Source organism: Alexandromys fortis, unplaced genomic scaffold (assembly GCF_014885135.2).
Source record: "Alexandromys fortis isolate MF-2015 unplaced genomic scaffold, M_Fortis_MF-2015_v1.1 scaffold_9, whole genome shotgun sequence".
NCBI lineage: Eukaryota > Metazoa > Chordata > Mammalia > Rodentia > Cricetidae > Alexandromys > Alexandromys fortis.
The window spans coordinates 11,818,134-11,889,863 of NW_026067892.1; the positions used below are offsets into that span (position 1 = coordinate 11,818,134).

General features: G+C 46.4%; 2 protein-coding genes across 4 annotated transcripts in view; both read right to left on the reverse strand.

Annotated features, from left to right (window-relative positions):
- Fam13c (family with sequence similarity 13 member C) overlaps positions 1-1,427 on the reverse strand; it is a 183,339-nt gene extending 181,912 nt beyond the window's left edge. The window contains exon 1 of the mRNA XM_050140337.1: positions 1,373-1,427. The gene's annotated coding sequence lies outside the window, so the exon portion shown is untranslated. The remainder of the gene's footprint in view (positions 1-1,372) is intronic.
- Positions 1,428-19,714: 18,287 nt separating this feature from the next.
- Slc16a9 (solute carrier family 16 member 9) lies at positions 19,715-56,953 on the reverse strand. 3 transcript variants are annotated; one of them, XM_050142993.1, is made up of 6 exons: positions 56,731-56,950; positions 45,092-45,324; positions 35,292-35,435; positions 30,198-30,293; positions 22,997-23,887; positions 19,715-22,032 (listed from the first exon to the last, which is right to left on the reverse strand). In XM_050142993.1, the coding sequence occupies exons 2-6, from the start codon at positions 45,285-45,287 to the stop codon at positions 21,854-21,856; spliced, it is 1,506 nt and encodes a 501-aa protein (XP_049998950.1). In that variant the 5' UTR covers positions 45,288-45,324; positions 56,731-56,950; the 3' UTR covers positions 19,715-21,853. The 3 variants fall into 3 exon arrangements, with proteins under 3 accessions (XP_049998950.1, XP_049998966.1, XP_049998958.1); XM_050143001.1 differs by having other exon boundaries at positions 21,916-22,032; positions 22,904-23,887; positions 56,731-56,953; XM_050143009.1 differs by lacking the exon at positions 35,292-35,435 and having other exon boundaries at positions 56,731-56,952.
- Positions 56,954-71,730: the final 14,777 nt, after the last annotated feature.

A 71,730-nucleotide genomic window follows, 5' to 3' on the forward strand; every position in this document is an offset into this window, starting at 1 on the left:
AACTAGTCCCCCACGGTAGAATATGGTTAGTGGTGTGAGACAGAATTCTAAGAGACAAAACTAAAAGTCCTTGCCAACACCTTGAGCACGTAGAAGGAGTTCTATTTTGATTATGCTTAGCCTTGATTTATGTCTGGAACCCTGAATGGGGTGATGCAGTGAGCCTGCCAAGTTCTTTGATCTGTTTTGTACATAAACTGAAGCTTTGCAGAAGTAAAATTGCAGCAGATTTTCACTACCAGTGTGTCTGTCTGTCATTCCCTTGCGTCGTATCCTGGCTATCCTATCCTTCACCCTGTTCTCCCGTGGATAGTGGTCTCCAAGAGGGACGGTCCGCGGCAGTCTGGTTATTAAAGTGATCACTCATGTGGTAAGACAGCAGCCGGAATCCAGGCCAGTGACAAGTGCGGAAGGCCTTCCTTCTTCACACTCTTAGCCACAGCTGTGGCCAGAGTTGGAGTAACTGCAGGAAACAGTCACTCAGATTCACCCACATGACCATAACATTGTTAGGCCTGTCGGGACTCACACTCTGACCCCAGCATCACTAGCATGGTGTTGCCCTCCTTTGACTTTAGGATTGAAGGGTGCATCTTCAATTCAAAATGAATGCCTCTCTTATTTTGGGGAACAGATTGGCTCAGAGAAGTCTTTGGGATGTATTTCAGGAGTATTTGAGATGGGAACCTCTGCAGAGGCTTTCGGGTCAGAATGGTGTTCCCGTAATTCAAATATTGGGAACTTAATCTCTCCGCAGTACTGTTGGCGGATGGGCCCTTCGGAAATGTTCTCATTATCAATGGATTCATTCCATTATAAAATGACCTGGTGATGAAGTCTGCTGACTCCTTGCCTTTCACCTTCCACCTTGTGAGAAAACCTGACGGATCCCTAAAGCTAGGACAGCGAGCCTAGCCAAACGCGCGAGCTTCAGGTTCAGGGAGAGACCCTGTCTCAAACAAATACAGGTTGAGAGTGATGGAGGAAGACACCTGGTGTGCCCTGGCCTCCACAGGCATGCACACACACTTACACATGTGTGTGAGCACAAACACATGCACACTATACACATAAAAACACAATTTTAAAAAATCAATAGAAACCAGAGGCTCTACCTGTTCCAAACATAGAGACAGAACTACACGCTTCAAGAGTGCTATGAGCCTTGGAACTTGTGGGCTGTAAGGGAGGATGTAGGAGGGGCAGACGGACAGGCGGGCAGGCAGTGGACCTCCCCTCCTTGTGTCACCTGATCTTATTAACCTGAAGGCCATTATCTTCACCCAGTCCTGCTGTGACTAGTTGAAACTACAGCCACAAGACTGGCAGCTTCATTGAGACACCAAGAAGGAAAAAGGGACCAAGAACTTACCCCACAGTCGATCTTTGTAAAGAACTTCCCAGTGTCCGGCCGCAAGTGAAGTCACGTGACCAAAGCATGCCTCACGTGACCAGTGAGCGCCCACCCCCAGCAGCCAGAGACAAGCTCAGGGCAAGGACTAAGGATTGCAAGGGCTCCAGGGCAAGGACTAAGGATTGCAAGGGCTCCAGACTGGCGGGTACCCAGGAAGGATGAGGTGGTATCTAGCTAGTTCCGTTTCTAAAAGAATACCCTGAGTTGAGCGAGGCGTGGGCAATAAATGTTTAATATCAGCCGAAGTGCCGGAATGTTCTCATAAAACTTGAAGATGCTCTTCCTGGGCCCACAGAGAACACGCTGTGCGCGTTTGGACTATCAGTTCTCCTTAGGGAACATAGGGAGGGACATCTTTCTGGCCGGGCTCCTCTACCCTGGCCTTTCTGAGCTGCTTCAGGAGTTACTGTCCCATACCCTTTGTGCTCCGTACCCGGTTTGGTCCCCAATAACTGAAGCCTCTACAAGTCCACATATTACCCGATCACACCGCTGGTAACTAAAATGTGACAGCATCCCCTGGTACCCCCCACCCATGAGGGTCTCCTCCTCCATCCTGCGCGATTTAAAGGGTCACAACGCCATTGTTGCTCTGTCTTAAGAGTTTGCCTCCTTGGAAAACTGACAATCCGACTTCCGTCAGGACCACCCACAGAGGAGGCAATTCTGGCTTGGAGGGTGGAACACAAGGTCGGTAGCCACAGCTAGCTGGCAGCCTATCATGATTGCTCTGTCATTTAACAATCACAGGGGTGTTTAATTTCACCATAGTCTAGTTGTTTTAACTGTGTAGGTCCTTGCTACTCAAAATTTGGTCTGGCAGTCAAGGCGTGACCTGGTAGTCTGTTAGCTTAGCCCCAGCTCCCCTACCCTCCAACCCAGTAATCCAGACCCAGCCCTTGAACGTGCTCCCCAGGTGATAGCTGTTGCGTGTACTGGCATCTCAGAAGGGTGATCCGGCTCCCAATTTGACAGCCGGGTCAGCTTTCGCACTGATTTTTGAGTGACAGTGACCGCCCCTGCCTGGTGACTCACAGTTCCACCCACTCTGCCACAGGTGCTGCCACAGGCACCCTGAGAGGCTGGGCCTCGGGTTTCCATTTTACCAATCAGGAGGTCAAGGCCCCAAGCACTGGGGCCCAATTTGTAAAGTCAGAAAGCAGCTGCAGAAGCAGGACGCAAGCCTGTGTGCCGGACGCTGTTCTCACCACCCTGAGGCTCCCAGTCTTGGATCAATCATCTGTTACTCAACATCCGTCCTGATTAATTGCTTAATCTGCATACATGTAAATCACCTATGGCCCCCTGACTTTTTGTTTTTGTTTTTTTGAGACAGTGGTTCTATGTGTAGCCCTGACTGTCCTGGTACTCACTCTGTAGACCAGGCTGGCCTCACAATCACGGAGATCTACCTGCCTCTGCCTTCTGGGATTAAAGGGGTGCGCCATTCCCACCCAGGCCCTGACTTCCTTTTAATCAGCCCCTAACTGGTCCTTGTTATTGCTCAGCTCCTCTACCCTACAAAGCCCAGGCTCTTTGGACCTCAGGCAGCAGCTAGCAGGACCTCAACTGGCCAGCAGCATGACCCTCTGCAGTTCAGCCAAGCCTTACTTGAAAACATCCTGGAAGTGAGCCTCTCATCCGGGTCCTGCTGAGAATGTAAGCTGCCCTTGAGCTGTCAATCCAGACAGTCCACTCACCCAACAGCATCAGGACACCTGATCTGCTCCAGGTCCCACTGTGTTCAAAACATACTCACATCCATTCTCTTTCAGTTTGTTGCTTCCCAAGGCACCGCTGGAGGAAGTTCCTTTTCATCAGCATTAGAAGCATTGGAGATCGTCACCTGATGTCTCCTGTAATGGAATTTTATCCCATCCTTTTGTGTCCTGTGACAGTGTCAGTGGTATCGACTTATTGTCTGCACTGGACAGTTTCCGGTCTGTCCCTTTGCTCTAAAAGCTGACCTTGAAGGGAGGGAACAAGTGGAAGGATGAAAGGGGAAAGGCGCCAAGTGTTTTTAATTCATTTCCGCCGACTCAGCAGGTACCTTTCAGTTGGTCCTTGAAACCCCGATTCGGGTGCTATTGATCCCTGGAGAGGGCTCTGAGACAGATAGATAAGGAATGAAACCAACTCAGCAAGCGATGGCATCGTAAGAGTGAAGCCATCTCAGCAAGTGATGGATTAGCATCGCGACCCTCCCCAAGGACCCCATTTCTCCCCGGGGTGCCACAGGAGTTCTTTGCTTTCTCTCTAACCTCCATGGGTACCCAGGAATCTCAGCTTTCACATGAGAATGTTGACCCCCAAACCAGGAAATGGCAACGAGAGAGACTGCAAGCCAAGAACACGGAGTGGCTTGACCCCGAAGGTGGCATTGCCACTTCCCCTGGATTCATGCGTTGAAAACCGACATCAAGACTTACTGAGTTCCTCACTGTCCTTCCCCTGAGAAAATGCAGAAGCTCTCTAGTTCCGTGTTGGCTGGTTTCTCATTATGTAGACTGTCTGAGCCATCTTCATTCAATTTATTGCTACATTAGTCGCAAACCTGGCGAGGGAAATACATTAACTTTTAATAACACGCCTTGGGTGAGTGTAGAAATCCATCGCTGCCAGCTCCTTCTCAGCATTTATCCTGAAAAAATCGGGGAAAGATGGGGGGGGCAGGCATTAAATCCTGGGTCTTCTGCAGCTGAGGGAAAGGAGACGCCCAAAACCCATGAGAGAACTTATAAACTATATGTTTGTTGATCCTGTGGAAGCACGGAGCAGTCAGCAGCATGGTGTTAGCAAGCTTCTGATGCCGGGTATATAGTTACTCAAAATCTCAGAAAACCAGGAAAGGAAGGGAGCCACTTCGGATTTCTTTGGGGGTTATTCATCTGAATCCTAACTCTGCTTTCCAAGGTGGGGAGCAATTTTGGTTCTATTGCTATAATAAACTTGAAATTAATTCAAAGTCTAGTTATAACAAGAACCTTGAGAACCCACCGATCATCATCAACAAAGGTTGATGACGCACCTAGGACACCAGATGCTGGCAAGGCAGGCAGGGCCATTTTCAGACATCACGGCACTGCTATGGGTCTCCTAAATGGGTAACAGTGGCTATTGCTGGGCTTCTGAGAAAATGACCGACACCAGACATCTAGGGAACCCAGAAGTAAACGGAGATGTGACTTGTTCATAACAGTTCCTGATAGAATGCTGCTTTCCCGTGATTCTCCAGAAATATCACCCTGAGGTCAGATGGGAGTGTCTTTGCCCGCACAGCTGTGTGCTGCCCTGCATGTGTGTCCCGTGTGTGCCGGGGGTGCCTATATACCTGCAAATTGAGTGTGTCTTATGTGCCTATTACTCTTTGAATTCTAAACCTCCTGGTTTCTCTCCTTAGAGCCTTCCTCCATTCCTAGCCCTGGAGCTTGGACCTCACCAACGCTACCTCATGAGCCCTGACCACTGCCCACAGCAGGCTTTGTTGGCACGGCTTGCAATGCCCCCATAGCCTGCCCAGTTCTCCCTAGCACAGCTGTCTCTAGCCAGCTTTCCTGCAACCACCTGACCGGCTGCCTATGCCCACCCTTGGCTCCTCCAAGAAACCAGGGGAACCCTTTAACTGTTCACAAGACAGGGAACTCTTCTGTTCAAAGCCCTTTCAGTTGAATCAAGTCCCTACAAGTAGAGGAAACCCTAAGTCCTTACCAGAGACCCCCTCATCATATTCTCCCCCTGGTTCATAGCTTTAACTGTTCATTTGACATGGTCTACAGTTCTGAGAGGAAAGACTGCTGAACTAAAGAATTGTCTAGATCAGATTGGCCTGTAGGCATGGCAGTGAGGTGGAGTTTGGGTTGTTAATTGAAGTAGGACACCTACCCACTGTGTGGGATGCCATCCATAGGCAGGTGACCCTAAAAGCTATTTGAATACTAGTTGGCCTACAAGTCAGTTAGCCATTATTATTTTAGGGTTCCTGTTTTACTTGGGGCTTTGTGGAGTGAGTTCCTTAGTCAGGAGTAATGTCATGTGGTCAGAGGCAATGTCTTGTGATGATAGCAAGCAGTCATTTTTACATTCCAACCACAGTTGGTTACAACAAAGTGCACATTGATGGAATAGTCCTCAAGCAAATAGTTCAGCAGTAATGTTCATAAATTATAACCTCTGAAAGAGGCAGAGATGGCTCCGTGGTTAGGAGCACTGGCTGTTCTTCCAGAAGAACCTACTTTGATTCTCAGCATCCACATGGCAGCTCATAACCATCTCTAATTCCATTCCCTGGGATCTGGTGCCCTCTTCTGGCCTCTGCACAGACATACATGCAGAAGTACTCAAACATATAAAATAATAATTTAAATTAAAAAATTTTAAGCGGGGGCTGGAAAGTTGGCTTAGTGACTAAGAGCACTCGTTGTTCTTACAGAGGACGTGGGTTCAAGTCCCAGCACCCACCTGGCAGTTCACCACTTCCTCAGGCACCAAGCATGCATATGGTACACAGACATACATGCAGGTAAAACACTCAAACACGCAAAAGAAAATAAATCCTAAAAAGAAAGAGAGCTGAGCAGTAGGGACACATGCTTTTAATCCCAGCATTCGGGAGGCAGAGGCAGGCAGATCTCTGAGTTTGAGCAAGTTCCAAGATAGTAAGGGCTACTCAGAGAAACCCTGTCTTGAAAAAAAAAAAATTCTAACAACTGAAAAATGAGCTTTGTTAGGAAACTGTTATAAAAACTGAAAAAATTAGCCTTGAATTCATATATTATATATGCAAAATATATATGAGCCCAATTGACAAATTTGCCTTTTGTTGTCATAATTTCACAAATAAATCTACAAAAATTAACATCCTGTGAATTAACTCAAAATTAACTGCTTCAGTCCAATCAGAAGGAACCTGTAGGGACTTCCTGCCAAGGACTCTCTTCAGACCTTTTCACACGTGGCATTTTGTCAGTCCTGATGCCCATCTAAAGAGGACCGTGCTCAAACTCAAAAGACATCAGTTTCGCTTGTGAAGACTACCCAAGTATCTGAATGCAGAAGAGAAAGTCTTTAGATTCTGAAGCCCATATTTAAAGTGACAACGTCATAATCATTTTGTAATTTCAATTCACCAATCATCATTCAAAATGAATGGGCCATTGGCTGGCCTTGAAGATGTTTTCAAATAAATATGGCTCGGGGCTCTTCAGCAAAATGGAAAGCATAAAGTACCATTTGGGGGGTGGCTTATTAATAAATAAACTGTAACCCACAAGCCAGAAAAGAACCACGATGAAATGACATTTTAAAAAATGGGAAGTTTGTAGGTAGACAGAGAGATAACATTTTATTATTTGGTCCCTGTTTGTTCTAGGTCAGAATAACCACTGCTTTGCGTCTTCTAGAGACACAGGAGCAATGCTAAGGGACCACCAGAACAGATGCGCTCTTTCCGCTGCTGTTTTGCTTCCGCCTGCCCTGGCTCAAAGCCTTGTTGCTATGCTACTGGAAAAGGTGAAACGGGAGATTGCGAAGAGAGAATTGAAATCACAACTAGATAAAGAGATTGTGAACAGGAGCCTGACTGCTTTTAAATGAGTTTCAAGATGGACAAAGAACAAGTCGAGGGGATGCAGAGAGAGCTGCTGCAGGCAGTCTTTGAGGGGAAGCAGAGCATAAGACAGTCCCCGTCCTCACAGGGTAAAAGAAGGACCGCGTCGGCTAAGATGCTTGCGGTTTAAAAAGAACAAAGAGAAAAACTAAGGAAAGCTAATGCCGTCTAGAGATGGTCCTGATGGTGAGGCTGCCTGCGAGGCCACAGGATAGGAGCCAGTTTCCCCTCTAAAAAAGCGATGAAGGAGAAAGTCTTTAACTTGGGTTTGAGAAAGATGCAGCCTCTGAGGTCTGATGGAAAGCATATCCTATGAGCTCAGGCTAACCAGAAGGGAGCAGGGTCTAGCCTATGCTCAGAGAGGAATAAAGGAGGGGAGGGTCCCAGTCTCACCCCAGGCACAGAGTTAGAGACTGGAGTGGGAGGCGGCTGAGGCAGAAGCAGCAGGCTTCTCTAGGGGAGGATCAGTGGCCTGCGGTACAGATGTTTCCCAAGTCATGAGCAGCATGGTGGTACATCCCCAGACACAACAGCGAAGGCTATGGATCCGTCCCTAGTGAAGAAGGAAGTCACAGTTCCCTAACACATCTAGGGCAGCATTTCTCAACCCATGGGTCATGACCATCAGAACACACGAGTTTCCAACAATCTTAGGAACCCTCAGCCATAAATTTATTTTCGTTGCTACTGCATAACTGTATTTTTGCTACTGAGCCACGTCTCAGTTCCTAAGACCATTGGAAATATGTGTTTTCAGGTTGAGAACCGCTGATCTCGTGTGTGTTGAGGGTACAACTCTGTCTGGTACACCTTTCATCTTACAAACAAAGAAGCTAGTCTTTAGAAAGTTAACCGACCTGGTCCCCAAATACAGCTGGTTAATGCCAGGCAGGATCTGACCTCTGCCCCCATGTGGCCCCGCAATGGTACTACTTCCCCACACTTGAAGAGAAGTTGACCCTGCTTCATCTTGTCTCCACCTCTGATCAATCCTTGCATCATTTTGTCGTAAGATAGGGTCTTAAAGCTGGAATTAATGTCTTGGTTAAAAATAGAGTGGGGCTGAACGTGGCAGTTCCCAGCACTTGGGAAGGAGAGGCAGGTGGATCTCTGTGAGTTCCAGGAACAACCTGGCCTACAATAGTGAGTTACAGGCCAGCCAGAGCAACATAATGAGTTCCTGTCAACAGAAAAAGGCGCAGGGGCGCTGTGTGCGTTGTGTGTGTTTGAGCAAGCTGTCTCCCTCTTCCCCTCCCTCCTCTCCCCAGTGTGAGCATATAACTAAGAGCAGGCCTCCCCATAACCCAGTGCCTTTCCTGAGTTCACATTTCCTGCCTCTAGAAGATCTATAAGAAATAGCTTCTTGGGCTGGTGAGATGGCTCAGTGGTTAAGAGCACTGCCTGCTCTTCCAGAGGTCCTGAGTTCAATTTCCAACAACCACATGGTGGCTCCCAACCATCTGTAATGAGGTCTGGTGCCCTCTTCTGGTCTGCTGGCACCAGAACACTGTATACATAATAAATAAATCTAGAAAGAAAGAAAGAAAGAAAGAAAGAAAGAAAGAAAGAAAGAAAGAAAGAAAGAAAGAAAGGAAGGAAGGAAGGAAGGAAGGAAGGAAGGAAGGAAGGAAGGAAGGAAGGAAGAAATATCTTCTTTTGTCGAAGCCGCCTACTCTCCTGCAGCTTTTTCCATTTGCATAAATACAATGAGCATACACACTCTCTTCTTACTTTTCTTTTTCCTCCGTCCATGGTCCTTCCCATCATTATTTCAGCCAACTTCCAGACAATAGCCCAGATTCCCCATGTGACCTCAAAACATCCTTGAGCTGGTATGTTTTAAGCAGCATCTCACCACAGAAAAAATGATGCTATCTTTTTATCGATTTTTTCTCTTCCTTTTTAAATCTAGCTCAGCCCCCAGGGTATGTGAAGTCGACAGCCTTAGCAACCCTGGAGAACGTTACCCTATGCTGGAATTGTCTTTGCTGCTCTGCGGAACACCATGTTTAAACATTCTGCTGCAGCAGATGTTCAGTCTATCCAGATGTGTGGATCATGCAACTCCAGCACTCAGAAGGCTGAGGCAGGAGGATTGAGAGTTTGAGGCCAACCTGGAAGGCTACATAGAAAAATTCTGTCTCAAAAGAAATGAAAAGTGTAAGCTCAGTTCTTCATGGGTTCAAGTTTTACCACATCGAAAGATGTGTACCATTTTAATCATCATGGGTGATTTGTCCACACGTGCATTCCTTGTGGGAGTCTGAGATTTAGCAGCAAAAAAAATTTTAAGAAATTGGCCCATGCAGGACTGAATCAACACTGTTGTTATGGTTTCCAAAGCCGTGTGTTTTCCTATCTCTTTTTTAAACGTCTCCATCCCCCTTTGAGCCTCATAACTGACCCCAGGCACTTGGTTCCCTCAGAGGTCAGATGAGGGTTTCCAATCCCTTGGAGCTGGAATTACAGATAGGCATGAGCTGTCACATTGATACTGGGAACCAATCCTGGGTCCTCTGGAAGAGCAGCAAGTGCCCTTAACTGCCGAGCCATCCACACCGCCCCGTCTCCACCTGGTCCAGCTCCCTTCCTGAATAGGCCTTACTTCTGTGACTTACCAGCTGATGCTGCCTCCAAGGCTGCTCCTACATCAAGATTTGAGCTTGCACTTAAGACCTGAGTTAGTTAGACATCTCAGCCACTAACTCCTCTCCTGAGTTAAGACTAACAGAAGCCCCTGGATTCTGTCTGGAAGCCCAAGCGAAAGAAAATACCAAGGCTGGGTAAATCCCCAGGTCTTCATGGTGGCGTTCACGCAGCAATACTTGGCGCCCGTAGACCTCTGTCCCTCAGACACGGACGTGTAGACATAGAGATGCATAAAGCTAGAGATGGCCTACAGACATCCCGCCTCCTGACGTGCCCCATGCTGACATACCCTTGTGGGAAAATGACTGCATCTCCTCACTCGCTTCGGTTACCGCACATCTCCCACAGAACCCACAGAATGTGGACACTTTTGCACTAAGGTTAGGGTGTCCGGTAAAAGCTTAAATGGCTTTCCTAGCAAAATTGCCCCCTTTTAAGGCCTTCCGTGCCTTAAAAGTAAAGAAAGATGCACTCAAGAATTCTTAAGTGCTGGGGGCCACCTGGTGGGAAGGACTTTTTATTTCTGAAGTCCTTTGGCAAGGCCACTTCCCTCCCTCCCAAAGCCTCAGCGGCCAGGGGGACCTGATGCACAGGCAGCACAGCCGTAAGCCTCGGCAAAAACTTGAAGCAAGGGGCAGAATCGACTTCACGGGGTTGTCACCCCTCCAAGGCCACTACAAAGCCAGGGTCTGGGACCGGTTTTATTTCCAATCTGAAATCGCAGGTGACTGACGGCTGGGGGGAGGGGACTGTAGCAAACAGAAAATTATTAAGGAGGAAGAGGAAGAGTTGTTCCCGCCCTGCTGATTAAAAACGCTCCTCTCTTCCCTTGTTGGAACATGCCTGAAGAACCTGCTGGCCCATATGCCTTTCTGTGTGTTCATGTGTGTGCACACACACGTGGAAAGCAGAGGGCAACTTCAGGCGCCATTACTCAGGCTCCATTCATCCACTTAGTTCTCAGAGACAGGGTCTCTCTCTCCCTGGCCTGGAGCTCACCAAGTAGGCTAGCCTGGGTGGAATCCGCTTGTCTAAAACAACCCAGAGATGGAGTTACAAGAACATCACCAATCCCGGGTGGTGGGTTCTGGGGTTCAAACTCAGGTTCCCCACCAATCAAGGAAAGTGCCATCTCCCCAGCCCTTGCGAATCCACCTTGGTATCTGGGATTTCCACTCATTAGTCAAGCCAACTTGCAAGCAGCCTTCCCCCACCACCTCCCCTCCGGACTTTATTATCTTTATTTATTTGCTTGTTTGTTTTTGTTTGTTTTTAACTTGGCCACCCGAGGTCATGGCCAGAGCTAACTAGGAGCAAGAGGCTGCCTGTTACAGAAACTACCTTTAGGCTCAGTCTTCTGGACGGCGTAGACAGGATTCGACCTACGCAACGGAGAAGGGCAGCCTCGATCTGTGCTTAGCACTGCAGTCACCACGGCGTCCGAATTCTCAGCGGAGACATTGCTTATTCAGTTACGAACCTCATTTCCTTTCAGAATAAAGGCGGTAACAAAAGCCCTTCGAGGCTGCTCAGTTTGAGATGAAGGAGGCCATTTCCGGACTTTTCTCCTGCACCACAGGGCGGCGCTAAAGTACAGGAAAATAGCTCTTCAGCGCGCAGGCCTCATCTCCCTGGAGAAGACAGAAGGAAAAAACCCGCCTCATCTCAGATGGCTCAGCTTTAAAGGAGGAGAGGGGACTGGGTAAGGCCTCAGTCCACCACAGATCTCCAGTTATCCTCAGGAACTCAATGGAGCCTGCGTTCAGGAGCTCGGGGTGCAAGTATTAAGGAGGACAAGGCTCGGTTTCCGTGGCCAAGGCAGGGCTGTGTAACAGGCCCAGGTAACGAACAGAACTGCACCCAGAGCTGACAGCCAACGTAACTTAGTCACAAACTGCACCTGTTAAGGGCTGGGAGTGTTAACAGGTGAGTGGGGCAGAGCGGGGCGGGACAGCAGCACCCACAGGCAGATCCTACAGGGAAGTTTCCAGAAAAGAGGGTGGCTGCTGCTCCCCAAGTCGAGAAAGCTGAAGAAAAAAGACACAAAGAAACACAGCAGTCTCCTACAGGCCTGTGGGGAGGGATCGTCACATGTGACCTGGGGTCGATTGAGACAGGCTCATTCTCTCATTAATCACGATGTATACTGATTACATGTTTAACGTGCTGGGTCTCTTGCGCAAAATGAAATAAATAGTAAAATTAATTTTACATGTTTCTTTTTTTTTTTTTTTTGGCTTCTTAAAAAAGTGTTTTGTTACCCTCTTTGGGTATTGCTATTCGGCATCACTTGAGAAATACTGAAGTGTTTCTGGTCCAGTGGGGGGAAATATAGTCCTTAGTGTAATGGTCTGTCCTGTCCCTTTAAGAGACAAGCCCCGCCCATTCCCTCCCTGGTCTGCAGAGGCTGGCTGATCTTCCCACTTCCAGTCTGAGCCCTTTCCTTTTCCCGCTCTCAAACACTGACTACCGCTTCTCCTAAGGTCCTGAGGACAAACTGAGGTACAGTCTCACCCAAGTTCCCCTGGGAGAAATAATGAGCTTACTGGACTCACAGAAGGTCTTAGTTAGGGTTTCCATTGCTGTGAAGCGTCCCCACGGCCACAGCAACTCTTACAAAGGGAAACATTTAATTGGGGGTGCCTTACAGTTTCAGAGGGAAGCATGGTGGCTTGCAGGCAGACATGGTACTGGAGAAGGAGCAGACTTCTATATCCAGATCAGCAGGCAGTAGGAAGAATGCCACACTGGGCCTGGCCTGAGCAACCGAGACCTCAGCCCTCAGCCACCCCACCCACTCCACCCTACCCATTTTCTCCAGCAAGCCATACCTACTCCAACAAGGCCACACCTAATAGTACCACTCCCTGTGAGCCTATGGGGGCCATTTTCTTCTAAATCACCACACAAAGCAGTGGGTAAGGGGTTATAGGCATGAGCATAGGTGACCTTAAAATAGCCATGCCACCGTGTACCCAGGCAAAGGCTGCATAGATGAACCCCTCCTCCCATCTTTTCCCACCTATGTCCTCCCCTCTGTCTCCCAAGACCTGTGCGATTAGGGCAGAGTTGGATGCAGCTGGTTGAGATGTGAAGGTCCCATGACCTCCTCCCATCCCCTCTTTCTATGGAGGGTGGGCGAAATAGAGAGTCTGCAAGCCCAACTGAGTTCCTGAAGGTGGTGGTCTTTGGCTTAGAGGATTGTCCTGTACAACAATGTATGTCTTTCTGTATTCTTCCAATGTATGTAAATAGGAACACATCTGTCTATACTATATTTTTACAGTTTATGCCAATAGGAATGCATCTCTCTATATTTCTATATTCTTCCAATTTATGTAAATAGGAACGTGTCTGTCTATATTTCTATATTCTTCCAATTTATGTAAATAGAAATACATCTTTCCATATTTCTATATTCTTCCAATTTATGTAAATAGGAATACGTCTTTCTATATTTCTATATTCTTCCGGTTTATGTCGGTAGGAAACACTGTCACTTCATTTGCCCCACCCCATTCCAGTCCATTATATGCTTTATTTTTCCTCCTAGAAGTCGCCCCTACATATCTCATTACCCAGAATGCCATTTATGTGGCAGACCCTGGAAAGGGACCAGAAACAGAGATTTGGTGACCTTCTATTTTTCAATATTGGCCAGGAGTCCCTGTGGGAGTTGGATACTTCCCCAGCTAATTTCCAGTGCGCGGCCTCTTTCTCCAGGTGCCAACACCTTCAGGCTCTTGGCTCCAGCATCACAGGCCTAGATTTCTAGGAAGCAGGGAGAGACAAGAAGTGCGTGGAGATAGATTTCTGGGAGACAGACTGCAAGACAAGTGGGAGAGCTGGTTGCTCAGTAGAAGCTGACCTGAGGAGCAGTTCAGTGAGTTCCCCTGTTGTCACTTCGGGGTCCTTTAACGGCTCCAGTGTTCTGAGCCTTAATGTGCTAGCCCTGAGGTGACCTAAGACAATTCCCTGTGGGAGGGCACTGTAGCTACATTTAATTTTTTTTTTTTTTTTTTTTTTTTGGTTTTTCGAGACAGGGTTTCTCTGTGGTTTTGGAGCCTGTCCTGGAACTAGCTCTTGTAGACCAGGCTGGTCTCGAACTCACAGAGATCCTCCTGCCTCTGCCTCCCAAGTGCTGGGATGAAAGGCGTGTGCCACCACCGCCCGGCGCTACATTTAATTCTAAGAGACTAGATGGGATCTCGCACCATCCGGTAAGAGTTGCAGTTAACTCATAGGCAAATTCAAGGGATAGCCTGTGGAAAACAGTCAATCTGAAGAGATACAAAGGAAGAGAGAGCACTCAGACCACAGCAAACGACTGCCCGACAATGGGACAGGGTGAAGCTGCCCCCGGGCTGTTGACTACCAAGGTGGAAGCCATCATCTTTTCCCCCATCAAGTTCCGGGCACCGCTCACTGGAGCTAAGGGCTACGCCAGCCTCAGATCTGACCAGCGTGCTCCACAGGAGACAGGAGACCAGAGGCAGTTCCTTAGCCACAGGAATCTTTAGTTTCCTTCTGTGCTTCCTCCTGAGTAAAGGGATGATAGCATCATTTGCTTAGCCTCTGTCATGGTTGCTATGGGGACCAGATGAGGAAAATGGACAAGGAAGTACTTCCCAAACCAGACAATGCTGCAGAATCAAAGGGGCTATTATTCTACACTCCCATGTATGCAGCGGCCACCGAACAGATCCAACCTTAATGCCTTACCTTGTGTGACTCCATGCACAAGAGGATAAGAAGGCCAATGACCCCCAACTAGTCAATCTTCACTATGATTATGTGTGTAACCATCTGTCTACACTCACCCAGTTCAACCCCAGCAGTGGGTACCCTGGATGACCAATGTCAGGAGTTCACTTTTGGCAGAAGACAAACAAGCAAATTGGACCCATATTTAAATCTTAAGGTTTGGGGCTGGAGAGGTGGCTCAGCGGTTAAGAGTACTGGCTGTTCTTCCAGAGGACCCAGGTTCAAGTCCCAGCACCCACATGGCAGCTCACAACTGTCTTGTAACTCCAGTTCCAGGGGATTTGACACCCTTACATAGACATACATGCAGACAAAACACCAATGTACATAAAATAAAAATAAATAATTATTTAAAAAATAAATCTCAAGGTTTATCAACGGAGAAAGCATTTACCATAGGGAACTATATGGTGGAGCCTGGCTGCCCAAAGCCAATCTTAGAGCAGGTCTCTTGTCGTATTCCAACTAGTCTAGGCAACCAGCTTGTCACAGGGGTCCTTGTCTCTGCCTCCCAAGTGCTGGGGTTACAAGGCCCCCAGGCAGTTTTTGTGGGGATGCTGGTGAGCTGAAGTCTGGTTCTCATGCTTCCAGACACACTTTATTCGTGACCATCACCCCAAACTCTAATGGCCAGTTAAACTTAAATCAGATTTAAATATCTTTTTAGGGCCAGGCGGTGGTGGCACAAGCCTTTAATCCCAGCACTCTGGAGGCAGAGGCAGGAGGATCTCTGTGAGTTCGAGACCAGCCTGGTCTACAAGAGCTAGTTCCAGGACAGGCTCCAAAACCACAGAGAAACCCTGTCTCGAAAAACCAAAATATATATATATATATATATATATATATCTTTTTAGGTATTTGTGTGCGCATACTTGTGTGTGAAGTAGGCACATGCTCACACAAAGGCTCGTTTTTTAAATTTTTGTTTGAAATCAGGTCCTTAGCCATAAAAAAAAGCAACACTGGAAATCAGTAGATAGATAAAATTTAAAACATGTTTATAAGCATTCAAAATCTATTTGGAAAAACCTATGACAAAAATTATTGAAATATAAAAAATGTATAAAGCTCTAACAAGGTCAAAGATCATAAACGAAATAAAAGGATAAATGAAAAAGTGGGGGAAATCACTTTGGACTTTACTCATGTAACAAAGTGTCTCTAAAAATAGAAACCTAGGGGCCAGAGAGACAGTGCAGTGATTAAGAGCACTGTGTGTTCTCACAGAGGACCCAGGTTCAATCCCAGCACCTGCGTGGTTAAACTCACCTTTAACTCACAACCGACTTTAATTCTAGTCCCAGGGGATCTGACACTCTCTTCTGGCTTCTGCAGGCATGCACACAGTGCACAGATATACAAGATAGGAAGAAAAGATACCCATAAAAGTTGAATGAATGAATGAATGAATGAATGACCTGAGTTCACTGCCTGAGCCCACAATGGAAGAGAACCAATTCCTAAACGTGTTTCTTGGCAGGTTCATATTTGCACATGTGCACACACGCACACACACACATGCATGTACACTCACAAACACATACACATCATGCATCTACACAATAATAAGTAAATAAAATAAGAATCAGTTCAATTACCCCTAACTACGTACAAGAAAAAAGGTGTTCAGCACTCAACTATGACAGAAGAAATGTCCTACCAGAAACTACGACGCACAAACAAACCTGAGTGGCAGGCAATGGGTGCCCTTGTCACTGAGACGGGCTATTTTCAAGGATGCAGAACGAATGTGAGCAGGTCATGCAAGGACACGTGGGCCACAAAGAAGCGTTTGGTAATCATGCTGCCAGGAATACGGGTAACATTATTCTTTCAAAGGTTACGCACACCGTGAAGCAAGCAGAGGCATGCGTCACTCTCAGAGACGACCAGATTTCTGGAGAAGACCACACACTGTCTTGTTTCCTTCGCCCTCTGAGCTTTGCCTGGCTCGCAGTTATAGTCTGAGCCTGCACGTGTCCTAAGTGGATGGATTGGAGTGAACCACCCAGACCTGCCGGGAGGGAGCCAGGCCCCAAATGTCCTTGGAGACCTCTTGGTAGTCAGCTCATAGCCTTGTAGAATGCCTTTGGAGCTTAATCGGGACAAGATATCATTTGCGAAATACCTGGGTCCTCCTGAACAAACGCAGGCCCAGATTCACCCTACCACGGTGTTCTGAGAACACTGTTTCCACGCTACAGCCCTGAGCTGGATTGCGTCTGTCTTCAGTGAGGCTTTCTGGTGAGAAATGAACCATGAAACTGTTTGCACACAGGAAGAAAAAGTGCCTTTCTCTTTATGACCTGTGGACAGCATCCTAGCAAAGTTTCAGATCTTCCAGATTTTTCTGAGCTCTGCCCTGAAAATAACCTGTCTTATTATAATCCAAAACATTCCCATGAGGAGCCTACCTATGCCCCTTGACTATGGAGCGCTAAGGGTCCTTACAGCCAGATGGTACTGTGCTATCTTTTAGTCAGATTGCTTAGTAAAGCTTTCAGAATACCACGTAGAGGGCTGGAGAGATGATGGCTCAGTGATTAAGAGCGCCGCCTGCTCATCTAAAGGTCCCGAGTTTAGTTCCCAGCAACCACATGGTGGCTCACAACCGTCAATAATGAGATCTGGTGTCTTCTTCTGGCCTGCAGGCATGCATGTAGAAATAATACTTGTATACACAATAAATAAATAAATCTTTTAAAAAAATGCCACTTAGAAAAAGAAAGAAAAAAGAAGAACAATAAAGTTAAAGTGTTTTTAGAGATGTATCATTTTCCTCCTATTTATGTATTTATTAAACTTTTTATGTGTATGTGTGTAGGTGAGTTTATGAGCAGCATCATGTGGGTGCAGACGACGGCAGAGACCAGACAAGGGAATTGGAGTTAGAGGTAGTTGGACTGGGAACCAAATCCAAGTCCTCTGCAAGAACAGCGAGTGCTCCTAACCGCTAAGCCATCTCTCCGCCCCTTTCTTTCTTCTTAAAAGGAGAAGGTGTAAGATAAATGAGTCTGACCACCGAGCTCTGTGGTAGGAAGCAAACAGGCAGCTGAGAAATCTCTGAGGAGCCAGATCCCAGAAGTCCTGGCCTAGAGTTGCGTTCAACAGTAAATCACAAGGGCATCCTGGAAAGGGGCGGGGTGGGGACTCAGAGCTGAAGGCAATTAGCGCTCAGTAAACACATCAGCTGGGTTTGCTCGCTGCCCAGTTCCAGGCCCACCTTCCGAGCAGCTGGCGTGAAGGCTTTTGAAGAAAAATAAATAGAAGTCCACGCTCCCGTAGCAATTCAATTTACACAGTGGATCCTATTTGGTTTGCGGAGGAACAGCCTGTGTTTGGTTCTGTTTGCCTTGTTTTGTGTCAGAGCTTCTGAATGGCAGAGCCAGGAAAATGTGCTGAGTCAGGGTTCCCTTTCCCCGGAGGATTTTGACGAGAGCCTGCTTGGGGGGAAGGCAAGAGCTGAGGCATTCCTACAAGCAGGGGACAACAGAAGGTTTCTTAATCCTTTTCTAAGAGAAACTCGGCAGGGCAAACATTACCCACCTGTGCCCAGGGACACATGCTGCCTCCTACGGGACAAGCCATGCTCTTGAGAACAGAGGCAGAATAAAAATAATCCAGTCACCTCCGTGTGTCATCTTACCTAATTCTCAGGTTAGCTAGATGATATTTATAAAAGAGGAAAACAGCATCTTGAGACGCCAACAAGATGCTCATAGTCACCCAGACACAGGGGCTGAACTGGACGGAGCCTGGGCCATCTGGTCATGGATGATGAAGCTGTAGATGTAGCATCCCAAATGTTTCCACGTGGTCCACACACCTCCAATCACGGCCATCGGCTGTGGGTCACTCCTTCCTCAAAGACGGGTGTCAGAGCTGGCATCCATCAGACCCAGCTGACCGCGTAACCAAGGGACCAAGACGGTGATTAAGGAGGAGAAAATGCACCGCCTGTGCTAACTGGAGGCAATGCTCCATCTAAGTAAAAGGGAGGCACTCTCCAAAATGCTCTTTTCTTCATTTTTGGAGCCTCCAGTGTAAAGATAATCCTGTGTTGATTGGGAGCAGCTGAGACGGTTTGAGGCCACAGACCTTCTCCATCAACGCCTCTCTCTCTCTCTCTCACACACACACACACACACACACAGAGACAGAGACAGAGAGGGAGAGAGAGAGTCATGACCAACCAGTGCTGACTCTTAGGGATTGTTCCTCACGGACTTTAAACACTGACTTTATCTCCTCGTGAAATCACGACTCCCTGGGGAGAATTAGACCAGCACCTGGCTCTTCAGAGAAAGGACAGGTGGGGGCTGACTGCTAAACACTGGTAGGTAGGGCATCACAGACAAGTTCCCCCGGTCCACACCCTTCACACACTCAGTCTACAACATTTCCATGTCCGGAAATATCTCTATTCACAGGAGACTCGCTTCGGATCAGAATAAATGTATGACGTTCGTTTTAAATGCTCGTTCTTGGAACATCGGGTTCGGCAGAAACTCCCTGGCTGCACACCGTTTCCCACCCACTTTAGGCATCAGAGGGACAGCTTTAGTCTCCACAAAGAGAGCCAGGCTCGTTTTGCTCTTGGAAATTACTCTCCTTGTGCTTCTTCATTAGAGCGATCGTATCAGGACAGTTCCATTTTGTATTATAACAGGAGAGCTAGTTACCACATCCCAGGGCTGTTGCAAGAGAGAAACAGCATAAGCCAGGAACACATTGGCGAACCGAGGAAGCGGGACACAGTGGTACCTACACGCCTAGCATCTCAGCTAGTGGAGAGGCCCCGCAAGACTGCATTGAGGCCTCGGAGCCCAGACCAGCCTGAGCAGTGGGAGACCCTCACTCAAGAGGAAAGTTCTGTATAATTGGTGAGGTCATAAGTCTCCTTTCCTCAGTGCCAAGAAGGATCTTGCAGGGCTGACACATGAGCTCCTCCAACTCAGGAGTCAAAGTAGTTCAAGTACACTGGGTTGGAGTCACTCTGGCCCAGTCTAGAGGGAAACTGGATCCATAATTAAATCTATATACGTGCATTCCCACGGTGGGTCACTGCATCGCGGAAGGAAGACAAAGCGCTGAGAAAAAAAAAAAAAAGCCAAAATATTTCACCATAACTTGGAATTCATTCCCTAGACCGTGGCTAGTGCATACACGGGCGATATTGATGGTGAGGGCAGTTGTCACCATTGATGGATGCAGACCCCAGTCAAGTCAAACCTTTCGGGCCACTGAATGTCCTGAACACAATATTGACCAAAAACATGACCTTGACTATGAACACATATATGGTTTATTTTATTTATTGCTTTAAAAAAAATCATAGCTATAAATTTTAAAGTTTTTTATATTTATTTATTTGTGTGTGTGTGTGTGTGTGTGTATGCCACTGGTACACAGGTGCCTGTGGGAGACAGAAGAGGGTGTCGGATCCCCTAGAGCTGGAGTTATTTTTTTTTAATTTACTAACTTTGATAGACAGAAGAATGAGGTACAGAGAACTTTCCAGAAGTCTGATTGTGGCGCACAAGTCTAACGTGCTTTGAGCCCCATTATTGCATCACGGAACAGAACTGACTACACTAGATCTTTCTCCTTGGTTGATGACACGGGACACAGCTGGTCACTGACCTCAGGAAGGCGCTGTGGGGGCTGGTGGAACAAAACGCTTCAGGTGTCCGCAAAAGAAGGCAAGGTAGCTGTACAAAATAATCTCTCACGGTTTTTTTAAAAAATGAAAAGACAATCTTGGCACAACAGGAAGGAAGCCCTTACTTTAAAAACCCTTGGCTATCTGTTTTAAAATACCTGACTGCATGATGTCTCTTTTTTTTTTTTTTTTGCTTGTATTTAAGAAAAGGAAATGTTTGTCTATTGCCAATCTGTTTTGTTTCTTTTCTTTTGTTCCTTCCCCTAAGGTGCTGTGCCCTCATTGCTCCCCAGATCTTCAGCACAGACGCCCCCCTCCCCCACTGTTGCCAGTCTCCAGCTGTCCTGGGACCCTGTTACCAGAATCCCTGCAGAGTTCGCTAAAATATGGATCATTGGGCCGACATGCAGAATTAAAATTAAAAGTATAGTGCCAAGCATTTCAGTTTCTGAAGGGTCTGTAGGGGATTCTGAAGCTTGGCGAAGGTGAAACCCGTTTCTGTAGAGGAAACCCGTTTGTTTCTCTCAAGTTTGAACTCAAACTTGAACCCATTTCTATTTATTAAACATTATTTTTGCCCTCCAACATTCTTGGGATTAATGAAGGTTGCATGAGTATATCAATTTCTCTTCACCCTGGCTTTCCCCACGTCTAACAAACACATAGAGCATTGGGGTTTTTTTGTTGTTGCTATCTTTTTGGGGGGTTTTGTTTTGTGTGTGTGTGTGTTTTTTTTTTTTAAGCACTGTCCATAAACTAAGATGCAGCAGTGGAAAGGCCCAAGAGAAAGCACCACGGCTTCATTTGGAAGACATGCAGGGCCTGGCAACCCATTCCCACGGCGCTCAAAGCAAACGGAAGCTAGGGATGCTTCCCACTTGCCCGACGGAATGGTTCAGAGGTGTATTTCCAAGCCGGAAACCAGCAAGTCAGCAGCTCTTAGGAGACATCAGAGAGAGGATGCTGACCAATACACCAGGGAGCGAGGTCCTAGGGAGCCGGCCATGCAGAAAGACTGCTGAGGAATTGAACAAGTTCACACACAGTGAACACCGAATGTCCCACAGTGCTTCAACAAGGACAATAAAACAGAAAACCGACAATAGGCAGCTGCGATTTAAAAAAAATCTTGTCTAAAGTCTTCGAAGTCTTAGTGACATTGTAACTGCCGCTTTCACTGCTGGAAGTGAGATGGCTTAGTGTCTTCTCTGGACTTGCAGGGCTGATATAGAGGAGACGACAATTATTCCTTAGGGGTCTTCACAAATATCCCGCCATGAGGTGTGCGTGGTTTAAGACAGGAGCTTCCGTGGTTTAAGACAGGAACGTGCGTGGTTTAAGACAGGAACGTGTGTGGTTTAAGACCTTGTGTGTGGTAGAGCTCCCAGGGAAAGCAAAGAGACACAAAACTTCTTCACCCAGAGAAAACTTGGCGAGGCGAACCAACAGCTTTACACCCTGAACTCACGAACAACAGCAGTAAAAGAGAACAGTCCCACTTCTTCAGGGAGGGGCGTACAAGGGGTAAAGGTTACACACGCAGTACATAAAAACAGGCTATGTGGAAGTACGGTCTCCTTCAGAGTCAGCCGAAGTGTTGCTCTAAGCTCTTGACTCTGGGGAACCTGCCTAACAATTTGTTAAATTATGTATATACAGTATATACACATACTCATATATACTATATATATATGTGTGTGTGTGTGTACATATAGTATAAAGTAGAAAAATAGAGGAAATAATGCCTCTTAATATCCCTCTAAACATTAGAGGCAACTTTGTAGAAAAAGGCTGTTGGCGCTGGCTTAGGGAGCTTCCTGTCGCACGCGTCCCAACAGGGCAAGGCGACAAGCAGCAGGATGAAGCCCCCCAGCAGGACGCAGAAGCCACTGAAATAGAAGGCGATGTCATAGGTCTGCGTCCAGTCGTAGAACCAACCTGAGAAAACAGAGAGGAAAAGAGCGTGACTTTCACAGAAGCAGTGTTTGTATGTGATTATGTGTGCCTATGTGCGGTTGTGTGTGCCTATTTGTGGTTGTGTGTGCCTGTGTGTAGGGATAAGTCCCACCCCTCAGGGGGCGTGTTCGCCTCAGGCTAAAGTTTGCCTATAAATTTGGCGAGCGTGCCCCCAGCCCTTCTGCTTTCCTGGTCTCCGCGGAACGGTGGTTCTGTAAGTCTATTCCTCCATTAAAGCTGTCTATATTTTGACAATCTGTCTGCATTCGCTTGCGCCGTTACACCTGTGTATGGTTAGGTTTGCCTGTGTGTGGTTACCTGTGCCTGTATGTGGTTATGTGTGCCTGCGTGCAGTTACGTGTGCCTATGCACGGTTACATGTGCCTGTGTGCGGTTACATGTGCCTGTGTGTGGTTACATATGTCTGCTCCCACCTGCTTCCAACATAACTCAAACAGTGGAGTCTTCTAAAAACTTGAGATTTAAGGCAGGCATTTTTAGTTTCTTCCAAATAAAGAGCGGGCACAAAGCAGAGGAAATTTATCAGCTTTCTCAAGTATACCACAGGTGTGTGTGTGTGTGTGTGTGTGTGTGTGTGTGTGTGTGTGTGTGTGTGTACTGAGTCAGGGTCTCATGTAGCCAACACTCACCATATACCAAAGCTGAGCTTAAACTTCCCACTCCCAAGGGCTAGGGTTACAGGTGTGGGCGGCTCTCACACCTGGTTTTAGACAGAGCTGGAGAATAAACCTGGAGCTTCCGGCACGCTAGGCAAACCCCCTTCCAGCCCGGTTACATCCGCAGCCCTAGCCAAACAACCTTGAATAAACTACCGTGAAATAATCCACTTTACTTGGTGCACATCTTCACTACTGAGAACTTCTCTCTCCGGAACTGTCACCGTGAGGAACTAGAAACTGAGCTGACGTGAAGACGGACGTCTTACCAACAATCGGTGGCCCGAGGCTGTTCCCAAGTCCGGCGAAGAACATGAGGATCCCATAGGCGTGCGCTAACTTGTCAATCCCTACAGTCTTTGTGGTCACATACGGGAAGATGGACCAATTACCAGTAAGAAAACCCAAGATCCCAGAAAGTATCGCCAAGGTGATGTAACTCTTGGCAAGGGGGATTGCACACAAGGCCAGGCCTGTGATGATCAGGGTGGCTACATAGAGATACAAGGTGTTGACCCACTTGAAGTCAGCCATGATGCCTAAAAGAAGCTTGCCCACGGCTGTCATGATGCCGATGATGGAGATGAGAGGCATGGCGAGGTCCTCTTCCCTCACGTTGGAACTTCTCGCGACGTCCTCCATGAGCAACGACGGCGGGAACCCTCCGATGTCAAAAAGCAAGATGGCGATGAAAAGCGCCGCGAAGACTTTGTTTTTGAAAAGAGACACGGTCTCGCCGCAGTAGTTCCTATATGACTGCCATTTCCTCTTGGCAAGCTGCTTGCAAAAATAAGTCTGCTCCACAACCTTCTTCTTGTGCGCTGCGGCTGTGGGGTTTTGGGGGTTGTCCCGTGCCCAGTCACCGTTGGGCAAGGTGTTGGTGCATTTATCTTCGGTACCGTAGCCCTTGTCCAAGATGTTCAGATTTTCTTCCAGGCTCTTCTCTTTCTCACCGTGCGTGGAGTATCTCTCTAGAACGTTCTCCGGAGCTATTTTTTCAGGAAAAGGGCATGCGGGAGACTGCAAGGGCCTCATCAGGCTGCCACAGGCGAGTATGTTTAAAGCCAGCGCGCCCACGATGAGTAGGCACCCATCCAGGCCGTAGAACTCTATCAGCATCCTCTGCAGAGCAGCGTAGATGAAGAGGCCCACGCTCGAACCTGCAAGAGAGCAAGAAGCTCTCAGTCTTAGTCTAGTCGTTTCTATTGCCTTAGGACACGCACTGGTGGCATCAAAAGAACGCTTCCTATTTACACTGGTCCTCGCGGTCCCTTAGTATTAAAGCCACGAGAACACGGAGATTACAGGACAGCGGTACTCACAGGCCATCCATCTTCAGAATCAACGTCCAAAGACCCTGTTTGTATTCAGGAATTATTTTTATTTTAAAGTTTCTTTTTTAAATTTTAGTTTTATGCCTACGCACGTTTTTTGTGGCAGGGTTATATGTGCACCACATACGTGCAGTGCCCATGAGGCCAGTTGAGGGCATTGGATCTGCTGCAACTCTAGTTACAGGCCGTTGTTAGCCGCCACGTGGGTGCTGGGAACCAAAGCCCAGTCCTCTGCAAGCACACCCAATGCTCTTAACCACTGAGCCATCTCTCCAGTCCTGCCAGGATTTATCTGATTTTTAAATTATATGTATGTGTCTCTGTGTGGAGTGGGCACCCACAAAGGCCAGATCCCCTGTAGCTGGGATCACAGGTGGCTGTGAGTTGCCTGATGTGGGTACTGGGAACTGAACTCGGATCCTCTGTGAAAGCCGTAAATACCTTTATCTGCTGAGCCATCTCTCCAGCTCCCTGTTGCGTACTTTGGATATGTGATCTCATTTATTACTTTTAATGGTCCCATTGAGTATATCCTACTATAACCCCCAATCTAGAGATGGTGTGCATAAGGACTGGAGAGCTTGAGAAATTTACCACAGTTCTCAAAGTCGTAAACCAACATAATTCAGTCAGCCTGACTCCAGGAACCCATGGAATTTAGTTATTTTAAAAGTTTTTAAAATTACAGTTTTGTTTGTTTGTTTAGTGTGTATTTTATACAGCCATGCACTTTCCACAACGTGCATGTGTGTGCATGTGTGTGTGCATGTGTGTGTGTGTGCATGCACGCGTGTGTAGGTCAGAAGACAACTTTTGGGAGTCACTTCTCTCGTTCTACAACGTGGGTCTCAGGACTTGAATTCAGGTCATCTGGCTTGGCAGCATAGGCTTTCCCCACTGAGTCATCTCGCTGGCCCTTATAGTCCTAAGAACACTATCTTTGACTACCTTTTACATTTATTATGTTCTGTGCTCTCTACTATGTCTTATTGTCTTCGTGAAAGCAAATCTTTACATTCCGTTTTTAAGATGACTGCTGTAGATTAATTTTAGGATATTAATAATGGTTTGATCATTTGAATTCATTGCTGAATCACTAGAATGAGTGATTCGTATTCTTAGTGCATTGGTATGAGAAGAGGCTGACATGGGATTTGATGGAGTGTTTCAATTATAGCATGCTGGCTTACACACCACACAGGGACAAATGCCTCCTGTTCAGCATCTATTTCCCTAAGCACACCGCGATGCTGTTTAATTTATGCTGTTCTTGTTGGGTTCTTATTTCATTTTTTTAAATTGAGCATTTAAAAAATTTAAGTATCCGTGCGAAATGACATATGAAACAGCAGGAAAATGTAAACAGGCTAATTTTTTAAAATTCTGAGTTGGATGATCATAACATCCATACTCTAAAAACTCATCTCATCAAAAAATACTATAACCAGGAGCAAAGAGATGATGTAGCGGTTAAGAACACTGGTTGCTCTTGCAGAGAACCCAGGTTCGGTGACAGCTCACAACCACCTGTAACTCCAGTTCCAGGGGGATCGAGGTCCCTTTGGTCCCCTCAGGCACTGTAGGAATGCGATGCACAGACATACGTGCAGGCAAAACACCCACACACGCAAGATAAAAATAATAGACAAATTTCTCCCCTATCTTTGAAAAGCGGTATGTGCTCCAACAGCTAAACCCGGTTCGGAAAACAAAGAAGGGAGCAGAATGGGCAACCTCAAGACTGTTGTCCTGTGTCATCACCATGAACGCTTTGTTTGTGACTTCTACCTAGTGTGCCATACGACAAAAATTCTCATAAGACGTCACACCATTAGACCCTAAGCGTGTACTTTTAAAAAAGATTTAGATTTAGTGTCTACGGATGTTTTGCTTGAATACACATGTGTGCACCATATGTACACATGTGTGTGCCTGGTGCCTAAGGCGGTCAGAGAGGGCATTGGACCCCCTGGAACCGCCATAGCGATAGTCATATCCTGCCATGTGGATGCTGGGAACCAAAACCTGGCTTCTCTGAAAAGCGGTCATGCTCTTTGACCACTAGTCTCTAGAACATTGAACACGTTCTTGGTATTTTAAAAGTTCTGTTTTCATGGCAGAGAGCTGGATCGGCAGAGAAAGACACCTGCCACCACACCTGAGGGCCTGAGCTCAGTGTCTCCGACCCACATGCTGGCTGGGAGACGTGTACCAACTTCAGCAAGTTTTCCCATGACCTCTGCCTGAGCTGGGGCAAGTGGCTGCACATGCTCACATTCATATACACATGTACACACACACACACACACACACACACAAAGAAATGTAATTTAAGGTTCTGCGTTCTGCCCTGATCTTGAGAAAGTATCGCCATCGCTCACCAACAGAGTTCATCTGTCCTACCCTGAAATACATCCAATTACTTCAGCAGAAATTATTAACAGCTACGATATGCCGTGTGACGGGGCAAGGCAAATCCTGAATCTCTGCCTGTGTCCCATGAGCATGTGGCCATGACTTAGAAAGAGGTAGCGATTCTCCAGGGTCATGGGAACCGATTTCAGAGTTTCCTTGCGGCGTTTTTTTTTTTTTTTTTTTGAAAATGCAAAGCTCTAATTTTTAATCGTCTACAAGAGCATCTTAATTGAAAAAATAGTCAACATACAGAGCAAAGTGAGAAAAAAAAAACACTAATTAAGCTCTCATCCCAGTCTAGAGTTTGAACTACTCCGGAAAGGAAAAATAATTACTGTTTAGGGAACCTAAACAGTAAGAGACACGCATGTGCACTAATTCGCTCATCAATACCCACTGTTTCAGGCTTTTCCCTAAGAGGTCAGAAGGCAAGCATCTAAGACACCGTGAGCATACAGTGGCCATCTGTCCCCGGTATTCAACTCTCCCTGGGAAACACAGAAACACCAGACAGGAGACAGCACAGCTATTTATGGACACTCAGTTTCCCCAAATGTTCACACATTATGAAATGTTCTTTTCACTTTTAAAAGTGGGCTAAAAATAGAAAAACCATGCAGTGTACAAAAGCAGAGCATGAGGCAGGTTGGAGGAGAGGGCTGTTTTCTAATCCCAATTCACCACTGAGAAGATCACAGTCCAGGGCCTTCAGTGTTTTGTTGCTGTTAGTTTTGAAACAGGTGTCGTTTCCCCCCAATCCCCCAAGGATTCAGAGCTGACCTTGAACTCAGCTACCCTGCCTCAGCCTCCTAAGTGCTGGGCCGGCATGCGTACACCACCAGGTCAGGCTAAAACCTTTATAATATGCTTATGTTTCTACGTTTTACCCCTTTCAACTAGGGGGTTATGTGTCAAGGCATTGACTCATGGTTTCTTTCGGAAAAACTACCAAGATTTTGCTTCTCTGTGATCTCCTGAGATGAAGGGTGTTTCATGCCTGGCTCTACATTAGTAAACTGTTAATAGAGACCCTTCAGATGGATTGCCCATGGGGATTGCAGTTTTGATTCGCTGTGCTACAGCGCAGCCCTTCTTCTCTGCCCTCCAGACTGAGTGCCAAGCAGGAGCCACACAACAGCAGAAAATTTCCAGTGTCTTTGGCATCAGTCAATTTGGACACAGCAGGATATTCTGGTCACAGACACAATCACTAGCCATCCTACAGTCTGCGTGTGCCTCAACAGCGCCAATAACCGAGTGTCATGTCTGATATCACTGTTCCTGTCTTACAGTGCAGAAAACGGAAGCACTGAGCATGAAGTACTTTGTCCGACACCAACCTGCAAGTGAGTGACCAAAATCTCATTCCAGGATGCTGGAGAGATGGCCGTTAGGAACACATTCTCCAGTGATGAGTGTGGACACAAGCCCCCTTCCCTAATCCGGAAGCTATCTCCAATGAGAACCACGCACAAATGGAAAGTTGGTTTTCTCTAGTAGACGGCAAACAGAAATTGAACTCAGTGATATTTTCGGAGGTGTTTCTTTTTTGTTTTTATGCTTATTTATCTCTTAATGCTTTGCCTGGGCTTTTTTTTTCCCCCTTAACTTACAGGTTTCTTGCTTCTATGTTATAGCTTCTGACTTTGTGTTTTAGGGAATTTCTGTGCACCCAAATCTGTCTCTACAGGAGCTTTTGCTCAGCTCTTTGTTTTTCTGTTTGTTTACTTTGTCATATTCAGGTTTGCTTTATTTCGTCTCGTTTTATGATTTTTGTTTTTATTTTCTTGGGTGCCTGGTTGTCTTCTAATAAGAAAGAACAAGAGGAGGTGTGGATCTGGGTGGGTAGGGAGGATCTGGGATGACCAGGGGGAGGGAGAGCCATAAATAGAACATATCATATGAAAAAAATCCATTTTCCATTCAAAATAAAACACTTCCTTCTCTTGTGGAATACAGTTCCTCAAATTGTGGTGAACCTCCCCCAACCACAAAATAATTTTCATTGCTACTTCATAACTATAATTTTGCTACTGTTATGAATCATAATGCAAATATATCTGATATGCAACCCGGTGAAAGGGTCCTTCAACCCACCAGAAGAGTCAAGACCGGCAGGCTGAGAAACACTGTCCTAAATAGACTGACTGCTCTAACATCAGTCACAGAAATTGACACTACCTTAAAAGTGTTTTAAATCCATCTAAAACATGAACTACCACCCCAAAATACCTGGAGGAGGCCACAGATTACATATAAAACATATATGTTTTTCTTTGTTTGTCTGAGACAGGGTTCTCACTACATATAGCCCAGGCTGAATCCATGGTCACAAACCTTCTGCCCCAGATTTTTGAATTAAAAAATATAGACTCCCACGTAGGGCTTAAAATCTATATTTTTATATGCTATTTTACGCCTTCAGCTATCATGTGTTAATTATTAGAGAAAAAAAAAAAAAACAAGAGTGTGGGTGGCTTGGATGTGTAGCTAGGCGAGTGAGCCATGCTCAGAGAGCAGGGCTTTAGGCAGGATTCTGTGCTTCACCACGTGGTAAGGCTGACCTCAAACTCTGACAGTAGCTGCAGCTCTTGTTTCCCGCCCGTCCTTCCTTCTTCCTAGAGCAGACACTTTCATCCAAGTGCTCTTCTGCAGAGAGCTGCAGACAACCTGGGAACAACTAGAAGCTTCTTCAGCAGTCATCACTCTGAGGTCTAGTACTCAGGTCTGTCATTTATGGATCTGGGGGTTTTCTTGTTTGTTTGTTTGTTTTTGCTTGTTTGTTTGAGTTTTGTGGTGATTATTTTGTTGTTGTTGTTGTTTTTTGAGAGAGGGTCTCTCTGTGTAGCTCTGACTGTCCTAAAACTTGTTCTGTAGACCAGGCTGGCCTGACCATAAACTCAGAGAGATCCATCTGCCTCTGCCTTCCAGGTGTATAGTAAATTTTTTTTTAAATAAATAAAGCTTGCCTAAAGATCAGAAAAGCAAAGCTAAGCCACTAGAGGTCAGGCAGTGGTGGTCCACACCTTTAATCCCAGGATTTGGGAGACAGGCTGGTCTCTGTGAGTTCAAGGCTACCCTGAACTACACAAGAGCAATGCAGAAACAAATCCAGGTGGTGGTGGCTCAGACCTTTAATCCCAGCACTGGAGGGAATATAAAATATGAGGAAAAAAGGCTTAGTCTGTATAGTCTGCAGTTGCCCAGCCCTAGTAGAGGTAAGACTTCTCTAATAGCTTGGCTGCTCTGCTTTTCTGGTTTTCGGACAGAACCTCAATATCTGTCTCTGGGTTTTATTATCATTCTACTTTTGGGGCCCAACGTGGGGCTTGAACCCATGACCCTGGGATTAAGAGTCCCATGCTCTACCGCCTGACCTCTCGAAGGCTCTGCTGCTGAGGAGAGTTTCCATTTTCCCTTTTATTATTTGTGCTACAAAAGTGCTTGAATTGAAGGCATGTGCCACCACTGCCTGGCTTGGGTTTCAGGGTTTTTGAGAGCTATTCCTATATTTATGGTAGAAAATAAACTTTCCTTCTAGGAGTGCTAGTAAAAAAAAAAAAAAAAAAAAAAAAAAACAAAAACAAAAAAAAAAACCCACTTTGCTTTCTGACTGACTGGCTGCTGGGCAGAGGCTGGTTGCACACACATGTTTCAGACCTCTTTGTTCTGTTTAAAATGTTAACTTGTGACTATACTGTACTTAATTTTGAAAAAGTACCTGTTGAAATCAGGCCAAGCGCGAGGCCTCGGCGGCTGTCAAAATACTGGCACGTGATGGTCACTGTCGCGGTGTATAACAAGCCACATCCGAGACCTGCACGTAAGAAGACAGCAGGAGTTTAGAGCAGTGCACAGCTTCAATGCAGAAGAAGAAAATGAAGGGTCCCCACCCGGAAGCTGTGGAACCTGTTGCCTAGACATCAGAGTCCCCAGACCCCTCTGTCAGTGTTGGGGATTCAGTGGATATCTGAGAAGCAGCATTTTTCTTCACCCGCCTTAACATCAGAGTCAAGCAAAAATAGAAATTGCCCAATATCTGAGGTACAAAAGAATAATTCAAAAAGAAAAAGAAAAAAGAAAAAACATGTAGGGCGGTGGTGGCTCACACCTTTAATCCCAGCACTCAGGAGGCAGAGGCAGGCAGGCCAGACTGGTCTACAAGAGCTAGTTCCAGGACAAGTTCCAAAGCTACAAAGAAATCTTGTCTTGAAAAACAAACAAACAAACAAACAAACAAACAAACTACTTAATCATGCCTATATCTCAGGTCTCTTGGTCACGTCTAGCTCTTTGGTTTTATCTTTTAGTCTCTGTGAGTACCGGTGAAATCTGGTACTAGTTGCTGGTCTTCCATCAGCGTCTATCTCATTTGGCTTCCCTGAATTTGCTTTTTACCGTTTTGCAATGGTATCAAGAAAAAAAAAATATCTATAGTTACTTGAAAAAAACAAAAAAACAAAAAAAAAGCTCTTCTCTGGGGCTGGGGAGATGGCTCAGCTGTTCAGAGGGTACATAGGACCTTGCATAGGACCTGAGTTCAATTCCCAGCACCCACATCAGACAAACTACAACTGCCCAACTCAGGCTATGAGGGATCTGACTCCCTCTGCTGGCCACCGTGTGCACCTGCATGCATGAGTACATAGCCCCTTAGGACAGATGCATGGAATTTAAAATAAAATAAATCTTAAAGGAAAATGCTTTCCTTTTCCAAATACTTTTTTGGTGCATGAAGGTCTGTATTTTTCTCACGTAACTTCAGTCAAAAACCAGTCACTGCAGCAGGCTGAGTAGACAGACACAGAGAACATTGTCTCCTAGAAAGCCAGAGTGGGGTGGAAAATCCTGACTCAACTTGATCGGAGTAAGAAGCATGTAAGGGCTGCTGGACAGTGGTGGCGCACACCTTTAATCCCGGCACTTGAGAAGTAGAAGTAGGTAGATCTCTGTGAGTTCGAGGCCAACCTGGTCTACAGAATGAGTTCTAAGACAACTTAGGGATGTTACACAGAGAAACCTTGCCTCGAAAAACCAAAAAGCATCTCCCAAGTCGCAAATGTATTATATTTTATATGTAATGTGTTAAAACATAATACACTAAATAAATGTATGCTCCGTATCATCTGAAGTTCCTTAGAGTCCTGAGGAAGGAAATTAAAAAGTTCCAAGACGCTAAAGTCTCCAAACTGTTGTCTGAAAGCCTTCTCTGGTAGCCAGGCACCTCTGATCAAATTCTAGCAGGGGGAAAACTCCAGAAAAGCATAATAATTTCAACATCAAATAACCACAGTTAGGCAAATTCAGCCAGTGTCAGAAACATCATGTTTTCTCTCCTCCGTGGCTTCTAGAGTTTAGGGCAACTGTCTAGGGGACTGATGGGAGAGGGAGGGGAGGGGGGCTGATAGGAGGGGAGGGGAGAGAAGAGGAGGCTGAAGGGAACGTGTAAAATACAATATGAACTTGTTCTTGTGTGACGCAGTCCCATGTACAATGAAGAGACAGATGAATTTTTTAAAGCCTGTACTGCTGAGTATTCAAGGCATAAACACAAGTGTCATGTCTCTGTTCCTTTTGCTTAAACAAGCGAACATAAAATGTAACTCTGTGGCCTAATGAGTGTTTATTCCACCTAGAATGTGCTTGATCATCTACATCTGGATGAGACACCAACTCCAGAATCTCTCTCTTCTCTTCTCCTTCCTCTCTCTCTCTCTCTCTCTCTCTCTCTCTCTCTCTCTCTCTCTTTCTCTCTCTCTCTCTCTCTATCACCCCACTCTGAGAAAATGGAATCAAAATGGAGTCGTTCTTATCAAGCCATAAAACATAAATAAATAAATAAATAAATAAATAAATAAATAAATAGGAAGAGTATGAAGACCGGGATCTGGGACACGTACCCCTGAGAGAAAGAACTGTCAAAAGTCATTCACAAATGACCCTGCAACCCACGTCCTGCACAGAGGCCATGGTGACCACACACAAAAAGCACTGCCAACAAGGACTTCTGCCCAGCAAGACTTTCATTCTGGACCATGGCCACCTTAGGACAGATCCCCATAGCCAAGGATTTTTGCTTGGAAACAACTTCAATAATTCTCTTTCTCTCCCCTTTATAGACTTCCTGAAGCACACCCGTCATTGCCGAAGCTGTGTGCATCCCCGCTGCCACGCTCTTCAATCCTTGCATAAACCCAGATGATCCTGGAAGACTCTCCTGCAGCTATGCAGCAGGACGTCTGAGTCAGCCAGAGTCTAAGCCCCTTATCACACCCACAACTCGAAGGATCCACCACCCGCTGCCAGTTCATCCCAGCACCTCTCCTCTGAACTCTGACCTCCCCCTAGCTCCCTGAGCCTTCAGCGCAATAAGCTGCTGCCTAGTGGCACACATCACTGTATGCTTCTGCAATAAAAATGACAGAAGACGCACCGTGTCCCCGCTGGGGTTCTAACAGATGCTTTGACATATCTGCAACTTCCTAGGTGACATATGCATTCCTTAAAACAAAACAACAACAAAAATATGTAGGAAAGGCAGCTGTTGGGGACTGGGACACGAGCAGCTCTGCCAGAGATTGGTTTCCCAGGCATCTCACAACCACCTGGAACTCTGGCTGTTGGGGATATGATGCCCCCTTCTGGCCTCTGCAGGCACTGCACACAAACACACATTGACTCTTTAAAAGGTTGCTGTTTGTACCCACCGCATCCCAGTCTGAGTGTTTGGCTCTAGGTGTCTTCCACTACCCTCAATTCTCTTCCAGGGACCATCCACTGACCACATCCTACCTGTCCCTAGAGACTCGGGTCCCATGGCCATCCCTGCATCCTTTCTCTGCACAGACACACAGTACGCCAGCACCAGACACCGGCTTCACATTGTCAGTGCCCTTGCTTCTGCTGTGGGGCCGGTTACTCACAGAGAAGTCCATCCTTCTACCAGTGCCACGACTCTTGGATTCTCGCTCCTGACACTTGGCACAATCACATGGGATTAAAGGACATTGAAAATGTAAACATGCATCATCCGTACCTAGAATGTAGCACTGAAAGCGGCTGCTGTCTTGGTATTAGCTTGTACTTTTCAATCGAGTCCATGGCTTATACAGTCATAGACTGTATCCGTAAAGAAAAAGCCTCAGGCAATACTGTTCTTTTTTTTTTTTTATAAATATTTATTTATTAACTTTTTATGTATACAATATTCTGTCTGCATATATGCCTGCAGGCCAGAAGAGCCTCATTACAGATGGTTGTGAGCCACCATGTGGTTGCCGGGAATTGAACTCAGGACCTCTGGAAGAGCAGGCAATGCTCTTAACCACTGAGCCATCTCTCCAGCACCTAGCCTCAGGCAATACTAAAAATCGTAATTAGTAGCCAGACATGGTGGTGCACACATGTAATCTCAAAACCAGGGAAACTGAGCCAGGAAGATCTAGAATTCAGAGCAGACTGGGTCACATAAGGAGATCCTGCTTCAAAACAAAACAAACGCAACCCACCCAACATCATAGTTGCTCAACACAACTGCATAGCCAGGAGAATCAGTTCCATCTTTGGCTAGAATTGGTGGCACACACCTTTAACCCCAGCGCTCAGGAGGCAGACCACCCAAGGCTACATAGTGAGACCCTGTCTCACAAAGAGAAGAAAAACAATCAGGCGGTGGTGCTGCACTCCTTTAATCCCAGCACTCAGGAGGCAGAGGCAGGCGGATCTCTGTGAATTCGAGGCCAGCCTGGTCTACAGGAGCAAGTTCCAGGACAGGCTCCAAAGCTACACAGAGAAACCCTGACTAAAGAAAACGAAAAAGAAGAAAAAAAATATATCATTGACTTTGATGATAAAACCATTTTAAGTGAGGACTGGGGGGAGAAGCTTAGGGCACTACGTTTGCCAAGGTGAATATACAAGAACCGGCCATCATCTCATTTGCATAATTAAAATAACAGAACCAGGTCGGAACTCCTATGGCCATGGCCTAGCGGTTTTCAACATCAAACATCTTTAAATACAGTATATTACAAAGGGATTTTCACGAACTCTTGCGTGGTCCAGGCTCGCTAGTCATCCGTTACTAAGTCGTCATCAAACATCCCCACTCTGCCATCCTCTTCACTCTCACACCTCATCTTTAAAAATCCCACCTTAGATGTCAACCGGAACTTCTGGATTGGGTACTGGCCACAAACTGAAACTCCACTGCCCACTGGTGCTGAAGTCCCAGCAGCAAACAGAGAGAAGTGACCAACATCAGGAACATCTGAGTTTATGTTCCTCCTGTCTCACTTTTCCTTGCAGAAATATAGAGAGGAAAGCTTGAAATCTCTCCCTGTTCCCCGCAGTGGGGCATAGGGGGACTGTTGAATGTGTTTATCCTAGAGCTAGAGAGATGGCTCAGCAGTAAGAGCCATCTCTCTCCCCGGCTGCTCTTTTAGAAGACCTGGGTTCATTTCCCAGCACCCTCATGGCAGCTCATAACTGTAACTCCAGTTCCAGGTGTGCCTTTGCTCCCTTCTGACTTCCCTGGTCACCAAGGCATATGCATGGCACACAGACATCCATGCAGGCAAAAAATAAAAAATCGATACACATAAAATCCTAAAAGAACAACAACAACAAAATTTAATGTGGTTAACTCTGCCAGCGCTTGGATTCAACGGGCAGATAATTCCCAAAGTAACAACTTTTAGAGGTAGTCACTGAACGTGAGGCGTTCCCTCCTCGGATTAATTTAATAAAAAAAGAAGACACCAGTGAAATGGTGCGGAGCTGGAGCTGGAAGTCTTATGGGGGCCAGGTTCCTTACCTACGACGATGCCATAGGAAAAAAACAGAAAGTAGATATTGGGGGCAAGACTGCTCAGCATCAGGCCTCCAGCCACCAGGAAGCCACTGAAGATGGTGACGGATCTCGCTCCGAAAGATGACACACAGAGACTGCAGACGGGACCTAAAAGAAATTGAGACCTTCACTTATGGAGCAGTGACCCCTTTCTTACGACCACATGATCCATCCACTGTCAGTTCAAAACGGCTCCATCACAATGCAACCCAGGAAGGCAACACCTACAGTTCTGAGCACTCTAGACGCTGCTGCATGCTAGATGCTGCGGCACACTAGACATTTCTGCATGCTAGATGCTGCTGCACGCTGGACGCTACTGCACGCTAGATGCTGCTATATGCTAGACAATACATGAGTTACTCTGACTAACAGTCACACTCCACAATTAGCCTTATTGCAGCCCTGGAAAGTAGATACTGTTGCTATTCCTTTTTTTTTATTTATTTAAATAAAAGGATGGTGAGTTCACTGGTGAGTTCACTGTGGAGAAAAGTGATTACTGGAGTCAGATTTGAGCTAGGGTTTGGCTTTCCCTCTTGTCAAGTTGTTGTATCTCAGGCAACAGATTCGCACTCCCCGAGGCTTAGTTTCCTCTTCTGCAAATTGAGACCAACAGTTGTCACCTCCTGCAGTTCTGTGCGTGGCTGACCAATGGTCAGAAGATATCCGTGCCTGTATTTGTTCAGTGTAAAGGAAAACCACCGTGTGTGAAACAGGTCTTGAGACAGATTGTGTCTCGCTGGCGCTGTGCCAGAGGAAACGCTTAGAATCCAAGCACCAAGCAGATTGGAAATGAAGAATGTTGAAGAGTCCGGCCCAATAAGCTCGTTTCATGTGGAAGGAAAGAGAAATCCCAGGAAGGTGCCTTTCTAGTGCATGTCAGGACAAAGAACCTCAAAGCTTGCAGGCCAGCATGAAGGGACGTCTGGGCAGGCACCTGGAGGCAGCAGCTGAAGCAGAGATCGGGAGAAATGCTGCTTACAAGCTTGCTTCCCGTGGCTCGCTCAGCCTGCTTCCTTGAACCACCCAGAATGGTGCTCAGGGGCGGCCCCATGCACAGAGGTGGCCTGGAGCCTATCACATCAGTCATTAATCAAGAAGATGCCCACGGCCTTGCCCACAGGGCAATCTGATGCCAGCTTTTTCTCAATCCGAGTTTCCCTCTTCCTAGATTCCCCCCCCCCTAACTTGCATCAAGCTGACAAAACCCCTAGCAGGCATAACTAGTGTCCTTGGTTGGCTCACTCTGTGTTCTCCAAATGTGACGATGCTCTAATTCATGCGCCTGAAGCTTACAAGGAAACAGCGGGTGGGATACGAAGGTGGGAACGATGGGGGTAATGATCTTCACAGAATGTACCCAAGCCAGTGAAGTGTAGCCAGACTTGGTCAAGTCCAGCCCTGCGGAACAGGACACACCTACGAGTCTCTATCTTAACAAACAAGATCTCTACTACAATAACCAAGCATTGTTCCTCAGCACCAGGCCAGTCCCAGATTTCAATCAAACAAGTCAAAGGACTGTTCCCCAGGGAGATTTCTTAGGTGGCTTTGAGTCTTCCACTCCGTAGAAAAGACCTTTGGAATGAACGCGGTTTGCCCAAATTATGAACCATGGGAAATGATGAAGATGAAAAGGGAGGCTTGCTGGTAGTTCAGTTTGAGATATGTCAAACAGAGTAACCAACGATCAGCGCTGCTCCACTGGGGAGTAAAGATTCTCCCGGTAAAGGAAATGGTAATAGTTGTGAGGATACCACTTCAAAATATAAGCCAGTATGAGGCCCATGAGAGAGAGGCAGAGCCGCAGTGAGCCTGTTTGGTCCCCTGCCCTCAATAAGCCAATTAAATGAGCCAAATTAATAGGGAAAGGCAGAAAGGGGGGATTTATTAATGTGACCAGAGTGGAAAGAGAGATAAGGAGATCCAGTGACCTTCCCAACCCTGCCGGGGACTGGGGTCCTGAAATGAGGGTGGAGGGTTAAATAGAAAGCCAGAGTTATGTACAGTCCAGCAGCAGTGATCTCTGCCCACCCTGGCCTCAGCTCCAAGTCTCTCCAGAAAGGTCAGGTCACAGGATGTAAATGCTTCTCTGGAGACAATTCCTCCTCTGGATTCCCCCAGTTTCAGCCCTGTCGGTTCTCAATAGGAGGTTCCTGAGGAAACTTTAATTTCTGAGAGTCCATTGTTTCCAAAGCCTGAACCTCAAAGAAAGGGACAGGAGAATCTCTTTAGAATATTTCCATCACCTGAAATAAAGGCAGGTTACAGGGTGTTTGGGGGATTTTGGAGAACCTGAGCCTTGAGAAGGCAGTGAAGTATGTTTCCAGTCACAAACGGGATGCAAAAGCAAACACAGAGGGAAAGATTCTCATGGCTTCAGAAGTCATGTTATAATGAGAAAGGAAGAAAGGGGAAGCTAACACAGAGATCATTCCCTTTGGGAATGAGGTTTGTTTGCATGAGAGGCCTCCAGACCATGATTAAATGTGAGTGAGTATCAGACAGAGATAATAGAATAAATAAATCAGTGATTCTCAACCTGCGAGTCACAACCCCCTTTGGGGGTTGAAGGACCCTTTCACAGAGGTGGCCTAAGACCATCAGAAAGCACAGGTGTTTACATTATGCTTTATAACAGTAGCAAAATTACAGCTATGAAGCAAGGAATAAAATAATTTTATGGCTGGGAGTCACCACGGTATGAGGTACTGTATTAAAATGCCTTAGCGTTAGGAAGGTTGAGAGCCGCTGCAATAAGTGGAGGTCTAAATGTGACAGGGCCTTAAAAGGGAGGGGAGGCTTCTCTTTAAAACCTGGAAGGAAGTCTCATTAAGACCAGGAATGAAGCCGGGCATGGTGGCGCACACCTTTAATCCCAGCACCCACGAGGCAGAGGCAGGCAGATCTCTGTGAGTTCTTAGACCAGCCTGGTCTCCATTAACAAGTTCCACCAGCCAAGACTGCAAAGTGAGACTCTATCTCAAACAAACAACCAAAGCAAACTAAAAACAAACAAACAAAAAGACAGAATATGTAGTTCTAAGAAAGAAATTATGTTTTTTGGGGGAGAGACAGTCATTACATTTCTCTCCTTGTATTTATCTCTCCTAAAAAGTTTCTGAGGACCCAGAAAATCAAAGGCCAACCAGGACTGCTGAGTCAAAGCCATAAGTTAGCCAGCATACAACGAGGGAAAAAATACAGCGGCAAACAGCTGTGGGCCTGGTGTGCAGCAAGGGTTTTCTGACAGAATGATCCGAGGCACATGAGTGCCTTAAGTCTTCCTCCACCACAAGGAGCCCAGGGTGGCAGACTCTTCACCCCACTGACATCGTGGGTTTCAGATTCACCCTCAGAAAGATAATCTTGGATCACATATACATTGACTGACTTTGTTGGCTGGTTGGCCTGCTGATATTTGTACAAATTGGTGCCCAAAAAAAGTAACCAAAACTCACTTAGCCACTGGCCCAGAAAGGCCTAGTACATGGGGACTGGCCTCTGCCACAGACTCCCACAGAGGGTGGAAGTCAGACCTTGAAGGAGTTAAGGATCCTTGGCAGCTCAGGGCTAGTCCTCAGAGGCAGCCCGACAGCCCTCACAGCACTCTGAGCCGGTACACTTGCCTGCGCTGGCTTAGTCTTCTACTGACTCATGCTGGCAGGTGCTTGGCAGGCCAGAGGAATTAAGAATCAAAACGGGGAGAAGGGGGCTGCCTTAACTCCGCCTTGACCCTCACACTAAAGGATGAAAAGCGTCCTTCCATTGTTTCAGCAATGAGGTTGACTCCATTCTTCTCCTTGAACTTGGAGAATGACATGGGGACTGTGTGTGTGTGTGTGTGTGTGTGTGTGTGTGTGTGTGTGTGTGTGTGTGTGTTTGGCGGGGGGGGGGTTGCTTTAGCACCTCTCAGAATACTGCCAAGCCATTACTGTCCTCTGCTTCAGTGACCAGCCACTCCTTCTATGCTCGTCCAGATCACCCACAGAAACTACACCGACAGGAAACAGACACTAAGATTTATTGAGAGGGATCTGTGGGCTAAGGGCCAGGCGATACTTGCCTAGGTAGGCAAGTCTAAGTGAGATCCGTAAGGGCAAGCCACCAGGAGGGGCCAGCTGGAACTCCCGGGTATAGGCTGAAGCTTGCAGGCCTCGGGCAGAACTGTTGTTTTCTGGGAAAGCTCCATTCTCTTCTGGAGTCCACCCTGATTATCTAGGATAAACTCTCTCTCTGAAAGCCAATTGAGTCTTAAAACAAAAACAAAACAAAACAAAAAAAACCTTCCCAGCAATGCCAGCTTTAGGACTTGAGTAACCAGAGGATGAATGTAACCAAACTGACCCAGAAAACCAACCATCTCGTCTCCCGGCATAAGCCCTTTTCTTCAGCCAAATTCATCTCACCACAATGTGTTGTGAACAGCACAGACCCCAGGTCTCAGCACCCAAAAATTTGGCAAGGCCTGCTAGCTTCCCTGCCTGGCTACTCATGACAATCCATCCTTCTGGCAGCCCACCCACCTCAGACAATCTCCACACTAGTCAAGAAAACAGAAAGAGGGTCAGGTAGTGGTGGTACATGTTTTTACTCACTTGAGGGGCAGAGGCAAAGTGGGGCTCTGTGAGTTCGAGGCCAGCCTAGCCTACCGCACAAGTTCTAGGACAGCCAAAGCAGAGAAACTGTTTAAAAAAAAAAAAAAAGAAACATATAAATAGATAGATATAGTGCGCATATACATACATACACACACACATATGAAAATGAGGACTGAAGAGGTCACTCAGTTGATAAAGTGTTTGCTATGCATGAAAACCTGAGCTCCTCTCCAGAACCTTCTAGAAAGAAGGGTTTGGTGCTTTATGCTGTAATCCAAGTGCTGGGAGAGGAAGGACAGGACGTTCCCAAAAACTCATTGGCCAACTACCTCGAAGAATCTGAGAATTGAAGCTGGCTAACACCTAGGGAAGAATTTAAAGTTGATCTGCAATCTCTATATGCATCCAGAAGGTCATGTACCAACGCACACACCAGCCCTGAGGCAGGACACTGAAATCATAGCTGAAGCAGTCAATCACACTACAGAGAACACCGTCCACAGCTGAACTTCTGACCGAGGCCCAGGCACACCCACCTTAGGCACAACTGGACCTTCAAAGCACTGTTAAGCTCCACTAACCTTCAGAACAAGAATCTCCTCCCCACGAAGGACCCGGACTTCGTCTTTCACTCAAAACAGCCCAACTGCCCTCAGTGCCAATCAGAAGTCCTGACTCACAAGTCAGGCAACTTCCAAGCGCTTGGCTATGACTAGGGCTACAATCTGGGAAACTCCAGAGCACATTGTCAAGGCTCTTTAAGCCTGTTTGCTTGGGTTGCAATCTCAATTAGCCTCCAAATAAACACGATTTTCTGGGGTCTTACCTACCTAGGTTAACTTTATCCTTAGTCAAGAAACTCAAGAGATGGAACCACTCTTGCTAGTCACCTTGGTATTTAAGAAGTCTCAACCCATACACACTCACTCACACACACACTACACACACACTACACACACACATACACACATACACACACTAAACACACACATACACACACTACACACATACACACATACACACACATACACACACGCTACACACATACACACACTACACACACTACACACACACATACACACACTACACACACACATACACACACACTACACACACATACACACACACTACACACATACACACACTACACATACACACACACATACACACACACTACACACATACACATACATACACACTTCCACATGTGTTTGCTCTTCTACCACTTATTTTTAACAAGTTCTTCCTTGAGCTCTCAAAATTTCCCTTTTCTATGTTCATCCTCAAAAGCTTTAAGTTGAAAAGTCCAAATACCTCCTCATCTTGTAGCTGGCATCAGGCCCAAAGAAGGTGAATAAATGGCCTGCCCAAAATCACCTGACTAAAAGGTGATTGAGCCAGGACTGGAGATCGACTCTGACTTCACCCCAGATCCTTTGGAGTACTGGTTCTCTTCCTGATTTTTTTTATGTTTCAAATTCCATATATTTGTCAATTTTTTTTTTGCTTGAAGGAAGTGAAAAGTTCATTTTTCTAAAAAGCCAGCAATTTGATCTGCCTCATTTAGATATATTCACTTTTACTTTAATAGTCCCATATATATATGTGTGTGTGTGTGTGTGTGTGTGTATATATATATATATATATATATATAATAGCAGCCCATTGACAAACACTTCAAGATCAATGAGATAATTTGTTATTAATGTTCTTGAGAGCATCAGGAGGTTAGAGAGCTGTGTTAAGAAAATGAGTTCATGCTGCCCAAGTGATTTCCGCATACACTTGGCATTTCCTGGATGCCCCATGAAAGGTAATTTGTGCCACACAGACAACAGAGTTTGCAGCCAAAAATTTGCCTGTACAAAATGAAGTTTGCAACGGTCTCTGTGTATTTTTAAATGGGCTCATGCCTGAGAAATACTATCATTTAAGAGAAAATCAGAAATCAGATCAGATAGCTAATACCCAAATAGATTGGGAGCTTAACTCTTCCAAAGGACCAGCCTAGCGTGCTCTTCCTTCTCTGTGTTGTTCTAGAAAGATGTGAGCAGGCGCACAGATCATCAACTGCTGCATTCAAAACACAGCCAGAATTCTTGGCATTCCTAAACATCTTAAGAGACTTGGAAGGGCAGGTTCAGCATCACAGAAGCCTAGACCTGAAGGACTGAACTCTAAGGTAGAGCAAGAGGCAGTACTGGGGCTCTTGAGTGGCTCAAGAGTGGGTAGAGGACTGGCTTGATTCTGTGTCAAAGCAACCTAATGGCTCCAAAGGGCAAACATTAAGATGAATTGCCAAGCTGGCTTCTTCGACTAGATAAGGCCCAGCTTCTAGGGCTATGATCAGCTGTCACTGCCATGAAATTCTTCTTAGGAATTCTTAAGAAAGGACTCTCTGTTTTCATATCTTTCTGGGGTTCATAAATTATGTAGACAGTCCTATTTAAACTGAAGATAGCTGCTCCTGGACATTGAGACAAATGTGGTCAACCTAGGAACTTGGAGATGTTGACCCGGGGATATGGAGATGTTGTGGAGCTACAGGTTAGTTTTGGTTTTTTGGTTTTTGTTTTTATGCCTTATTTTGTTTTTTTGAGACAAGGTTTCTTTGTCACTTTGGAGCCTGTCCTGGAACTAGCTCTTGTAGACCAGGCTGGCCTCGAACTCACAGAGATCCGCCTGCCTCTGCCTCTTGAGTGCTGGGATTAAGGGCGTGCATCACCACCACCTGGCTTTACGGGTCAGTTTTTAAGGGAAACCAACTTCAGCTTCTACACCAGTGTCCACGTTCCACATCCCAGCTGCCGTCAACTTCAGCTTTTACATCAATGCACACACTCCACATCTCTCTCTTCTTCCTCCCGAACCAACCCCAGAACAAGCCTGGCCCTCTTACCACATGCTAAGGGGAATATATTTGGAATTATCCTTTGATTCTTTTCTGGAAGCCCTGATAATTACAGTTCTGTGGAAGAATTTGCTAATAGAAATGACGAAATACAAGAAAACTCTGTGAGATCTATCCACACCAGGTTGTTTTCTAGAAGGCCATGTGTTCAAATCTCTCTATGAATGTACTAGCCTCTTGTGCTTTGACAATTTTACAAGGAGTCTTTCTTTTAATTTTACAACTGCACATGTATGTGTGCGTGCCTATGTGTATGTATGTGCCCTATGTATGTGCAGGTGTCAAAGGAGCCCAGAGGACATTGGATTCCGCTGGAACTAATATTCCAGGCAGTGGTGAGCCACCTCATATGGCTATTAAACAGACTGGGTCCTCTACAAGAACAGTGTGTGCTCTCAACCACTGAGCTATCTCTCCAGCCTTGCAATCTTTATTTTTTAAAAATGTTTTCAAACAAATCCTGGACAAATTTCCCGTTTCTCTTGATTCTGGAACATCACAATTTTCTCCATTTGTTTAATCGTGTTTAGTTATCTTTTCTAAGAAGGCCAGAGGAGACTGCAGGGTTGTCCCCAAGACTATGCGTCTTGTTTTGGTATTAAAAAGGGATGCAATTGGTTTTTTTTTTCCCCACAGCAACCCCCTTAATAGCTAAGAGACAGACATATCTTAAAAGGATGACTAATGCAGGCTTGTTTTAAGCAGACTTTCATAAATCCATTTCAAAACTTAAACACCCCTTATGAGCCACCACACCCAATGTTCCCAGTTTCTTCCTAGTTTAGAGACTAGGTTTTGTTCCTGGAATCATGGTAAGTTCGTAGCACACAGGAAGACTCCACGGGTACCATCCCATCTCTGCCTGTCTTAGCACACAGGAAGGGGCTACAGGAGTACCTATCCACCTCTGCCTGTATCATCAGTCCATTGGTATTTAAATAATGCCAGAGAAGGTAGAGAGATAGTCATTAAGAATTACTGCAGAATTCAATTGTGACTCCAGGCACCGAAGTGATAAATGATATTCATGGTCAAAAAGATAAATTTTTAAAATCCTTTGCTGTTTGCTTTAAGCACGGAAATCACCATTACACTGCAAACTACTGTTTACCAAAATAGATCTACACATAAGCCCTGTGAAAAGCCTAAAGAACATCACTACGGGAGATACGACTGCCCTTGCTGTGCGATACTTTTCTGAGGAGGTCTTTGTAATTGATGGGCACGTGAACAGAACCTAGTGCGGAATCCTAGACAGGTCAGAGCTTGGAAGACACGGAGATCGCCTGCATACCGTGACCATGCCAGCCCACTGCATACATCCTCTGAATTATTAGATCCCTGGGACGATGTATGCTCCTTGTTAGATGGTGAGCCGTGTGTGTGTGTGTGTGTGTGTGTGTGTGTGTGTGTGTGTGTGTGTGGTGTGTGTGTGTGTGGTGTGTGTGTGTGTGTATACATGTGGAAGTCGGAAGACAACACTATTGTTCATGTTCTTAGATGTTAAGTCTTCCCTATTTTTCAAGACAGAGTCTCTAATGAACCCAGAGTTAACCCAAGCTAAGTAGGCTGCCTGGTCAGTGAACCCCAGGGATCCACTTGTCTCTACCTCACCAGCTCTGGGATTATAAGTATGCGCTAAAGCAGCCAGCTTTCCTGTGGAGTACTGGGGGCCAAACTGAAGTCCTCGTGCCCAATGTGCACTTTATATCTGAGCTATCTCCTCAGCCCCTATGCCCTGTGAGCCTCTTTAGAGGCAGGAAACGTATGTTTGCAGCACAACCTTTTGTTTCTTAAGATTTTATTTTATTTCATTATCTGTATATGCATGTATCTCTCTATCTCTCCCTCCGTCTCTGTGTGTGTGTGTGTGTTCACATGTGTGTGAGGGTGCCACAGAGGACAGAAGGGCATGTGTGATTCCCCTGGAGCAAAAGCAGTGTGCTTTCTTAACCACAGAACCATCTCTCTAGCGCTTCGTCTTTTCGTTTCCATCCTCTGGCATGCCGCCTGTCACTTTGGCGAGGAAGCTGATCATAAGATGAACTGTAGGCCTGTGGAATTCCGTACTTTCACACAGACTCATTACAGTCAAGGAACAGCCGTTACATCTCGACAGTGACGAGCAGGGAAATACACATTAGGCTTCAAATGTGGAAAAGCCCTCCGTGCCCCGTGCAATGTTGATGATATGGCAAACGCAATTAAAGGATTAAAGAGTAAGAAAACACATGAACAGATCCACTTACTTGCAAGTAAGCCGACTCCACTTGCCAGGGACCCCACCCAGGCTGTTTTTCCTTTTCCTTCACCGAAGGCATCCAACCACTCTATGTACAAGACCCCAACGGCTAACGGGGATCCGTAACAGAGGAACTGAGTGAAGAAGGAGACGGCCACAATCACCCAGCCCCACCCGCCATCAGGTGACTTCGGAAACTCCATGGCGAGATGAAGTCAACGCGGTGCTTCTATGTAGATACTAAAAAAAACAACAAGAAAAGAGGAAAAAAGAACATTTAGAATGTGACCAGCACAGGGTTTGGGGTTAAAATACCTCTTCCTAGGATGGAGGATGAGACAGGCCAACAGTTAAGAACACTGGCTGTTTTTTTGTTTGTTTGTTTGTTTGTTTGTTTTTGTTTTTCGAGACAGGGTTTCTCTGTGGCTTTGGAGCCTGTCCTGGAACTAGCTCTGTAGACCAGGCTGGTCTCGAACTCACAGAGATCTGCCTGCCTCTGCCTCCCGAGTGCTGGGATTAAAGGCATGCACCACCATCGAAGACCAGAGTGTGTTTCCTAGAACCCATGTTGAGTGTCTCACAACTACTGATAACTTTTACAGCTTTAGGAGCTCTAACACCCTCTTCTGGACTCTGTAGGTACTGCACTCACACACATACATACACGTGCACGCATACATACACACAAATAATTAAAAGTAAAATAAATCCTTACTATAGATAAAAATTAAGTATCTTTTCCTTAATTAAAAAAAAAGACTACCTAAACATAGACGTGGATGATTTCAAAATATGGCTGCCATATCAAGTTTACATTTTCATCTATAATTTATAAAATTTCATGCACTCACTGGCACATGCCTTTTAATTATAAAAAGGCAGATCGTGAACCTTCCTATTCTTGACCTCCTTCATTATCACTAAGGCTAAGCTGGCTGGCTGGTAAATCCCACAGGGTCACTTGTTGTACCCCTACACCCCACCCCAGTCATGGTATTACAGGCATGTGTTATGAAGCCTGGGATATTATGTGGTTGCTGGGATCCAACTAAGGCTCGTGTGCTTCTGTGGCAAGCACAATTCCTGTTCAGAATTCCCTTTAAGGAAAACACGGTTTTAATTCCCTAAATTAGACGCTGTAAAGCAGGAGCAACCGAACACCTAATAGGATGGACAGGCTCTAAAAAGACAACTGAGAGCCGACTGCATTTAAAAAAAAAATTATCACTCTCTGGGAAAGCACAGGCTGACAGGCAGAGACAGATCATGGGGGAAAAAAAAAAAACTAGACTTCTCTGGAAGGTAAAGGTGAACACTGTGTCCCTCAAAAACCTAAGCAATTCCTTTCTTCAGAAACAACCTTTGTCCCACCTTGCCAAGGGCCGTGCTAGGGTGTTATTTCAACACAGAGGGCAAGTAGCATCATTTCTCACAGGAAGTGATTAGCATGGCAAATCTTGGAAAAGGGAAGTGCCTATTAAGCTAGCCACGGGGACTTGACCAGGAAGTTTTCATGGTCAAGGACTGAAGGGAAGTGAAGACAGCCAAATCAGGAGCTGAGGCAGAAGGCTTCTTGTATGCGCGGGGCTGGCTTTAAAAGTGGGATTCATGAGAGGGTGGCTTAGGCATGAGGAGCAACGGGACCACTCACGGGAGACCTGCCTTCCAGACCAAGGACACTGAGGCTTTGGAGAGGAATCTGCGGGGACTCTGATTGGCTTTGAGATGTCTCTGGTGTGAAAACGTCCGAGAGTTGATGGTGGAGATGGCTACTCTAATCACGACGTGCTAAATATCACCAAAAGGCAAATTTTACGTAGGTGACTGGTGTGGTATGCGAAATATAACTTAATACAACTGCTATGTAAAATGTTTTTCCTCAAATGAATGTCCACTCCAGCTGGCTCCATTTGCCTAAGCTCATTGACAGTCTCTTCTGATTGCTTGCTTTTGCTATTACAAACGATACTTTGATAAAACAGATAATAGTCCAGGCTGCCCCCCCAATCCCTGTTTGAAAATGACTTGCACTTGGTTGTGTGTGTGTGTGTGTGTGTGTGTGAGAGAGAGAGAGAGACAGAGAGAGACAGACAGAGAGAGAGAGAGAGAGAGAGAGAGAGAGAGAGAGAGAGAGAGAGAGAGAGTTTCTCTATAGCTTTGAAACCTGTCATGGAACTCTCTGTAGACCAGGCTGGCCTTGAACTCCCAGAGATTCGCCTGCCTCTGCCTCTGGAGTGCTGGGATTAACGGCGTGCGCCACCACCACCCATCTGAGGACTTGTACTTCTAGTCCTCTTGTTCCATGCCCCCAGTGTTGTGATCATAGATGGGGGCCACCACTCTTTGTGTATTTTTATGAGGGAATTGATCACAGCCAGGCAAACACTCTATCCTCTGAGCTACAGGCATAAGGTCTACATAAAACATATATTAATTGTATCATTAAATTTGGGTCTCATCTCCAACAGATCTCATTTTGTGTATATAAATATTCCAGGGCAGGAGCTACCACACATGGTAGCTTGTCGGGCCAACATATATGTGAGATTGTGGGTTAAATGCCCAGAAATATTCCCCCAAAAGAAAAACAATCCAAAACTCTAAAAGCAAATCTCCAACACTTCTGATTTTTAGAGCATTTTCGGTAAGGAATCTTCAACCAGTATTAGAAGGCGGCTCCTTTTTGAGTTTCTAGTTCCGGGTCTCAGTGCCGTAGTGAGGCAAGAGCGGGGAGGTTCTGACCCTGAGAAATTCATCTGGCAAGCTCTCTACACACACCAATGCCAGCCCTCACTACAGACTTCTCTACTGGCAAGCCTGCCGCTTCCTCTTCCGCTTCCGATTAACTTCCTGGGGGATTCTAATACTGTGCAGCTGGAAGCAAGAGTCACTGTCCCGAGGAATGGAAGAACACATTCTGGTCAACTGTCCCACGGCTCCCTCAATGAGGAAGGCCACTGGAAGGGAGGGAAGAGGACAGGAGGAGGCTTTGGGCAAACAGAGGGAGTAGGCCTAGGGTCAGTCCCTCCACCCTGGCTTAGTCATCCAGGAAGCTGTAACAAAGTCCTATAAACTGTGTGGTTTATGAACAATAGAAGTTTATCATACAGTTCCTGAGGACCAGGAGGCCACGTTCAAAGCCCGCTCTTCTATGTGTGAGGGTCACTTTCTGCTCAAGTGAAAACTGCCTTCTTATTGAGTCCCCACACAGTATGGGAAGGGTGGGGGTGGAACTCTGTGGTTCCCCACATCTTAGGATCTGGTCTCTTCCCAAAGGCCCCGTGCCTAACACTTCTAAATCCATTATTTTAGAGATCCAAATTTTGATGTTATTGGGGATTTTCAGAGACAAGTCTTCCTGTTTAGCACAGGCTAGCCTAGAAAGCATGCCCCTCTTGCCTCAGCCTTGCCAGGCATGGTAGTATCCAAGTATGATAAACCATGTTTCTTCTAGATAAAGGGGGGACGTTAAGAATTTAAGTCACAGAACAAACACCCCACTCCCATCACCCACCCACAAAAGCCAGGCCAGGCTGTTGCTTTAGGTCTGCCCCTTATCCACACCCTGAAAATCTTGATCAAACAGCCCCTCCAGACTTTCAAGGAGAAATGAAAAAATAAATTCTTGTAGTAATAGTGACCACAGCCAAAGCGACTGACTTTAGGAAGCTGCAGAAGAAAGCACAGTCTCTGACACACCAACCGTAACTTCACCTAAGAATCACAGATGGTGGTGTAGGTAAGTAGATCTCTGTGAGTTCAAGACCAGCTTGGTTTTGCACAGCAATTTCCAGGCCAGACAGGGCTATATAGTAAGACTGTCGGAAGAAGGAAGGAAGGGAGGAGGGAGGGAAGGAAGAAGGGAGGAAGGAAGGCTTGAACCTACATCTTTACCATTATAATATCAGATAATACGACTCGTGACTATCTATCTATCTATCTATCTATCTATCTATCTACCTACCTACCTATCTAGACTATCATTACCTGAGTCATATGTAAATATCCATTCTCCGACAAAAACAGAGTAAAACCCGGTGAACTGCAGCACTGTAGATGAAAATGGACATTTTGCAGGGGGAAGTAAGTCAGGCCCTCAGAGACAAATACTGAAGTACTCATTCACAGGTGGCAGCTAAGGAAGTTTGTCCCCTCAGAATATCCTGTAGGACAGAGGACACCAGGAACTAGCAGAAGTGACAGGAAGGGAGACAGGGCTGGAAAATAGCTACCAAAATCCAGTTAAAGCAGGATTCATCCTAATGTTCCTTAGCATTGTAAGGTAACTTCAGTTAGGAACATTTCACTATATATTCTACAATAACTGGAACAGACATAAAATGATAAATATTTGAAGCACTAGGAATTGCTAATTACCCTGATACAACTGCTGCACTCTGCACATGTGTACCGAACCATGACTCCGTACTCCACAATATGTACAAATACTATGTCAATGAAAAAGAAGATTCAGCCGGGCGGTGGTGGCGCGCGTCTTTAATCCCAGCGCTCAGGAGGCAGAGGCAAGCGGATCTCTGTGAGTTCAAGGACAGCCTGGTCTACAAGAGCTAGTTCCAGGACATGCTCCAAAATTACAGAGAAACCCTGTCTCAAAAAAAAAACCCAAAATAATAATAATAATAATAATAATAATAATAATAATAATAATAATATTCAAACCAGGCAGTGGTGGCACATGTCTTTAATGCCAGCACTCAGGAGGCAGAGGCAGGCAGATCTCTGTGAGTCCAAGGCCAGCCTGGTCTACAGAGAGGTTCTAGACAGGCTCCAAAGCTACAGAGAAACCCTGTTTCAAAAACAAAAACAAAACAAAAAGATTCCAATAAATTCTAAAAGGCTGTAGCTAGTTTCTTTTTTTTAAAAAAAGTCAAACATTCGGAGATGCCTGCTATAGTCATTGGTGTGCAAGCCAGGGTTGACTTGTCAGTGTATGGACCCAGACCAAGAACATACCGCGGCTCTGAACTGTCAGGTCAAGCCCCCTGGGAACCCTCTCGGGGCCAGCTCAGGCACATACGCTCCACGGCCTCTCCGAATGCACCGTTCTCATTTTGTTTGTTCAAACGTGTTCTTCTCTTTGTCAACAACAGCTCTGACGGTCAAGCTACAGCCAGGCCCGCTTGTTTATAACATAGTTCATTGACATGAAGCAAGGAGTACAACACACAAGCCTGGAAAATTCCGAAATCCATCTCTGAAAACCCAATGTAGCTGCGTGTGGAGGCACAAGCCTCTAATCCCAGCACTTGGGAGGCAGAGATGTGTGGAGCTCTGTGAGTTTGAAGCCAGCCTAGTCTACGAATAGACAGGCTAGCCGCGGGTATGTAGTGAGACTCTGCCTCAAAAGTACATACATACACACACGTATACAAACATATAAAAACTAAATATTAAAAAATCCAGTTCAGTTAAAGATGTTCATTGTACAATTTCCCTTGGAATCGTTAAACCCATAACTTTGTTTTCCTTTCACTTTTTGGGGCTGGGTAAATGCACTATAAAACAATCTAAACTGCTTTTATGATCCAGCTTACAAGAGCAAAATCCTGAACTTAACTTGTTTGATCGAAATTCAAGGAGATTAGCAGACTGTTCTGTTTAAGAAGGGGGCTGGGCATCATGAAGGCACACCTTTAATCCTAGCACTTGGGAGGAAGGGGTACGCAGGTCCCTTTGAGTCCCAGGCCAGCTAGAGCTACACAGTAAGGTCCTATTTGAAAAGCAGGAGGAAGAGAGAGTCTGGGCAAATCACGCAGGCTGAAGACAATGGAGAGTTCTGAGCACCAGGAGCTGGCCTCTGAATACACACCTTGTCCAAGAGGAAGACAATTTACTACGCCACACTGGGATGGAGTACGAAAGAACAGCCAAGGAAAATGTTCAGAGAAACACCTCTGGGTCCGGGGACTCAGCCACACTAAGCCTCGCTGGAAGGAATCCTCTAACAGCCACCATTAGCTACTGAACTCTGTGACGTGATCAACCGCGGGGTCAGGAGCGAAGAATGCCCTTTGACCTTCAAGGCTTGGTAGGTGTCCTCAGTTGAACCTACTGACCTGTCACCATGACTTGCCAACTTGACACAGTCTGGAGTCACCCAAGCAAGGAATCTCAGAGAGAAATGATGCAGATCAAACTGGCCTGTGGGCATGTCTGTGGGGGCATTTGCTTGATTGGTGACTGTGCAAAGGTGGCTCTGAGCTGTATAAGAAAGCTCCCGCCAGTAGGCCAGCAAAGCTGTGTTCCTCCATGGTTTCTGCATCATCAAGTTCCTGCTTGAGTTCTGCCCTCACTTCCCTCAGCGATGGACTGTAACCGGGAAATGGAAGCTAAGGAAACCATTTCCTTCTCTAAGTTGCTTTCAGGCAGTGTTTTACAGCAGCAACAAGAGAGGAAACCAGGATAGCAGCCTAACGCTGGCCGCGGGTCACCACCAAAGGAGCAGAGTCACCCATTCTAGCAAGGCAGGAAGAGGCCAGCAGTGAGTCGATGGATTCAGGCTAAGGTCGCTGAATCACACATTGTCGATGTTAAGGCCAAATCTGGTCCCGAGATTGTTTTGTTTGACCTGCTCAGTTGAGGTCGCTTTTGTTGTGGTTTTTGGCAAGTTTGAATGAATTGCCAATGCTTCAATACTGGAAGATTACCCTTAGAAAAATCTGAATTTCAGTGTCCCCCCCTCAAAGAAAACAGAAATTCTGCCAATGTTGGGTGTAGTACGATTAATAAAAACTCAGAGACAGATATTAGGGTTCAACCTGAAGGTCAGAAAAGCAAAACAGCCAGCCACTAGCTCTTACCTTTACCTCAGTCTGAAAATGGCGATCCTGCCTCCTGGAACCCTCAGAATGAGACTGCGTGTGAGAGCTGGCTCCTCCCATCTTATATTCCTCTCTAGGGCTGGGATTGAAGGCTTGCACCACTCCTGGCCGTTTCTATGGCAAACTAGTGTGGCTACTGGGATTAAAGGCATGGGTTACCACTGCCTGCTCTGTAAGGCTGACCAGTCCAGCTGTTTTACTCTCTGATCTTTAGGCGAGCTTTATTTATTAAAAGACAAATGAAATATCACTACAGTTGGGCCCTTGTTTTTTTTTTTAATGTAATAATTAGTTGAACCTGAAGAAATTTGGTCTTTGTTGGCTGAACATCTCTCCAGATTCTTCCACTCTCTGATAAGTCCCGGAGTCCGGATGAAGGCTAAGTGTACTTAGTGTCTCGCCTTGCCTGCCCTGACACAGCCCCAGCCTTCTTTATTCACTCGGTGCCTGTCTCACTGGCCATTGGCTTCCTCACCAAGCCAACGAGAAGCCATCTCTTCGAAGTCCTATCCAGCCTCAGAGAAGACATTAAACAGGATCTGTCAACTATCTGGAGTCAAAAGGTTTAACAGAATCAAGCCTATAAACACACACACACACACACACACACACCACCGCCACGCCCAGCTTTTCCATAGACGAAGGTTGGCAACGTCATTCTCTATACGTCCTGCCCGCACCGTGTGCTTTGTGCTTCCAGGATTTGGCTACAGCTATTTCATGCCAGCCAGCCGAAAGCTTGGCCCAGGAGTGCCCTGGTGAAGTGATCCATGACGAAGACACTAAAGTCGCTGATGTGGCCCTTCTGTTTCATAGTTTTATACAACTCGTCATTACTTAGAATCCTATCCGATCTCTGGAAGCTCCGTTTGATGGTGACCCTAACCTGTGCACCAGAACAAATCCTCCTCCTTTCCCCAGTCCACCGGAAAGGCCGCCACTGTGATGAGAAAAGCTAAGTCACGCAGGCCTCAGTATTTGCTGATAGGGTTCGCAGGCGTGATGTTTGCCTTCTCCTTGGAACACAGTCCTTTTGAGAGCTCGACACTGTGCACTAGTTACCTAAACTATCCTCTAGCTATTGTAATTGTGAGTTATCTGAATGAATCTAAAGCATATCTACTGTTCTATACAGTTCCCCCCCACCCACCCCCACCACCACTGTAAATGGCCAAATAGCACAGGAGACCTAAGAGAGAGAAACTGGGAGACTCATGGGAACAATGACAGCGGTGGAGACCTGGGGGTCCCCTGGGAGACTCGGGCGGCTCTCACCTTCATTATCTGAGGTCACCAAGTCTGCTAACAGTTTTCTTACCTGCTTCTGCTCAAGCTTAAGAATTTTTTTTTAAAGTACGTCATATAACAGAGTTTGTTGGTTTGCTTAGGGGAGGTTTTCCCTGCACAGCCAGGCTGGCCTCCAATGTGCAATCCTCCTGCCTCATCCTCCCAAATACTGGTTTGAGAGGTGTCAGTTACCATGCCTACTTCCGTGCAACAGGTTTAAAGGGAACAAGGACACTGAAATATGTAACTGAATGTATAGAATGACATCAGTCAGAATGATGGGGGTGGGAACGCTGAGAAGCGACTGCAGGACCCAGGCCCAACACTTAACAGTATTAATAAAAGTCAACATTTATGACTGCGCCAACGATGCAATGCAATAACTCAAGGGAGAGGCTCTGAAGGTGGCAAATCAGGTTCATATGTTTGGTTGACTTAGTTTCTTCTTTTTGATACTGTTTTCCATTGTGTGTACGTATGTGTCTGCATGCATGACTGGGGGTGCCCATGGAGGTCAGAGAGTCCTATCTGTCCCCTTGGAGGTGGAGTTGCGGGCAGTTGGGCGCCACCTGATGTGGGGGCCGGAAACTGAACGTGGGTCCTGTGCAAGGGGAGCACATGCTAACTCCCGAGCCATCTCTCCAGTCCCAAGATCAACCTATCAAAATCCTCAGTCTAAAATCAAAACAGTGCAAAAACGGCGTGGCTCTCTTGACTGCAGGCTTCAGGAGCGTTCATGGTTACTAGCATTACAAACAAGGGAAGCCGAGAGAAACTGCTCTCACTCCACTGGCCCAGGAAGCTAAAGATAGGTTCCTGCTGAGCACAACTCCACCATGACGTCATAAAATACAGGTCCAGGGAAAAGCACAGCTGAATGTGCATCATTGTTGGAGTCAACCACACTATCTGTTTCTTCGCTCTCCCCGCCAGTCACGTGGATGGGAAGCAGACACTGAGATTTGGGTCATTTGCTTAGGGTAGTGGTAACTCACAAAACCAAACTGAAAGCCACAAACTTAGGCGAGGACCCAGATTGTTGGGGCCCGTCCTAAGGGCAGTATTCAGCCACACTTCAATGTCTTGGGCTTGGGTATGGTGTTTGGCCCCATCTCACCTCCCAGCATCATCTAGTATAAATTCCAGGGTCCAGCTGCTTCCAGAGGCTGTGGTCCTATGCACGTAGCCGACCAGCCCCTATGTGTGCTAGGCTCTGGTTCAGTGGGAACTCCTTCCCACCAGGAAGATCCTCTTCTCACTCCAGTCTCAATGAAGAGCCTGCCCCCACCACAGAACTCTTCCACTCACAACCCCAGATGAACTGCTTTTCTTACTATTCAATACTAGTACACTGCTGGTACGTCTGCCCTTGAACTCCTCCTTCTGGGCCATCTCACAGGACACATTACAGGGAAGAATGCTGTCTATCCTACCGGACTCAACAGAGGGCATGCCTTCTATTTTAAATTTTAGACTCAATAATAAATTATAGCTTAACTCTTCCGTCCACAAAAATCATTTAGTGTCTACTGAAAAACTAAACATAGGCACTAGCTGGCTTAGAATACCTGCTTTTCTTCCTTTACAATTTTTAATTAAAACTGAGATATTTATTGCTAGGGGAGTCTTTTCCAGGAAACTGCAATCCCTCAAGCAAAACATTGATTCCTGTCACTGCGGCCCCCACAAATTCTCCACACAACTATAGTCTCTCAGTAAACATTGGGGGACATTTCAATGTAGAAAAAGACCACAAAAAATGGAGGGCTCAAAAGAGGGGATGAAATACGAACGAGAAATCCGATCTCATCTGTCTAAACATCAGCCTCTCGGTCTATTCCAGCGGTTCTCAACCTGTGGATCAAAACCCCTAGGGGGGCTGAATGACCCTTTCACAGGGGTCACACATCCTGTATATCAGTTATTTCCATTATGATTCATAACAGTAGCAAAACAACAGTTACGAAGTAGCAACGAAATGATTTTATAAGGTTAGGAGGGGGTCACTACAACATGAGGAACTGTGTTAAAGGGTCGCAACATTAGGAATGTTGAGAACCCCTGGTTTAGACAGTGTCCAGGTCTATCTGAAGCCAAGGACACCTTTTCTGACATTCAGACACTAGCCACTGCCCACCGTCATAGCTAGTATTGTAGAGCAGCAACGACAACATTAAGAAGCCAGTCAAGAGCTCCTAATGTCTTATTTATCACTTTATTACACACTTGCCCTTCCCATAGACCCTTCCTTAGAGATGTGAAGGACGCTTGCCACTCCACATCACCTTATCACACCCCTGCCCTTCCCGCAGACGCTTCCTCGGAGACGGGAAGGCTGCCTGCCTCTCCGCTTACCCGAGAAGTCTGTTCTTTGGACATGTACCGGTGGTGCTGCTTTACACGTTTTTGCCAGTGTGCAGGTGGAACGATTTTCTTGTCTAATTTCTGTCTGCTTGTTGAAGGAAACTCTGGGTACCAGCGCCACTCCTGGCACTTACACAGGGTCCAACTGAGGCTGGACCCAGCATGAACATTCTTTCTTTCCTCTTCACCCTCTTTAGCGTCTGTTACCTGAGAACATCTAAGCTGTTTCTGCTCTGGTCTAGGTGAACATGACAATCTAGGCAATTTAAGATATCTAAATATTACGACTGAACTGTAGCCCATGAGACGGGTCCAGTGAGGTTATTAGGATAGTAACATAAATAATAACATGTAAATTGTTGTGCTGCATACACCTGCCATCCCCAAGAAAGAGGTTTTTATCCCGACTTTGATGGTCAAGTTCAACAGCTTGCTGCCCTCTCCAATACTTCGGTTCACTGCTAAAACCAAAGCAGGTTACCTAGGCGAACCAGAGCCGAGGCATGAGCACTAAGATCCTTCCAACTTTTGTTCCTCTGAACTTCCAGGTGGCGGAGGAGCTGCCTGGCAGCTAGGCTCCTGAACTCTGGAGCGCAGCCCGGGTGCTGCACTGCCTGGCGCCCGGCAGGATCCACCCGCACCAGGCGCTGCTGTCCTTACAGTTAGACGCACTCTGAGCCCCAATTGGATTTCCCCCAGCACCTGAGCCCACCTCTACTGGCGCTGCCTTTTGGCAAGTGAGGAGTGAGGACCCACCTGGGTCGCACGCCTCTTTCTGAACTGCCACCAACACCTGCAGAAGGTATCCTAGCAGACTCATGGCAGGGGGGTTCCCGTAAATCTCCCAGATCTCATCCCCTTGCTCCCCCTACTCCACTACTCCAGGCAAAATGTCCTCAGATTCCTGGAAGAGTTAAGTAAAGGCAAGCACTCTTTTTTCTTTCTTTCTTTCTTTTGTTCTTTTTTTAAAGGGGGAGGGGTGCAGAGCACGCTGCGGCGTTCTCAGGGCACTCTCAGTCCGGGGCAGACAGCCGGACCAGAAGCCGGCCGCCAGCTGTGCACCCGCGGGTGACAGCGCCGCCTTCTCTCGCTGCAGTTTGCTGAGTAACAGATTTGCTCCGACCGGGACCTCCCCGGCTTCTAGGGCCTTTACCTGAGTCCCGGGCTCGGCTGGGGCCGCGGTTGCTGATCCCGGCCGTGCGCTGGGCGACCGGTCCCGCCGCGCGCGATCCACCGCCGCCGCCCTCAGCCCCAGGGACACAGGGATTGCAACCCTCCCGGCCGGCTCCACCTTCCAGCCCCCACCCCGGGAAGTCACTCCCGGGGTGGTCCCACTCGCCGCTCTCCTTTGCCGAGGCACCCTGGCCAGTCTGAACCGGTTGAGACTGCACGCCCGCTGGGGGAAGGAAGAGGAGGTGGAAGAGGAGGAGATGGAGGCGGAAAAGCTGGCTGTAGGGGCGCTGCGTCTACTCCGGTGGCTTCAGGCCACGCTAGGAGGAGGGAGGACTGGACTCGAGTCCCCTAGGCCCCCCAACCCAAGACTCCCCATGTACCCCCGCCGAGCACCGTGTGCATTTGCGAGTAGCCCGGGTCTGAACATGAACATAAGGGTCGCTTGCTCTCCCTGACTTCCCGGGGCCACTTGAGAGCCTCCTGGCCAAAGTTATACTGGTGGGCAGTGATCCCAGAGGAACGCGCCCTAAAACTTTGTAAATTCGGTACTCTGTGGCAGTGGAAAGTAAAGACGCCAAGGGCTTTCCTTTGTGTCAGCTCCGCGGGAAAGGAGGGCGCCCGGCAGGACTAAGACTAAGAGAAACTGGATGAGGATGGTCAGGTGTCCTGCATTTGTACCAGGCTAACTCTAACTTGTAGTACAGGACAACCGGCACGGGAGCTACCAGGCACTGCACTCCGCCCTGTCACAGACGCCCACCGCAGACAATCTCGGGCCTCCAATGGCTAACAAATGTGCGGACACCGCTCGCTCCAGGGATATGCCCGTGGCTTGTGCTCGCCCTCTGCCCCATGCGTGCACAGTTTGTCTGTTGGGATTCTTAAGAGGACAAGTCTAACAGCTAGAGAATTCATTCCCTTTACACCTGGCAAAGCCTGAGTTCTAACTTATACAAGGACTACCACCAGCTAAGTGAGTTTCCGCTAAACTGCCTAGACTTTTCCAGCTTATCTCCTTATCTATAATATCAGTGTGAGATTCTCAGAATCTTGCCTGCTTCCTGGAGTGTGCAAGAGTTGAGAATTCAGAAAAGGTAGAGGACCTGACCACACCTACCACCATGAGAAGATGGTTGGCTGTAGCCCTTCGCCCCTCTCTATTCAGGTTATGGGGAAGTCCCATCAAAAGCATGCCTGAGCCTGGAGGGAGCTTGCCATCCCCAGTACCCTATTATAAATAAGTCTACAAATAAGCTATTGTAACCACAGCACTGGAGAGGCTGAGCCTAAAACCTAATCAGAAAGCCCTCATCTCACATAGAGACCCTGATTTCAAAACCAAGGTGGATTGTTCTTAACACACACACACACACACACACACACACCATGAGTATCTCTAAATAGAAGAAAAATAGGGGAAATATGTCATAGCAACAACAGTCCAGCATGGTGACTCACACCCACACCCAATACAAAAGGCCAATCTCCAGGAGTTCAGGGTCACCCTGGGCTACATAGTAGTGAGTGCTAGGCCAGCCTGGGCTATGAGAAGCTTGTCAAAAATAAACACTACTGATTAAAAAGCCACTACACAGTGATGACAATGGGAGGGGATAGTACAAAAAAAAATGTGGAAGGAAAAAGAATGGAGACCATACTGTCAACGTCATAAAAACGTACTTGGGAGCCGGGCAATGGTGGCGCACGCCTTTAATCCCAGCACTCGGGAGGCAGAGGCAGGTGGATCTCTGTGAGTTCGAGACCAGCCTGGTCTACAGAGCTAGTTCCAGGACAGGCTCCAAAGCCACAGATAAACACTATCTTGAAAAACCGAAAGAAAAAAAAAACGTACTTGGGAATAAGAAAGAGGCTCAGTGTTTACACTGTACTGTGGTCTCCCTTGGGATGCCTTACAGTCACTCATGGTATTTCCAGCTGCCTGATAACCTATGAAAATTTCCCCTCCCTGCTTCAATAATACGTGTTTTGGATTGCTTTCCTTGGTTCGCACAGACCCTAGCCATCAGAGTGCAGATCTATGATCTCAACTGTTGACCAATCACTGTCTGTGAAACTGCACTTGGGAAATCCTACCTAGGAAAAGGGATGTTTGCATCCTCAGGTATGTGAACAGCTGAGGCCCAGTCTGTTCCCTCCGGCATCAAATGTTGCTTACAGGAATAAGCAGGTGGGTCCTCTGTGTCTACCCAGGTCAGTGCATACTTTTCCACGCAGGCTGAAAGAGTCTCCTTACCCAAAGGTAAGGTTTCTGCTTTAGCGTGAAGCTGGACCCTAATGGGCTAGACTCAAACAGTTGTAAGGCCTGGCTTGCTGAATGGCTGAGGTGGCTAGAAGGCTGCTTTAGTGCTTGGAGGCCAGCTCTGGGGGTAAAAGGCATGCCACCAGGATTCAATGTGAAAGCTGTCCCTGTGGCTTGAGGTTCTCTGTTCAGTCACACTCTGGTGGAACACTGAGGCCAGCAAGAGAACCCAGTGATCCAGGTCATCCCTGCCTTGTAGCTACAAATAGAACTTGACCCAGGGAAGCCCAAGGAGCCCCTCCCCCGCAACACTGCCTCTGAAAGCACAGAGAGACTGGTGGAAAGGAAACTAAAACCAAGTCTTCATACCTCCGTGTTTTCCCTCCCAGGGACAGGAAGTGCCAGGGCCTGCAGACAAAGCTGGGGCTCTGGGCCCAGAGGTCAATGCCATTTTAACCAGTCAGAAGGAGAGAAAATGGCAGGCCAGTATAGAAGCTGGATCTAAAAGGGCCTGCCTTGGCAAGAAAAGAAATTGGAAGCAGAGTGTTGAAAGGCATTCCAGCATAAGGTGATGCCCCAAACTGAAGGGTTTGTTCTTTGCCTAGGGTTCCTATCCCCACTAAACGTTTAGGAAAAGCTTTGTGCCCCACTTTTGGGAGAATAGGATGGGAACATTAACCTGACATTTGCTCCTTCTTGGTTCTCATCTCAGTGAAGAAGCAGAAACCAAATGGACAGGAATGTATCTGTGGGTGGGGAGGACACATTGGGCCAGCATGGGAATCACCCTGGTCCACCACTCGCCCTGCTGACAAAGGTCTCCTCGCAGTGAATCATTTCAAACCCAATCAAAAGGACCCACTCCTCAGTGGCTTTAGTCCAAAGCACACAGCTCTCATTGGTTAATAAGGGGCTGACTGGCCTATAGGTGGGCAGAAAGAGATTGGGCAGGAGAGCCAGACTAGGAGGACGCTGGGAAGGAGAAGGGTGGAGTCTGGGGAGTCACCATAGAGATGCAGAAGAAGCAGGAGATAAACATGCCATGTTGAAAGAAGGTACTGCCATGTGGCAGAGGGTAGATAAGAAATATGGGTTAATTTAAGTTGCAAGAGCTAGTTAGTAACAAGCCTAAGCTATTGGCCAAGCATTTGTAATTACTAATAAGTCTCTGTGTGGTTATAAGAGAAGTGGTTGGTGGGACAGAGCTGACTGGTGGTCTAGACAGAAAACTTCACCTATAGTAGGGGTGGGTCTTCTTTCAAAAAATATATTTTATTTTTATGTGTGTGTGTATGCATGTGTGCACTCATATACATGCATGCCTGTATGAACATGCAGGTGCCATGTAGGCCAGAGAAAGACATCAAGTCATTCTGGAGCTGGAGTTACAGATGGTTTGAGGATGGGTGCTGCTGGGACCTGAACGAGGGACCTTTGCAAGAGCCACACATGCCCTTCACCTCTGAGCCATTTCTCCAGCCCCATAGAGGAGACCTTGAGGTTACACTAGTCCCTAGTTCCAGTCGGCCATCTCTTCTTGTCTGCTGCCATATGAACAAACCCCTACCTGATGTTCCTCCCGCCACTGATGGAGCCCCCCCCCCCCGCCTGCCTGCAGCAATGGGCTAAAATCTCTCTGCAACTTTGAGCAATTGTTTTTGTTTGTATTCTGGTTACAGAGACATGAACACAAAAACCGATACAGAAAATAAGGCAGCAGAAAGTAAAATGAACTTCTCTGAGTTAGAGGGCATCAAAGTGACAAAGACAGGAGCCAACAAACAAACAAACAGACCATGCAGCGATATATATCATGTGACCTCCATGCTCACATGTTGCGCACACTCACGGCTTACCTCATGGAGCAAGATGCTGCCCTGTAAGCGTAGCCATTGCCACTTAGAGAAGCTGTGCTCATGGGCAAGAGGCCCTTAAGGCTGGACCTGTTGATGTCCCCTCATAGAAGAGGGATGAGAGGAGGCCATTAGATCCTCCTCTGTGATCCCAGTCACTCAATCCAGGCTGCATGTGGTTCTGTCCCAGCTGCCTGTGGGTGTTGGGAAATGCTAGTGTGTCCCGAGGAGAGGTTAGCTGAAGGGATGTCCATCTCTATAGTCGTGGGAAGTCATCACACTGGGGCCAGACTTCTCAATGATGCCATCATGCTGGGGCTATGCATATTCTGTAAGTAACCACTTAGCCACGCCCCATGTAAGTAAGCCCAAATGCTCACTGAGTCACCGGACTAGACCTGAGTCAAACCATTCCTTTGGTGCCTTATCTGGGGTAAGTCAATGCTTGCCCATGTCTCCCCAGGGAAGTTAATGTAACCTTCCAGGAGCCACTCCTTGGCACACAGTAGATCTCATAAGTGTACTGAAGAAGGCAAGATAAAATTCCTTCAAGTGTCTAGGATGGGTCAAGGCTCTTTCCCATATGGATTGCATACATTCAGCTGACATAACCCTACAGTACAGTTTTGTTAGATAACAGACTCAGAGCAAAGCGCTCATCTCCCAGAGGCGAGCTGCTAGGCTTGAATGTACCACAAGATCCAATTTCTTCTTGGGAAAATACAGGTGGAGTAGATGGATATTATTTAAAAATAAACATTAGACCAGTGAAGTGGATCTTTCTCCTCAACAGTGCGGTGCCAAGTTCTTCAAATGTGCCTCCCCCTCAGAACCAGGCTTCCATGCCTTATATAACACGTTGAGAGATTGCCAAGTACTTTCTCAGTTCAAAGTGTCAAGTTTTATGAGAGAGAGAGAGAGAGAGAGAGAGAGAGAGAGAGAGAGAGAGAACATGGCCTGTACTCTATACACAGACAGGGTCCAGACAGCCCCACACTTGTGGCCAGTTCAAAGACTTGACTTTGGAGTTTTAGGAAGTAAAGGTCTGGGAATTACTAAAAAAAAAACTTTAGCCATTGTAACTTCTTGTGGAATGATTCAGATGGTAGCAACTACCTTATGAGATGAAAAGTTAAAGAGGAAAAAAATATAACTCAGAGGAGAGGTATAAAGTAAAACTACACTGTAACTGTGACGAGAAACTGAAATGATAGAGACCCAGACCCAAAGGTGAACAACACATCTAACCCCAATGACAAACATCAAAGTCTTTTCTCATCTTTATCCCTACGACCCACCACATTGTAGAAATTCTTGTGATTTTTTTTTCTCAGTCTAGGTAAGTGCTCTACCACTGAGCTAACTCCCTAACTCCTGTGCTATACAAAGTCTTTCACTTCTCTGCCACAGGACATGTTTTGGTGAGGGTTAGTTACTATTGCTCCGATGAAACGCCATGGCCAAAAGCAACTTGGGGGTGGGGGAAAGGGTTTATTTCACGACACAGCCGTATAACATCTAAGCCATATCACATTCATCCTCTAAGACAGCCAGGGCAGGAATGGAAGCAGGGCAGGGACCTGGATGCAGGAGCTGATGCAGAAGCCATGGGGGAAGTGTTGCTTGTTTCTTGTGGCTTGCTGAGGGGTGGCACTGCCCACATCCATCATCAACCAAGAAAACGCAGTACAGCCTTGCCCACAGGCTGGTCTAGTGGGGGCATTTTCTTAATGAGGTTCCTTCCTCCAAAATGACTCTAGTTTTCGCCAAGTTGACATACAACTAGCAAGGACAGTACTTGAAAGTTATTCCAAGTTGTAGGCCAAACGTCCTTTTGAAGACATAAAGTGGCTTCTGCCTTATCTGAAAGATGCAGATGAAATTATTTTATCCTGAAGGGGGGCTTTAAGACTCAGAAAGTAAACAACTCAGAAGTCTCTAGTGTCATACTCTCAAGTGTAGCACGATTAATAAAAACCCAGAGACAGATATTGGGGTTCAACCTAACAACCAGAAAAGCAAAGCAGCCAGACATTGGCTTTTGCCTCTACCTCAGTCTGAAATGTCGACCCTGCCTCAACGAATCCTCAGAATGAGACTGAGACTGAGAGCTGTCTCCTCTCATCTTATATTCCTCTCTAGTGCTGGGATTAAAGGTGGGCACCACTATTGCCTGGTTTCTATGGCAAGCTAATATGGCTACTGGGATTAAAGGTGTGGTCACCACTGCTAGGTCTGTAAGGCTGATCAGTGGGGCTGTTTTACTCTCTGATCTTCAGGCAAGCTCTATTTGTTAAAATACAAATGAAATCTCACTACACCCAAGACCCCCTCCCCAAGGCGACATAGTAGAAAGGCCTACTGAGAAGACTTTCCAACCTGCCGAGTGGCTAGTAAGTTCTGCGGAGCTGCAGGGTTCCAGCTGTGAGTCATCACCCTGCTTGTGTGGGTTTTCATGATGCAGCCGCCTTTGAGTGATGCATGCTTCTGTAAGTAACCCCTCACCAGCACTCTTGAAGGTGAGAAAATCCAAGAAAATCATTGATTCGCCAAGTTGGGCTTTTGGGAACATGTGGAAATATATCTCATAACTGCAAACCAGTCCAGAAAGTGGTTCAACCCATGACATCCCACTGTTCCAACAGCTCACAAAACATCCTACTGAGCCGGGCAGTGGTAGCACACGCCTTTAATCCCAGTACTCAGAAGGCAGAGGCAGGTAGATCTCTGTGGGTTCAAGGCCAGCCTGGTCTACAGAGCTAGTTCCAGGATAGGCTCCAAAACTACCTGTCTCAAACAAACAAAAGTCCTATGGAGCTTCAGCATCACTGAATCAAGAAATACCTCCAAGATTTATTTTGCAGTTGGAAATGGTACAGATTATCTTCTAAGATTCAGTTTCCTGATCTGTGGTTTCCAACACTAGACCCCAGATGAGCCAGGAGAGGTGCCAGAAAGTAACAGTTACTCAATCCCAGGAGGTTAAGAATGGTACCTGAAAAGGCAGATGGATATTTCATGAGAAATCAAGAGTTGATGACCAGGCTAAAGGAGCCTTAAGAAGAAATAGAGAGACATTCTTTGGCAATAATAAGCAAAGAGCCATCAATCAAACTCAGAAACATAGCCAGCTCGGACAGAAGTCCGCCAACATCATTTTACTCCAGATAACTCCATCATTGTGTTCTTATATTAAAATCCATTGTGTTTCCAATTCTGATGAGGGTTGTCACCACACGAAAATGCTTGAATCTCTCACTCAAATTTTGGTACTCACCAAAGTGAGGCCAAATGAACCGTAAACCTCACATACAATGGTGATTGGAGTCATTTCTGTTAGTATTTAGGCATCTGCACTGGCCTGCCCTTGGGGTCCTGGCAGGATACTGTCCTCAGCTGTAGCCACTAAGAGCATCTCCTGTGCACATTTGCTATGTTTCCTTATGAAAATGGGCCTTGCCCCCCCCCAGCTTGTTCTTTCTTTCTCCCTCCTTCTTTCTCTCTCTTTCTCTTCCGCCACTCTTGGCCCCAGGGAACAGTCTCCGTACCCCTTTCTGTGCCTCCTTGCCCCCTTCTTTGCCCCTTCTCTCTCCTCTTGCAGTGAACCTCCTGTATGAGCCTTGTCACAAGGCACCACTTCTCTTCGCAACAGCTTTAACTAAATTACAACAACTTCTTCCCATTGAGCTTGGTCCTCCAGACATCCTTGGAAGAACGAGGAGGCTGCTTCTGAGTGTTTTAATTCTTAGAATATTTTTCCCCTTGATTTTGTCTTCTTTTTCTCCCAGGGCCTCCTTTTGTAGCCCAAGCTTGTTCTTCAACTCTTGATCCACCTGCTCCAGCTTCCCGAGTATGGAGCTGCCAGGAGTGTGGCATCACACCTGGCTTTAAGTGGGTCTCTGGATTGATTTATTTGAGAGTGCTGAACTGAATCAGGCGTTTAGAAGTACAGGTGAACTTGGAGATTGATACTCCATCAGCACACGCACCACTCCCAATCCACGCAGAATTTAACCTGCCAGTGATTTCAGGTGAAGAGACAGAAGTTGAGTGAAGAGGCAGAGGGCATAGAGGGCGGGAGTGCGGATGCCAAAGCCAAGATGGCCTGTATTATCAAGCTGCAATGGCAACCAGCTAGGATAATCAGCAAAGCCCAAAGACCCGTAGAGTCTTGAAAACCAGGTGTGGTGGCATGCACCTTTAATCCCAGCACTCAGAAGGCAGACTCCAGCGAGTCTCTGTGAGTTGGAGGCCAGCCAGCGCCACACAGTGAAACCCTGTCTTGAAAACACAGCAGCAGCAGCAACAACAAAAATTAGTGACTTAGGTTGACCCACACCACTCCTCAGGCATCACCCACATTCCCCATCTCTCCAAAGCCACCTACAACTTTATGTATTTTCTGTCCACTGTCTGCATGATCTAGAGAGCTGGGCTCTGACTTAGCTGTGCTTCTTGGATAGCCCTGTGGTTCAACTTTTCTTTGGCAGGTCAAGATTGTTCTTCATTAGACAATCCAGCCAGTAGTGTTATACTATGCCGTTAATAAATCAAAAAATGAACATTGCTATGGGGTAGAAAAAGAAACAGCTAACAGCGCGGGCAGCTGCGATCAGCTTGAAACAGCGCAGCCCCAACAGTGTAATTGGTGAGAAGAACGTCATAGCTAATGAACACCAAAAGCCTGAACCTCGGGCTGGAGAGATGGCTCAGAGGTTAAGAGCATTGCCTGCTCTTCCAAAGGTCCTGAGTTCAATTCCCAGCAACCACATGGTGGCTCACAACCATCTGAAATGGGGTCTGGTGCCCTCTTCTGGCCTGTAGTCATACACACAAATAGAATATTGTATACATAATAAATAAATAAATATTTTTAAAAAAAGCCTGAACCTCAATACTTGACGGTTCTGTTTATGAAAAATGAGCCGCTGGGACATTTTCCTAACCTTCAACTAATCAAATAAGCCCTTTCAATATGTAATCTATGAAACTCATATACAATACGGTACTCAACAAACGCAGATATTATGAATTACAGAGTAATAAGACTTATTTTATATTTCATACAAATACATGTAAACATATGTACGAATATTTTATAATTCCCCTTTGCTTTTGTAAAGTGAAGCTTACAGATAATACAGTTTACATTTGCTCCAAATTAGGAAATGGAATCAATCATCACTAATGAAAAAAATCTCTTAGGGTGCCTTAGTGGATCCCCAACCCATGATACTCCGAGGCAATGTGCAGGAGATTTCAGGACATCAAAACATACGAAAGAACTCTGACAAGCAGCTATGAATTCTGAAAGTTATAAAACAACAATTGAAAGAAAACCAATGAAGGTTTTTTTTAAAAAAAATTCAAAATAAATTAATAGGATGAAAGTTGAAAAAGCTTTAATCTTCATCCTTTCTTCATGATCTTTCTACGTATTAGCCAGGGTTCTCCAAAGGAACAGAACTGATCTATCATATTATGCAATTATAATATATGAGGTTTAGGTATCCTATGTGACCGACTTACAGGATGCGGTCCAGGTAGCCCAACCATCTCCTTCTCACATTGGAGGGAACCCCGGAGTTGCTCAACCCACAAGGCTGTGTGTCTCAGGAGGCCCACTCCGGTGCAGAAGGCCTGGAGGACTCCTGGAGCTGCTGGTCTTCTGTCTATGCTGGAATCCCAAAGAGCTTGGTTCTAATACCAGTGATGCTGCAGCCACGAGAGATGAACTCAGCAGCAAGAATGAGGGCAAGCAGACAGAGGGCAGTTTTCTTCTTTGAAGTTCTTTTATCTGGGCCCCCACCAGCCGGCAAGACCCAGTGGTAAAGATGGGTCTTTACCACTTTCAAATAATCTGATTAAGACATGTTTTTCTCAGGAGTGAGGGCCCAGCATCTTGGGTTTCTGTTGATGCAGTCAAGTTGGCAGCCAAGATTCATCATCACAACCTAACATCTGAAGTCCTAAGAGCCAAAAATGTCTCCTTTCCCATAAAGACCGGATATTTAAAAAACTATAAACGTGGTACAGCCACCTTATGAAAGTCCAACAGCTCTTCCACTGGTCAAAGGTAGAGTCAGAGAATTATTTAAACAAGACATGAAGTGGGAGGGAGTTCTGGAAGGGGGGGCTTGTAGAACAGGAAGTGGTAAATATAAAAAATACATTGCATGCACGTATGAAATCTCAACAACATTTTAAAAGGGTAAAGCTTAGTGAACATGTGTGTCTTTATCATTTCCACATAAAACTTATGGGAGATATACAGGAATTTTGGGAAGAAAAATGTGATGAAGTTTCTCCACAATAATTATAAGTGTAGGATATTTTAATATAAAATTCCATATATCATATACTTATGAAAAGTGATTGGAGGCATTGCTTTGTGGATATGCTCTCAACGCATTCCTTCAAAGAAAAAATATCCCTGGATGTAATATAATGATCATCATCAACTCTGTCATCCTCAAAGCTCAGAATAGGGCACTAATTTTAGAAGAGGGGATGCAAATTATCATTAAGTACCACACTAATTATAGCTGTTTTTGAAATGAAGGAAGATCAATTATTTAGTCTGGAATGCATTAAAAACAAAGGTTAGGGACTGGGTTTGCATAAGATGCATTAATTGCACTCTGGAGGATTTAGCCAAGAGAAGTGAAAACATACAAAGGCTTGTACACAAATGTTCATAGAAGCATTATTTGTAGTAGCCAAACACTGGAACAATCCAAATATCCTCAGACTGATAAATAAATAAAACGTATCATATCCACACAGTTAATACTATTCTGCCTTGAGAGCATGCTGATGCATACATACCGTTCCATGATGAACGTTGAAAAACTGTGTTAAGTGAAAGAAGGCACCCAGAAAGAAAGACTATATATGAAATCACAGCATTTATATTCAATGCCCAGAATAAGACTGCTCTCTGGGAAGATGGCTTAGCAGTGTGGGTTTAAAAGGGGACAGTATATATTGAGCAAATACTCTCTATATAGAAAAATAATTTCATCAACACAGGTGCAAAAGTGAACCTGTGTGTCGGAAGAGCTCCCCTTTACAGGAGTCTGAGGCATGACACTTAGAGGCTCCGGCGATAGCCGCCTCCTGGCTGGAGGCCCAAGTGACTTACACTGGAGACCCAGTTGGCAACAAAGGGCTTCGGATGCTTGCATGTTAATCTCCCCTAACCTCAGTCCCAGGTCACACAGTAGAGCATGTTTGGGGACTGTCCTGCAGTTTATAAATAAGTCTGAACTTGCAGCTGGCCTTGGGCTGGCCCACGTGGCACCTTGCCCACAGTCTGTTCAGCAGGTAGAGGAGCTCCTGGTAAGATCATCAAACAGCCACACAAACAATGACCCAGAACAATAACCGGGATATGAGCCATCACACCAACATCCCATACTGACGCCCTTACCTCAAACCTGGCCCCCAGCAGCAACAGAAGTTTTTTAGCCCCAGCACATATCCCCTGGGGCTAGGGATTGTCCCTTCCTGCAACAGCTCTCTGGCTTATTGCCCTTAGGGATACTTCAAGAGGGTACTCAAATTTTAGAGCATCTACCATCTTTGTTACTGAGTGCTTCACAGTGCTGGTCACCCAGAGGTATTCCTAAGCTCAAGGAAGCAGCATATGTTCCAGAGGGGCATCTTTGGGGTCTTTGGAAACAGTCTGCTCGAGAATAGAATCGGAGGCTTCTCTGTGACTTGTATTTCAATTTTCACATGAAAAATGACTTTATGTTAAGGAAGAGAGGATAGCAGAACACTGGTAATATGAAGGGGAGAAGACAGAAAATGAGGATAGAGGTTTAAGTGAGGAGAGGAGGGCAGAGGAGGGGCTAGGGAGAGGGCAGGGAGAGGGATGGGAGGGGAAGGCAGAGGAGAGAGGGAGGGATGGGGTAGGGGCAAGGGATGGGGAGAAGGATGGGAGGGGAGGGCAGAGAAGGGAGGGAGGGGTAGGAGTAGGGGCAGCAGGTGGGGAAGTGATTGGTGGGTAGGACAGAGGAAGGGGTAGGGAGAGAGATGGGAGGAGAGGGAAGAGAAGGGGTGTGGGGAGAGGGATAGGAATAGGAGTAGGGGATGGGGAAAGCAATTGCTGGGTAGGACAGTAGTGGGATAGAGAAAGGGATATCTAACACTGGGGGTGTTTGAAACAGCTGTATGGAAACCTATTTTTATAAGCTTCATAGATTCAGGTGTAGATCTATGAGTTTAGCTGGAGTGGGATAATGCTACTGCAGAAAGCCAATAGGCTGACTAATAAAAAGCCCTGTGCCAGGGGTAAGTATAAGGGTACGTTAAATCTTGCCTACAGACCAGATGCAAAGCTAAAGCCACTAGAGGCCAGGTAATGGTGACGCACACCTTTAATCCCAGAATTTGGGAGACAGAGGCAGATGGATCTCTGTGAGTTCAAGGCTACCCTGGCCTACACAGGATCAATTCAGAAACAAATCCAGGTGGTGGTGGCTCACATCTTTAGTCCCAGGCCTAGGGAGTCTTTGATCCCAGCACTAGAGGGAATATAAAATGGGAGGAGAGAGGCTTAGTCTGCTTAGTTTATGGTAGCCCAGCCTTGGAAGAGGTAAAACTTCCCTAGTGGCTTAGTTGCTTTGCTTTTCTGGTTTTCGGGTTGAACCCCAATTTCTGTCTCTGGGTTTTTAATCGTTGGTGCTGTAGGTAAAATGATGCTTCCCCCTTGTGCTTTCGGTTAGGGGTGTCCCAAAAAACAATACAAACCATTGTTATTGTTCTCGGCTGCTGTGATGACGAATCTTGGTTGTCAATTTGACTGTGTCAGAATCAACCGAAATGCAGGCTGTTACGCACGTCAGTGAGGGCGAATTAGCTCCTTTTCGGTTGCTGTGATAAGAAACCACAACCAAAAGTCACTTACGGGAGAAGTTTATTTTGGCTCATGACTCCAGAGAAATAAGCATCCGTTCTGTCGGCTAGATAGGTCAGGGAGGCATGGTGGCCAGAGTAGGGAGCTGAGAGCTCACATCCTTCACTGGAACCACAAAGCAGAGAGCAAACTAGAAATGTCTCAAGTCTTTAAACTCCTGAAGCCCCCTCCAGTGATAGCCTTCCAACCAGCAAAGATACACCTCCTGAACCTCCTCACGTCCTACTGCCGACTGGAGACCAGTTCTTTGAACACTCTAGCCTGGTGGGGAATATTTCTCACCGTGAAGGAAGCTGTGTGAGGAGATTTCCGAGAGCTTGCGCGAAGACTCCAAGTAAACAGGACACGAGTTTTGTAAGCTGTTTCTCCAGAACACGGATTTGTTCTTGGAATATGCTTTGGGGCCCCTCCCAGGTGAAATCAGTAGGAGTGGGTGTGCTCCAGAAGACACGCTGCTGCTCACTTTTGTTACACGAAAGTGCTTCCAAGCACAGGTGTCCCTTGTGACTTAACTTATACGACCCTAATCCTCGGAATATAAACTGTCTGAGTTTATAAGTCTTGGCTGTTGTGTAAGACTTCAGCCCACCTCATTTTCAGACTCCACTCTTCCGGGTTCGGGCTGCCCACCAGAGCAGTGACAGAGGGATTTCCTGGCTTATATTATCTGAAACAGGAAGACCCTCCACCCCACCCCCTTTTGGGCGGTGACACTTTCTGGTGCCAGCCCAGATAAAGGACTTAAATTATGGCAGAAGGAAACTTTGATTTTTGCTTGCTTGCCCTCGCTCTCGGTGCCAAGTTCATCCATCTTGTTTCTGAGGTATTCGTTTGCTGGTCTTAGAACCAACTTCTTTGGGCTTTCAACATAGGCTAAAGAGCAACAGCTCTCCGTGAGCTCTCTGAGTCTCCAGCACCAGATGGGTATTGCTGAGATACCCAGCCTTGTGGACTGAGCCACTATCAGATTCTTGGACTCTCCAGGGCCGCATTGAACTAACCGGGCCATATCCTATAAGACAATCTAATAAAGTCCCTATATGTGTGTGTGTGTGTGTGTGTGTGTGTATTTATTAGTTCTATTCCTTTAGAGAACCGTGTGTGTGTGTGTGTGTGTGTGTGTGTGTGTGTGTGTGTATTTATTAGTTCTATTCCTTTAGAGAACCCTGACTAATAACAAAGGCACACCAGAGCTTGAAGGGAAGGCCCGACTGCTGAAGACCATACACTTTGGCCACAGGACATGCAAACATCACGTTGGTTTTGCCGCTCGAGATGCTTCCTCCATACTGGCTAGGTTTTATGGTACTGGAACGTGCTATCCAGGCTGCCAGTGGTGGAGAGACCATACACAGGTGTGAACCCTGTGAGCAACGATCATGACCAATTTGGCAAGGTATGGACCTGGTTGCAATAGCGGTGTGAATGTGGTGTGGCAAGAGAGCCCATGGCTGTTGGCACGAATGTCGTGCGGATAAGCCACCACTTTCTGACTGGAGTTAAGGATTGCTCCATGGGAGGAAACACATGGCTGATGCTGTAAATCTGACCAAGAATCTATGCGTGGGAGCTCACAGTTCCCAGGGGGTGAATTCACCAATGTTTGTTGTTGTTGTTGTTTTTCAATGGACATAGTACCTAGGTCCCTATTTCTACAGCCATAACTTAGCACAGCTCTTAGAACTTATCAGAGAAGTTTCTTTGCACTGGATGGCCATGAACCCAGAAACTCATAACTGGTCAAAGTTAAGAGAGTAAGTGTCCATGGAGTGCTGTGTATCAAATGGGACGTGTATGTCACACCCAAGCCCCAAGGACCACCATAGAAGGGAAAAGGAAGACTGTAAGAGGTCTGGAATGACCCAAGAGAAACAACATCTTCTGGACACGAGAGGACTGCTGTGTTCATGAAGTCACAGCAGCTATGGTTGCCTGGACAAGATC

Coding starts and splice junctions, on each gene's coding strand:
- Slc16a9 (XM_050142993.1), bottom strand. CDS start 45,287: ATGGAGTTTCCGAAGTCACCTGATGGCGGGTGGGGCTGGGTGATTGTG. Junction 35,436..45,091: donor TGGAGTCGGCTTACTTGCAA/GTAAGTGGATCT, acceptor AATTTCTTTTAG/GTCCCGTCTGCAGTCTCTGT. Junction 23,888..30,197: donor GCTTGGCCTGATTTCAACAG/GTACTTTTTCAA, acceptor GCTCTCTTGCAG/GTTCGAGCGTGGGCCTCTTC.